We start from the raw sequence: 56401 nt of genomic DNA, 5'->3' as shown, positions 1-56401 counted from the left end.
GCCGACATTTAAATACCCTGAGATTTTATAAATAAGATTACTCGATTTTTGAATAAAAAGGATAGTTACACAAGAAATACGAATAATAAAATTGTAGGCACAAGAATTCTAGAATAATCTTAAGACATGACATTTTGGACAATAATATATTTGTTCAGAATAATACTAAGAGTAAAATAATTTTTTTTATTCAATTAAAATCAGTAGAATGTCACTCCACTAAGTATTCTCATTTCATCGGAGCCAACATTCGTTTCTTCTTTGTTTTTAGCTGCCCCACATTTATTGTTTTACATCATAGCCAGTCTTACATCAGTTTTATAGAAATTCTTTCCAATTTCAATGTAATCTCTGTTGCAAAACACAAAAAATCGACTTTTTATTAGACAAAAATAGAATAACTCATAAACTAATTTATATTTTTTCACCAAATTTTGTGGGTAACCTAAGAATATCAAAAGCCAACTTATGACATAAGTTTTAAAATTATTTATGTATTGTTTTAATTATTTAAACAAATTATACATATTTTATTTAGAAAGTCTAAAAGGAAGCACTTTTTAAAAACTGTTAAGAAAAATAAAAGTGAAAACTTTTATGGGTACGTTTTTTAGGTACTTTAGGTTAAAACTTTTATAGGTAAGTTTTTTAAATGATCTAAAAAACTCATTTTTTTTTTTAATTTTGACACTACTACCTTCACGGTAGGAGTGGCAAAACCCCCTTAAAAACTCCCTCGTAGTTGGGGAAAACAGAAAACATAAATTTACCAAGAATCTGTACGATATAGAAAAAAATTTTTAAACAAGAAATGTAGCTGATGAAATTTTGAAAAAAAAGTCTATTAACACTTTTTTGTAGAATAAACCATTCTCTCAGAAACAAAGCTTGAAGTGAAGGGCAATTTTAAATGTGTTAAGCGCGCGAAATCAATTTTTCAAATAAAATTTGTATGTGACAGAGTGTCCTATCGATAAAAATCAAAACGGGTTTTAAAAATGAAAATTGCAGCTTTCGTATGCAAAGTTTGCATTTTATCGCAAGTGAAGTCAGTTTCTATAAAGCTGTTAAAGATATAAACATAGTACAATGTTTTACATGTACGTTTCAGTTTATACTTAAATTATTTTTTCAATATTTTGTTATTTTTAGCTGCATTTGGAGTGCCTTTTGATGAGATTGTAGTTGATACGCAACTTATTGTCAAAAGAAAGAGTTCTGATAGACAGTCAAGGAATCAAAATGGTGCTAGATCTTCTGCAAGACCCATAGAAGCAGCATTGGTCCGAGTAAAGCCTGAGTAAAAAACACGTAGAATAGGAAAATTAATCTTAATATAATTGTGATGTTTTATTTTTATACTTTTTAACTTTGTGTTCTTTGTGTTTGTTATTTGTTTTAGTAATAACAGCAAAATGTGTTAAATAAATAACATAAATAAAAAAACAATCCAAAACTTACTGTTTTCTTTCAATTTAATGATTCTTAGTCAGTTGTTATTTCTTTGGTATGTGGAAGTGACAAAAGTAGCTCCATCACTATTTTTTAAAGACTTTCCTTAATATTTCATTTCATATTTAACATCTACAACATGACTGGTCTTTCTTAGAATTCTCAATTTTATTACTGTTTTCTGTACTACTGCCTTTTATTGATATATCCATTTGTTTTCACTACTAACAGTACAAACACTTGTAAACACAGCCGAATTCATTTTCATTGTACTTTTCTTACTTATTTCGCTTTAACTTCAAATATTTACATTGTTCCAACAAATATCCTTGATGGCGTATTCATCCTTTTATTTAGTTATCTCAACATTTTCAGCAGCAACAACATAGGTACTGAAATTAGGCTTAAAATAAATAATATAGAAAAGACTAAAAAGTCAGAAATACATCAGCAGAGTATAAACAGAAAGGTTTTGTTACTGCACATGGAAAATAACGAAAAACCACCATGTATTTTTTTTTCTAGTATAATTTAATATGATTGAATCCCCGGATCAAAAATTAGTATATGCATAATGTAGGTGGAATATTAAAACTACACACACTTAAAAATATTTTGCATATTATCTGTAACGCCACTGAACGTTTCTAATTTGAAATTTTTTGCACTGATTTTTTTTGTCTACTAAAATAATGTATTTTACTGCTTGTTTTTGTTTCTTAATCGTCGCAAAGATTCTCAGAATTCATATTGCGTTCATCAGTTTTCGAAAACCGATATTTGTAAAAATTTGTTTGCGTTTTATTCACTTTGTAGTGAACAATATGAATAGACACACAAGTCGACGTTGCGACGTTGTGTCTCGGATTGTGAAAAAATATCGAGAGACGAATTCTGTTAGCGATCGTCCAAAAAGCGGAAGACCCAGAATTACTACCAATGTCCAAGAACGCTTTTTAACGTTAACTGCCCGGAGAAACCCCTCTATGACTGCCCCAGATATTAGAAGAGAGCTTCAGCAAGCTCATAATATTGTAATTTACGATCAGACTATTCTTCTTCTTGAGGTACTTCTCGCTACGGAGGTTGGCGATCATCATAGCTATTTAAATTTTTGAGGCAGTAGCTCTAAAAAGTTGTTTGGAGCTGCATCCAAACCATTATCTCAGGTTCTTGAACCATGAAATTCGTCTTCTTCCGATGCTTCTTTTGCCATCTATCTTTCCTTGCATTATGAGTCGCAGGATGCCATACTTCTCGCCCCGCATCACATGTCATAGATACTGTAGCTTTCTTCCTTTAATTGTAAGTTCAACTTCCTTCTCTTTACCTATTCTTCTCAGTACTTCATTGTTCGTAACTCTATCTACCCAGGAAACCCTCATAATTCTTCTATAGGTCCACATTTCAAAGGCGTTAAGTCGTCTCATTGTGTCTAGATTTAACGTCCATGATTCCACTCCATAGTATAGTACACTGTATACGTAAGATTTTGTTAGGCGTACTTTAAGAGCTAATGTTAAATCTTTGCCACATAGGAAGACTATTAGAAACAGGTTGTTACATTCGGCGAATTTATTTACAAAAAAACCATTGTTTGTACCAAAGCTTACATTAGAGCACAAATGACTCGACTGGAATGGGCCAATGAACATTTACAATGGCATGACAACGGATGGGGAAACGTGTTATTTTCTGATGAAACCAAAATTAGCCTTTTGTCGGATAATCGCCGAATTAGGATTTGGAGGAACCCAAGTCGACAGGATAGACTTATCCAAGCTGTCCAAAGAGTCCCATATAAAGGTGGCTCCATAATGTTTTGGGGCGGCATCATGCTAAATAATAAAACCTCTTTAATTCCTATTGATGGTAACATGAATTTACAAATTTATATTGATACCATTCTTAGGCCTGTTGTACGCTTGTGGCGAGGAGCTGTTGGTCCAGAATTTATTTGTATGGACGACAATGCGCCTCTCCATCGTACGAGACATGTGACAGATTTTTTAGAGACAGAAGATATCGTCAGATTACAATGGCCACCTTGCTCACCTGACCTCAATCCCATTGAGCACGGATGGGATATGTTCAAAAGAAAAATTCAGTCCCGGCAGCTACCCCCAAGGACACTACAAGACCTTAGAAGAGCAACGATTGAAGAATGGGGCACCATGGACCAGAACTACATTAATACACTTATAAGAAGCATAGGACATCGCATTCAGTCTTGCATTGATGCAAGAGGTGGAAATAGGGCCTATTAAGTATTAGTTCCTATATCTGTACAAATTAAAAAAAATATATTTATAATATATATTATAAGTAATAATAATAAATTGTTAATCCTTTAAATTTTGTTAATTGTTTTTTTTTTCTTCAAAACATATAATTTTATATATTTAATAAAGTATTGTGTTTAAAAAATAGATTTCACCAGATTTGGAGGATAATTTTGAAAATATTACATTATGCAAAACATTTTTGAGTGTGTATATTTACGAAGCGGAAAAATATAAAAATGTCATCAAAGAAATAAAGCGAATAAATATACCTACTGATTGTATGTATTTTATTGATCTCTGATCTTGTTACCTTTGAGGATCCATTTATTAGTGCAGGGAACCCTAAACATGCAGCGATTGCACCAGATTTCGAAGACAGAAAAACCGTAAAATCGAAAGGGTTCTCATTCACAATTGCACGTTGAATCTCATGTTGAAAACTACCTGTCTCATGTGATTAAATACTTTTATGATTAAAATTTGACGCTCCTAATTTTCGTTGATACAAATCTCCATTTTTGGTCATACTCAAAGTATTTCTCCTCTTGCCATTAATTACTTTCCATTCTATGTACCTTGTATATATTTCACAATAATGTCTTCATCTATATGATAATCTCCTTACCTTCTTCGTAAGCTCCAAAATATTGAAGTATACAATAAGAATAAAATATATAAGTTCTGTTAAAAAAAATACGCCTATAGAAGAACAAATTAAGAGAAATAGAGGGAAGAGAAATACCACAAGTGTAACGAAAAGTATGCAACCAACTAATGCCTTTATAGTTGATTGAAAAAGTTGGAAACATATCTCTTGAAAGAAATACATCACCTACTGACATGTGAGAGCTTCAAGCACTATTTGGATTGTGGTACTTAGCCGGTGTCTTAAAATCAAGTCATATAAATTTACGAGACTTAGACAATACTCAAGGAACAGGTGTGGAGTTATTTCGACTTATAATGTCTCTAAATAGCTTTTAATTTCTTTTAGGCACTTAAGATTCGACAATTTGCGAAGAACGCAAGAAGCTGGACAAGTTAGCACCCATTAGGAAAATATTTAATGCTTTCGTTACCAACTGCAAAACTGCTTATAATCCTTTTCATTTGGTAACAGTGGATGAGACTCTGGAAGCGTTTCGAGGGAGCGTTGCTCATTTAGGCAATATATTCCAAATAAACCCAATAAATATGGGATTAAACTTACTTAAAATATCTTCAAATCTTGAAGTCTATGTCTGGCAGCAACCTGATAGTCCTTACGCTGGTTCACAAGTTGGATCTGTTAGAGTCGTTGTACGCGAAAAAGCTAACGTTAGTTGGTAGAATTCATAAAAACAAAACAGAATTAATACCTGAGTTTGTCAACCCCCATCCCCTCCCACCCCAAGTCACGGTTAGTCAACAGTAGTTTATTTGGTTTTTGACAAAATGCCACTTGTGTGTGTCCTAAAAACCCAAGCAAAATAAAAACCTCATACTCTTATCCAGTCTTCATTATGATAATAAAATAGATGAATTAACCAGTATACCCGAAATCATAATGGATGATAACAATACTAAAGGGGGTGTTGATACTGTTAAGCTGTGTGCTGCCTATGACACTGCAAGAAATACCAGGAGGTGGCTAATGGTAGTTTTATATTCGATTCTAAATATTGCAGGTATTAACTCAAATGTCATTTTTCATTGCAACAACACCGATAATGTAACCAGCAGAAGAATTTTTTACAACATTTAGCTAGACAATTAGTTAATATAATCACCGCCGTGCTCGTGCTACTCTTTCTTTCTCCATCTGGGAATATTGGCCAACAAAGGGACGCTGCAGTTACTGCGACAGAAAAAAGAACCATTCGACCAAGTATTGATGTTTTAAATGTGGAAAATATACTATTGCCCAAAATAAACAGTACTGAAACTGAAACATAGATGTCTCTTTGTGCGCGCTGTCATATTCAAATTAACTAGTATAGACCTGTCAAGTAATCCTTAACCAATTAATTATTAATGCCTAATTGTTAAAAATGGTGTTAAGTACAGAGGAGAAAGTGTTTCTTGTGGAGCGTTATTTTCGCTCATATGGAATCGGCCGACGTAATAGTGCAAGTCTGCAATACGTGTGCGATCAATTCACACAACGGTTTAATAAACGTTCTCCAAGCTGTAATTTTGAAGGTTGTTGAAAAGTTTATAAATACGGGTAATGTATTGTGCCATCGAAAAGAAAACTCAGGGCGTCCCAGGACAGTTAACAACAACGATAACTCCAGGCGCATACATTTGGGGCATGGCTAAAACTACTGTTTTTAAACGAGCACCACAAACCATCAATGAGTTAAAGGATGCCGTCAGAGCCTTCTTCGCAGACTTGAAAGAACCTTTATTCCATAACATTACGAGAAATTTGGAATATCGGTATGAAGTCTGTCTTGAGAGAGGAGGAGCTCATTTAGAACATGTTAAAAAGTGTCAATAACATGTATTTTTTAAAACAATAAAATAATTACAAGTTCAGTACTGTTTATTTTGGGCTATACTGTATATATGTTTACAACATTGCACAAATATATGTAATGAATGTGTGTAACATGCAAAATAATTAATAAATAAGTGTTTGTAATAACAATTAATTTTGTTTTATCAGAAAAAATTTTTTAATCCGTCTCATACTTGCTATTTCAATATGCGGACTCACAGTCCGCGTGTACTGATGCAACTTTTTAAGGCGCGTTTACTAAAAGGTTAATAGCTGCAAAACAACTGGAGAAAACCAATAATATGATTGTAACCGTTTTATTCAGCAAATAGTCAGTGTTTTCTTTTTGAAAAAAGAAATACAAAAAAGTGAAAATGTTTTGTTGCCGTTGTATCAGATGCCGCTCAGTATATGGTAAAGATATCTACGACAAAATTTAAAAATATTTTATCCGAATATGATACATGCCACTTGTCTTCTACATGGCATAAACATAGTAGCGGAAGTTCTTAGCTGTGAATTTGCTTTAACTTTGAACTGTAAAAAAGTATTTTTAAAAGCACCTTTATGTGTGCAAATCTATAAAGAAAAATTACCAGGTGTAAGCTTGCCTCCAGAGCCCGTAATTACAAGATGGGAAACATGAATTAAAGCAGCAATTTTCTACGCAAATTAATTTGATGTCATAAAACACCTTGTATTAGATATTCAAAATGACTCACATTTTGTAACTGAAAGTCAAGTACTTTTAAGTAACATGCACATTGCTAAACAACGCATTGCAGAACAAAGGTACTGATAATTATTAAGTGATTCGGTTAATCTTGTTTCAAAAAATTCAAAAAGCACAGAGATTAAAATTAGAAATCAATTAGAAAATGTATTGGCAAACAATTAGGACTTCGATTGTTTAAGTTGTACGTATTTTTGAAGGCAACTTTTCTGAAGATCTTACGACTTGTCAAATTAGTTTACTACCTAAATTAAAATATTGCCCTACACGTAAGTATATCCAACACACTGCAACATGTTTGAAACAGAGGTGTTATTGTGCCTATCTATCGGTGATCGGTGAAAGGTGATTGATGTCGTATATTTTCCGTCTCTGTTTCTGGTCATTTATTTTAACTCATGCATAGGTCTTTTGCATATGCCTGTAATTTGATCGATTCATCTTATGGGAGATATTCCTCGTGATCTTCGGCCTTCTATCTTTTCTTGGATAAGTCTTTCCACGTTTTCTGTCTCTACTCTAATAACATGTCCAAAGTATTTTAATTGTTAGAGATGAGCTTTGCTGGATAGCCGTTTGCTGACTTTTAGCTCATTTAAAATTAAAATATTTATCCTGTGGTTGGTCTACAGAATTCGTAACATTCTTCTATAACAGAACATTTCAGTGGCGTCTATCTTTCAGCTTGTTGTAGGGTTCAAGATTCACATCTGTATGACAGTATTGGGAATAATAACTATATTAACCCTATTAAATTCCACATATAAAATTCTAGCAAACTAAGTCATAAGCTGAACGAATATTAGGAGAATATCATCTGGGGGAGATCGACAATTAATTCCATACATACAGTGGAGCAAATAATTCAAAAATCAAGAGAATACAACAGAGTAGTGTACGTTATATTTATATATTTCAAAAGCGCTTTTGATACAATGAATCGGACGAAAATAATGGAAGAGCTAGAGCATCTTGGAATCCCAGAAAAAATATGCTAACAGTGAGTCTAAAAAACACCACAGTAAAGATAAGTTTCAACGGAATTTCTAAGGAGATCAAAGTAAACAAAGGCGTGAAACAAGGTGAGCCTAACTCCCCAACACTGTTTAATATACGAGTAATATTAGAAGCAATAATAAGAAGAACAAACTTCATAAACAAAAACATTATTACAGATCAACTTCAAGTAATAGCATAGGCAGATGATCTAGTTATAGAAAAGACGAAGATGACACTTAGATAATAAAGCGAAAAGAATAGGGCTAGAGATAAACCAGCACAAAACAAAATACATGACGATAGGGAAGGACGACACAACAACTTAGAAATATGTAATAACACACCACCACAAATTTGAAACCGTATCCACCTTTGGCTACTTAAAAGTAACACTACGGAAAACCGGAAAAGAGAGAACAGAGGAAAGAATTCTGACAGGCAAAAAGCATATGGAATGAATAGAAACCTGTTGATAAGCAAGACTCTAAGTAAGAGAACAAAGATGAACCTATATAAGACTTTAATAAGATCTGTTGTTACATATGGGATAGAAACAATGACGATTAACAAGAGGAAGGAAGCCTACTGAAATTTGAAAGAAAAATAATGAGACGATAGTGGGTCCCAATGTAACAAGAGAAGGAGAAGAAATAATACAAACAAATGCCGAAATGCATAAAATCTCTTCGCTTAGATTGGATAGGACATATACAGAGACTCCCAAACTCAGATATGAAAACGATAACTAACTGAAAACCACTAACTAACTATTGCCCAGGAGAAGAGGAAGGCCTAAAAGAAGATGGCTGGATGATATAGATGATAGATAAGAACAATGACTGTTAAAAACTAGAAAGTTCAGTGCAAGGACAGGAATAAACGGAAAAAAGTCACGACAACAGCAAGGGCACACGGCAAACTATAAATGACTTAGATGAACTTCAACGCTGAATTTATTACCTCAAATAAACAAAGATTTCTTAATTCTATAAATAAAAGTTCTCATCTTTTTTTAAACGTCTGTTTTATATGATACTATTAATATTCCTCTGTTCAATGAAACTAATTAATTTTACAGTTTTAGAGACGTCTGTTTACATATGAGTAGAACCATATAAATCATATGTACCGTACCTTTACAATTATTTTTATTTTATGCTTGCAATAAAAGTGACATCACTAATTGAAAACATTTAGAATAACCTTATAAATCCTTAATAAAATTAACATGGAAGGTAATAGCTACTATGAATAATATAATTAGTCAGTAATATTTATTTTAATAGTTACAGTGTGAATTTGTGGAAGTTTTAGATAATTTATCTAAAAACCTCCAGATACTTTGTTTAATTCAAAAATTTAATTTGGAATTCGAAGCATCAAATATAGTATTGATGTTATAATTTATGGTTTATACAGTACACAGAAACATTATAAAAACATAACACCATGCGTCTCAATGGATGATAGGGAACGTTCCTAAAATGCAGATGCAGAACAGGTGTAATATAAATAAGGCCCATCCAAAAAGGTATCCGTGGATTAACTGAAGATATGGTGGCGGCTGTACCTCAGTGGCTAGTAGGCCCTAGGCCAGGGAAATAAGCAAAAAAGTACTCTGTAACACTGAACCGGCCAGTCAAACAACAGTTGTTTTGAAGAGTATGGACCTCTGTAAAGACGCGTCCACACTGGAGCAACATTTTCCAACATAATACAACAAAAACTTGTTACAACATAATATGTTTATATTTGTTGGACATCAATTGAACTATTCAGAGCAGCAGCATCTAAGATCAGAATAGCCATGATGATTGCCAACCTCCGTCGCGGAGATGGCACGTGAAGAAGAAGATTTGTTGGAATATGTTGTGTTGCGTTGCATAAAGTTGGTGTTGCGATTCAACACAAGTTGTAGTATGTTGTATAAATCCGTTTCTAGCGGTAAAGATCAAAGGATAATATGAAACAAAGTGAAACATTTGTCAACATTGCTTCGATGTGGACGGATTGTTGCGAGTTGAGACCTGTTGCAAATTGAGTGACTAGACAGTAGACAGACCGCCGCGTCTATATTTAGTGATGGCGTTTAAGTGGACTTCGGAGAATTGTTTAAATTTAATTGACAATTATAGACAATATCCATGTATTTGGAATCCTAAAAATGTTAAATATAAATGCAGAGAATCAAAAAATGATGCATGGAATGCAGTTTGTTCAGCTGTAGGGTGCTCATCTCAGGAAGAGGCAAAAAGAAAAATCCGTAATTTGGTGGCTCAGTTTTATAGAGAGCAAAAAAAATATCGCAGCATGAAAAAATCTGGAGCAGGCGCTCAGTTTTATTCCAAGTGGTTTGCCTACAATGCATTAGTATTTCTTCGAGACAAAAAAAAGTCCGCCCATGCAAGGAAAGTGAAGCTGAGAACGTGGTAAGTAAACACACAATGTTTTTAGATATTAACTTTTCTGTTATTAATTATTCAAACAAATAAATAGGCAATTTCAATTTATACATGAATTATAATTCAATAATTATTCTGCCACGGCACCATCCCCAAAGGTGTAATGAAAAAATCTGCAAACTCTTGCCTAATATCTTTTGCTTCAATTGATGCATTTCGTGCAACTTTCTTGTATGAAGTAAATGTATTACTCTGAGTTTCTCTTCTCCACGATCCTTCTAAAACACGTCCTGTATCTTTATCTTCACCGTCATATGTACCTGGGGGATTGTAGGAATTTTTAGATCTTGAACTATTCCTTAAAAAATTATGCAAGTAAATGCAAGCCATAACAACAACTTCTGCAGTTTCTGGTTCTAAAAGTAAGGGTTTTCTAAATATTCTAAAAATCGAAGATAACATTCCAAAAACATTTTCTGATATTCTTCTCGCTCTACTGAGATGGTAATTAAATATCCTTTTGGGAGACCCTTTGTCCTGCGCCCCAGGGTAGGGTTTCATTTAATTTGGTGATAATGGGAAGGTATCATCCCCTAAAAATACGTGAGGGACTAATTTCTCACGTCCTGGTAAAGAGCTATATTCTGGAAGGTTGAATTTGCAGCGAGTTAATAGTTTTTTGAATAATGTATTTTCGAAAACTCCTCCATCAGATATTCTCCCTTGGGAGCCTACATGAAAATACAAAAATCGGTAATTAGCATACATTACGCCGAACAGAACAATGCTAAAAAACGTTTTGTAATTGAAGAAATCACTTCCACTGTTTTTTGGTGCTTGTATTGCAATGTGCTTGCCATCCATGACGCCTACACATTTTGGAAAATTCCAAAGAACACTGAAACCATTAGTAATTGTTTCCCATTCTTGAGCAGTTTTAGGCATCTGAAATACAAAGATATCATTACTTATACTAAAAATGTAGATCACTGTAATATTAGGCGTTTTCCTACTTTGTAGTGTTTACATTTTATACAATGTATTTTTCTTTTCAGGATGACCTTAATGACTCTTCCTCCGAAACGGATTTAGATGATTCACAAGTAACAGATTATGATGAAGGTGGAAATGAGACCCAACAATTTCAAGATGCAGAAAATGGCAACGAAGGCATGAAAGACTTGTATAACGATGGTTCTCAAAACCCATCAACATCTAACGCTGCTTGTGAGAAGCCTTCGGCATCTAACAAATCCTCTCAAGAGCCTCGTAAAAAAACCGTGGAAAATCCAAACAGCACAAATCTTGATGAATTTAAACACCCTAATAAAACTAGACGTGTCACACAAACACTTACAAGAAAAATCGATGATAACGCTCGAAAAGAAGAGGCATATAAAATAATTCAAGACATACAAAATAAACGACAGCGAGACAAATTCGATGTATTTGGAGAACATATGGCGTGTAAAATTAGGGATTTGAATACCACCTGCGCACAAAATATTGTAGAACATCTTATAGGTATCTGCTATCTGCTTTTGGTTCCTCAAACATTCTAGCAGAGGCATTTCAATTAAGTAACATGTAAAACTTCTAAAGTTATCAATAAAAAAGTACAATAAAGTTTACTTACCTTAACTTGGTCTTTAATTGCATTTACTAGCGCAGCACATACTTCTGGTACTATCTTTGAGATAGCTTGTTTCGAAATCTTAAATAAATACATCAAGCTGCTGTAGGAATCTCCAGTTGCCAGAAAGCGCAATGTTACAGTTAATCGTTCTTGTGGAGGTATAGCCTTTCTACAGTTAGTATCTGCTTTTCTTATCACTGGTGCAATTTTTTGCAGCAAAAATTCCATATCTGAACTACTCATGCGCAAAAAATTTTTGAAGCACCCATCGGTTCGAAGTTCTAATAAAACGTCATCTTTCTTTAAATCCGATAATATTTCCTTTCCACCATATTTTTCCCTTTTTTGCCGTTTTGGATCGAGTAGCTCGACAGAACTGTTGCCGGTCCCAAGCCCGAATAAAGGAGGAGGGGGTATACAGCCAGGTTAGCACCCTACTGACAGACTTTAAAACCATACAGCTCATAGAAACAGGATTATGCCTCGGAACAGGAATGATTTTACTACAGCGACTAACGCGAGAAAGAGGACAACGAATTTATGGAAAACGAGAAATATACCTCGCATCGGTACTTGAACCGTAAAGTCTCTAAACACAAGAGAGCAGGAAATTACAAAAGGGCTTGTAGAAAAAAATACAGATATATGTGCACTACAAGACACAAAGAAAAAAGAAAAGGTCAAATTATGCTAGATAACTATCTGATGATTTACAGTGGTGTTGCGAAAGAAACCAGAGCCAAAGAAGGAGTCGCCCTCTTAGTACACAAAAAATTTTTACACCGAGTACAAGAATGTAAATACCTCTGAAAGAATAGTACGTGTAAAAATTAAACTGGATGTCAAATTTCTGAATGTGATAGCAATCTTCAGACTGTAGTAAACGAGACCCAAATGATGAATATATATAATCATTATGGGTGAGTTTAACGCCCGTGTTGGCAATGATATAGTTCCAGGAATAAAACAGCTATATAACGAAAATATCAGAAATAAAAACGGAGACCTTCCGATGGACCTTTGCAACATAAACGAGATACGTATTAACAATACCTTTTTCCCTTAGAAAGAACAATACAAATACACTTTTGAAAACACTAGAGGACAAAGATCTATGATAGACTATATTCTGTCGAATAGAGAGTTACAGCCCTCTCAAATCTTGGATGTAAGAGCACTAACATCAGCAGAAATATAAAGCGATCATAAATTGATATTGTGCAAAATCCGAATGAAAACACATATATGTGATAACAAAACACCAGAATACACCATAAAGATAAAAGTCGAAAGCTTACAGGATGACTCCACAAGATACCTATTCCAAAAATGAATAACAGAAAAAAGCAGAAATACATATATCACAGAAAGCGATGGAGTTGAAGAAAGCTGGGCAAAAATGAAGTCTAATACCTTAACCTCGGCCAAGGAAGTTCTTTGTGAAAGAAATATACATAAAAATAAATCATTCTCAAGGCAAAGAACTCCATGTTTTGTACAGAAGTGAAGGAAAAATTTAAAGAAAAGAAAAAAGCTTATCTGAAATACATGTCAACCAAAACCCAAGATGCATACTATAATTACAAGACAATTAGAAATGAAACACATTCACTTGTAAGAAAAATAAAAAATGATCACTGGGAACGCATTTCCAAAAAAATGGAACATGATTTTTACGGTCTGCAAAAGGAAATATGGCCCTTCATAAGAGGTCAAAGAATGGAGTTAAAGGAACTAAAAGCACCAAAACACGTACAAAATAATACGTGGATTGACTACCTAAAAAAGCTATATGCAGAGGAAGAACAAACGAGGCTAGAACCGGAAACACCAGAAATTACCACAAATGAAGAACTTAATATAAATGTACAGAAAGTTCAGAAAATACTTGAAAACCTGAAGAACGGGATACCAAATTATTTACTGAAATATTGTGAAGCTGCAATGACAGAACAATTAACAACATTAATCATTAAAATTATAAAACACAATAAAATACCGGATGAATGAAAACAGCGATCTAATTCTACTATTCAAAAAAGGAGATAAAAAACAGCAAGAAAACTACAGAGGTATAAACTTGTTAAATACTACGCTAAAACTTACAACTAAAATTTTACAAATACTAATAAATCAGAGGATAAGTTTAGCAGATGAACAACAGTGTTTTCGTGGTGGAAAATCGTGTACAGATGCAATATTCGTTATAAAGCAAATTACTGAGAAATCACTAGAGTATAATAGACCAGCATTTCTGTGTCTGATTGACCTAAAGAAAGCGTTTGACAGAGTAAGACTCAAAGATGTAATCCATCCTTTGTATAATAGAGAAGTTCCCCTAAATATTATAAAAGCTATCAATAACTTCTACCAAAACAACAAAATGGAAGTCAGAATAGATGGACAACTTACAGAACCTATAGGAATAGGCAACGGAATAAGACAAGGGGATTCATTGAGCCCAATGCTCTTTAATTTGATTATGGATGAAATCATTAAAACCGTTAACAAAGGAAAAGGATACAGAATGGGAAACAAAGAAATCAAAATACTCTGTTACACAGACGACGCAATATTGATAGCCCAAGACGAAGATAGTCTGCAAAGACTGGTCCACAGATTTAACATAAGAGCAAAAGAATTTCATAGGACAATCTCATCTCAAAAAACTAAAACAATAATAATCAGCAAAGAACCAACCAGATGTAAAATAGAAATTTATGGCATTAGTATTGAACAAGTAATGGAAATAAAATACCTGGCAATTACACTGTCTAGCTATGTAGATCTGGACAAAGAAGTGAGAGATCAAGTACAAAAAGCAAATATACTAGCAGGATGCCTTAATAACACTATATGGCGAAAGAGACACATTGACACTGAGATGAAGTCAAGAATTTATAAGGCCACTGTAAGACCAATAATGTCATATGCCTCAGAAACAAGACCCGACACAGCCACAACGAAAAGGCTACTGGAAACTGCAGAGATGAGAGTACTGAGAAGAATTACTGGAAATACGCTGAGAGATCGAAAGAGAAGTGAAGACATTAGAAGAAAATGTAACGTACAGTGTAATGGACACAAAATAGAAAAAAAGAATGGAATAACCATATAAGCAGAATGGGGGAGACCCGTGTCGTCGAAATAGCAAGAGACAAGCGCATAATCGGCAGAAGAAATATCGGACGACCGCGCAAAAGATGGAGTGGCAACCTTCCATAGAGGTATTAATCCGCCAATGAACAAGCAGAGTTGCTTATAAAGAGGAAGAAGAAGAAGAAAAAGAAACAATTACAACAACTTTTCAACTATTGCCCGCAGGAAAATTATTTTTTCGTATTTGGAAAGCATGCATTTTTCTACAAATTTGAAAAAAGAAAAATTTTTTTCTTTTTTCAAATTTGTAGAAAAATGCATGCTTTCCAAATACGAAAAAATAATTTTCCTGCGGGCAATAGTTGAAAAGTTGTTGTAATTGTTTCTTTTTCTTCTTCTTCTTCCTCTTTATAAGCAACTCTGCTTGTTCATTGGCGGATTAATACCTCTATGGAAGGTTGCCACTCCATCTTTTGCGCGGTCGTCCGATATTTCTTCTGCCGATTATGCGCTTGTCTCTTGCTATTTCGACGACACGGGTCTCCCCCATTCTGCTTATATGGTTATTCCATTCTTTTTTTCTATTTTGTGTCCATTACACTGTACGTTACATTTTCTTCTAATGTCTTCACTTCTCTTTCGATCTCTCAGCGTATTTCCAGTAATTCTTCTCAGTACTCTCATCTCTGCAGTTTCCAGTAGCCTTTTCGTTGTGGCTGTGTCGGGTCTTGTTTCTGAGGCATATGACATTATTGGTCTTACAGTGGCCTTATAAATTCTTGACTTCATCTCAGTGTCAATGTGTCTCTTTCGCCATATAGTGTTATTAAGGCATCCTGCTAGTATATTTGCTTTTTGTACTTGATCTCTCACTTCTTTGTCCAGATCTACATAGCTAGACAGTGTAATTGCCAGGTATTTTATTTCCATTACTTGTTCAATACTAATGCCATAAATTTCTATTTTACATCTGGTTGGTTCTTTGCTGATTATTATTGTTTTAGTTTTTTGAGATGAGATTGTCCTATGAAATTCTTTTGCTCTTATGTTAAATCTGTGGACCAGTCTTTGCAGACTATCTTCGTCTTGGGCTATCAATATTGCGTCGTCTGTGTAACAGAGTATTTTGATTTCTTTGTTTCCCATTCTGTATCCTTTTCCTTTGTTAACGGTTTTAATGATTTCATCCATAATCAAATTAAAGAGCATTGGGCTCAATGAATCCCCTTGTCTTATTCCGTTGCCTATTCCTATAGGTTCTGTAAGTTGTCCATCTATTCTGACTTCCATTTTGTTGTTTTGGTAGAAGTTATTGATAGCTTTTATAATATTTAGGGGAACTTCTCTATTATACAAAGGATGGATTACATCTTTGAGTCTTACTCTGTCAAACGCTTTCTTTAGGTCAATCAGACACAGAAATGCTGGTCTATTATACTCTAGTGATTTCTCAGTAATTTGCTTTATAACGAATATTGCATCTGTACACGATTTTCCACCACGAAAACACTGTTGTTCATCTGCTAAACTTATCCTCTGATTTATTAGTATTTGTAAAATTTTAGTTGTAAGTTTTAGCGTAGTATTTAACAAGTTTATACCTCTGTAGTTTTCTTGCTGTTTTTTATCTCCTTTTTTGAATAGTAGAATTAGATCGCTGTTTTCATTCATCCGGTATTTTATTGTGTTTTATAATTTTAATGATTAATGTTGTTAATTGTTCTGTCATTGCAGCTTCACAATATTTCAGTAAATAATTTGGTATCCCGTTCTTCAGGTTTTCAAGTATTTTCTGAACTTTCTGTACATTTATATTAAGTTCTTCATTTGTGGTAATTTCTGGTGTTTCCGGTTCTAGCCTCGTTTGTTCTTCCTCTGCATATAGCTTTTTTAGGTAGTCAATCCACGTATTATTTTGTACGTGTTTTGGTGCTTTTAGTTCCTTTAACTCCATTCTTTGACCTCTTATGAAGGGCCATATTTCCTTTTGCAGACCGTAAAAATCATGTTCCATTTTTTTGGAAATGCGTTCCCAGTGATCATTTTTTATTTTTCTTACAAGTGAATGTGTTTCATTTCTAATTGTCTTGTAATTATAGTATGCATCTTGGGTTTTGGTTGACATGTATTTCAGATAAGCTTTTTTCTTTTCTTTAAATTTTTCCTTCACTTCTGTACAAAACATGGAGTTCTTTGCCTTGAGAATGATTTATTTTTATGTATATTTCTTTCACAAAGAACTTCCTTGGCCGAGGTTAAGGTATTAGACTTCATTTTTGCCCAGCTTTCTTCAACTCCATCGCTTTCTGTGATATATGTATTTCTGCTTTTTTCTGTTATTCATTTTTGGAATAGGTATCTTGTGGAGTCATCCTGTAAGCTTTCGACTTTTATCTTTATGGTGTATTCTGGTGTTTTGTTATCACATATATGTGTTTTCATTCGGATTTTGCACAATATCAATTTATGATCGCTTTATATTTCTGCTGATGTTAGTGCTCTTACATCCAAGATTTGAGAGGGCTGTAACTCTCTATTCGACAGAATATAGTCTATCATAGATCTTTGTCCTCTAGTGTTTTCAAAAGTGTATTTGTATTGTTCTTTCTAAGGGAAAAAGGTATTGTTAATACGTATCTCGTTTATGTTGCAAAGGTCCATCGGAAGGTCTCCGTTTTTATTTCTGATATTTTCGTTATATAGCTGTTTTATTCCTGGAACTATATCATTGCCAACACGGGCGTTAAACTCACCCATAATGATTATATATATTCATCATTTGGGTCTCGTTTACTACAGTCTGAAGATTGCTATCACATTCAGAAATTTGACATCCAGTTTAATTTTTACACGTACTATTCTTTCAGAGGTATTTACATTCTTGTACTCGGTGTAAAAATTTTTTGTGTACTAAGAGGGCGACTCCTTCTTTGGCTCTGGTTTCTTTCGCAACACCACTGTAAATCATCAGATAGTTATCTAGCATAATTTGACCTTTTCTTTTTTCTTTGTGTCTTGTAGTGCACATATATCTGTATTTTTTTCTACAAGCCCTTTTGTAATTTCCTGCTCTCTTGTGTTTAGAGACTTTACGGTTCAAGTACCGTATTTTGGTAATTTTGCAAAAGATCGAGAAAATTTTAGAATTGACGCCATGTTGACTGTCTAAATGTGAACAGGTCCACCACTACAAATAACACGCAAAATAAAATTTTGAGCTAGGCATATCATAACGAATATGTTGTAACGAATATGTCATACAAAAATTTTTCGTGTATTCTAATAAATGTATATTCCTATATTTTTGATTAGTTGACCTACATTTTCCGGTTTATAATTAATTATATAACACAAACAAAAAATATACAAATAAGATTAATTTTATTTATAAGCACTTTTTGTGGTACTTGTATTGGGTCATTTAAGATCTATCCAATATCAAATGGAAAAAGCAGTAGGTACATTTTAAACTTTAATTTAAATAGCACTACCTACGTTTAAATTGTATTTTCTATCTTTTCTTTATTAATAATCTACTACAGCTTTATTGTACAAAAGATATAACTAGGCATTGAGAACTTGATATAACCAACAGCGATAAAAATCATATTCATTTTTTCTGCAAATTAGAAACAGATATTTAGTTGAACAGTATAATATAGTATTAACCGAATAAATCCAGAATACAACGAAATATTCATAAATATGTAGAAGAATGGTAGAAGCTATCTATATTATAATGTAAGGTTCCTAAATAAATATTATTATTATAATATGAAAATGTGGGGAAGAGTAATTAATAGACAGATACGTGGATAAAAAAATACAGAAATAAGGAAAAAACGCTGAAATGATATTCATTGATTTTAAGAAAGCATATGATATAGTTACTCGAGGGGTTCTGTGGTGAGCACCCAATAAAAAAGGAGTTCGAGGTGAAAATATCAAAAGTTGTGATAGACGTGTATGAGGGAGTAACAACTAGCGTTACGACATGTCTGGCAGAAACTGATAAATTTCATATGAAAGTAGGATTACATCAGAGCGCAGTGCTTACTCCTTATTTATTCCTATTAGTGTTGGATCAGATAACAGGGAAACTACACGGTAACATTCCCTGATGCTTAATGTATGCTGATGATGATATATCTGTTAGTAGGAAATACTGAACGGGACTAAAAAAAAATGGAACAGTGTAGTCAAGCTCTTGAGGAAGAAGGTTTAAAACATAGTAGAATAAAAACAGAGTATTTAGAATGCTCTTTTGAAGATGCAGTTACCACTAGGACTGCCACGGACTAGGGTTCATGTTTTTGATTTTCTCCATTTTTTTGTCTTGAGAAAAATTATAGCGGTATTTTCTCCTTGCCTCTCGCATCGTAGTGGCTAAATGAATTAAAATGTGATTGGAGCCCGTGAGTATCTGATTTCAAATCTTATAGAGATCGTTCCAACAGCCTTGACTCAGTAATGTCTTTACTGCTGCCCAATGTTATATATTCATTTGTTTTTTTCGGAAGCCGTTTGTTATATAACCGGTAGTACTGCTGCCAATTGTCTATCTTCTGATCGTGTAACCTTCTGGCTTACATTTTTAATGTTACTGACTACTTACGTAGTCGGGACCGACGACTTTACGTGCTCTCCAAAGCAAAGTGGCCGCTTATTTAAATTAGAAATTGAAAAATTTGTGGTGCCTGTGTCAGTATCAAACCCTGGACGTCTGGCTTAGTAAGTCAGTACCTAGAGGCCAGGGAAATAAGCTTTTTTTCGTAACATTGATCCGGCCAGACAAACTACAGTTTTTTTGAGTAGTTTGGACCTCTATAACAAGAACCTATATATTTCCTGCAGTCTATTTTTTTAGACGTAATTAGTTATTAAAAAATTAGGGTCAACATTTTTTTTTTAAATTTCCGCTTATTTCGTCTATCAGAAAAAAGTGAAGCATTTGAAACAAATTTAAGAATAAGAAACTTATGTCATATAAAAGCCTTCAAAATGGCGTTTAAATGCTTTTTAAATTATTCTATTCTTATTTGTTGCTTAGGAAGTTTTTTTATAAATGTTAATAGGTTTTAAAAAAATGAATTTAGAGCTTTCATATTACACGGAATGTTGTCTCCTGTGGTGCTTAAACTCTAATCAAAATTTCAAAGCGATTGGTCAAATATTTTAAAAGTTATTTAATTTGTTTAGTCCAAATTAATTTTTTTTTTGCAAAAATATAAGTCAGAAAATTATGTAATTATATTAATTATACGGTTAACTTCTGAAAGAAGGAGATTTATTCCATTTGATTGAGGACCACATTTTAAAGCGTTGTAAACGATTCCATTAAAAAGCAATATTTTTCAAATTTTGCACATTAAAACTTTAAAGTATGTTCTTTGAAATGACGTCTTCGTCCCAAATTGTCCTAGGACAATTTGGGACGAAGACGTCATTTCAAAGAACATACTTTAAAGTTTTAATGTGCAAAATTTGAAAAATATTGCTTTTTAATGGAATCGTTTACAACGCTTTAAAATGTGGTCCTCAATCAAATGGAATAAATCTCCTTCTTTCAGAAGTTAACCGTATAATTAATATAATTACATAATTTTCTGACTTATATTTTTGCAAAAAAAAAATTAATTTGGACTAAACAAATTAAATAACTTTTAAAATATTTGACCAATCGCTTTGAAATTTTGATTAGAGTTTAAGCACCACAGGAGACAACATTCCGTGTAATATGAAAGCTCTAAATTCATTTTTTTAAAACCTATTAACATTTATAAAAAAACTTCCTAAGCAACAAATAAGAATAGAATAATTTAAAAAGCATTTAAACGCCATTTTGAAGGCTTTTATATGACATAAGTTTCTTATTCTTAAATTTGTTTCAAATGCTTCACTTTTTTCTGATAGACGAAATAAGCGGAAATTTAAAAAAAAAATGTTGACCCTAATTTTTTAATAACTAATTACGTCTAAAAAAATAGACTGCAGGAAATATATAGGTTCTTGTTATAGAGGTCCAAACTACTCAAAAAAACTGTAGTTTGTCTGGCCGGATCAATGTTACGAAAAAAAGCTTATTTCCCTGGCCTCTAGGTACTGACTTACTAAGCCAGACGTCCAGGGTTTGATACTGACACAGGCACCACAAATTTTTCAATTTCTAATTTAAATAAGCGGCCACTTTGCTTTGGAGAGCACGTAAAGTCGTCGGTCCCGACTACGTAAGTAGTCAGTAACATTAAAAATGTAAGCCAGAAGGTTACACGATCAGAAGATAGACAATTGGCAGCAGTACTACCGGTTATATAACAAACGGCTTCCGAAAAAAACAAATGAATATATAACATTGGGCAGCAGTAAAGACATTACTGAGTCAAGGCTGTTGGAACGATCTCTATAAGATTTGAAATCAGATACTCACGGGCTCCAATCACATTTTAATTCATTTAGCCACTACGATGCGAGAGGCAAGGAGAAAATACCGCTATAATTTTTCTCAAGACAAAAAAATGGAGAAAATCAAAAACATGAACCCTAGTCCGTGGCAGTCCTAGTGGTAACTGCATCTTCAAAAGAGCATTCTAAATACTCTGTTTTTATTCTACTATGTTTTAAACCTTCTTCCTCAAGAGCTTGACTACACTGTTCCATTTTTTTTTAGTCCCGTTCAGTATTTCCTACTAACAGATATATCATCATCAGCATACATTAAGCATCAGGGAATGTTACCGTGTAGTTTCCCTGTTATCTGATCCAACACTAATAGGAATAAATAAGGAGTAAGCACTGCGCTCTGATGTAATCCTACTTTCATATGAAATTTATCAGTTTCTGCCAGACATGTCGTAACGCTAGTTGTTACTCCCTCATACACGTCTATCACAACTTTTGATATTTTCACCTCGAACTCCTTTTTTATTGGGTGCTCACCACAGAACCCCTCGAGTAACTATATCATATGCTTTCTTAAAATCAATGAATATCATTTCAGCGTTTTTTCCTTATTTCTGTATTTTTTTATCCACGTATCTGTCTATTAATTACTCTTCCCCACATTTTCATATTATAATAATAATATTTATTTAGGAACCTTACATTATAATATAGATAGCTTCTACCATTCTTCTACATATTTATGAATATTTCGTTGTATTCTGGATTTATTCGGTTAATACTATATTATACTGTTCAACTAAATATCTGTTTCTAATTTGCAGAAAAAATGAATATGATTTTTATCGCTGTTGGTTATATCAAGTTCTCAATGCCTAGTTATATCTTTTGTACAATAAAGCTGTAGTAGATTATTAATAAAGAAAAGATAGAAAATACAATTTAAACGTAGGTAGTGCTATTTAAATTAAAGTTTAAAATGTACCTACTGCTTTTTCCATTTGATATTGGATAGATCTTAAATGACCCAATACAAGTACCACAAAAAGTGCTTATAAATAAAATTAATCTTATTTGTATATTTTTTGTTTGTGTTATATAATTAATTATAAACCGGAAAATGTAGGTCAACTAATCAAAAATATAGGAATATACATTTATTAGAATACACGAAAAATTTTTGTATGACATATTCGTTACAACATATTCGTTATGATATGCCTAGCTCAAAATTTTATTTTGCGTGTTATTTGTAGTGGTGGACCTGTTCACATTTAGACAGTCAACATGGCGTCAATTCTAAAATTTTCTCGATCTTTTGCAAAATTACCAAAATACGAAACTGCATTAAAAGTAAGTATCAGTATATGTTTAAAATTAAACTCAGCATTATTATTGCCTACAATAAAGGTATTACACATAATGCAAATGACTATTTTATTACGTAATCACATTTGACAAGTAAAGTATATTTGGATTGTCTTTTTAGGCCTGTAGACAAAATATTATTAGAGGAGCAGCCACCCAGCCAGATTCACAAACTGTTGTTCTAAATGTACCACCAACAAAAGTTAGCACTTTGAAAAATGGTATGTAGATTGTAATAAATTACAAAGTTGAGGTTATGTGTTATGTCACAAAGGTCTAGTGGTAATATTTTTAACAAATTTTTATTTGAGGTCTCGCTGACTGTAGAACTTTCATATTATGAAATAATGTTATTGTTAATAGTTTTCTTGTTTAAGTATAATCACCAATAGAAATAAGCCAGTTCTACTTGGTGCAAACTTTTGAGTTTCAATGAATACTCTTGCTACCAATACATGTTTGCTTCTCTCTTTAAATTTATTTTTTCGGGTGCTTCTTTTCTACTTTTATTAAAATGTACTTCAAGTTTACCTTAATATAATCTAATCTACCACTGTTATATGTTCTCGTGGGTCCTATGGTGATATTTGAGTTTGCCATTACCGAATAAGACACATTTGTTGTTTTCAAATGACCTATATTTAATTTGTTTTGGCATGTAGGCCATTTGCTTATTATCCTCTTTAGTTGCTGGATATATTTTCCCACAATATCCTTGTGAAAATATGTTTTATAGCACTCGAAAAAACATATGATTGATAAAAGTAGGTAGAAGTAATGCTTAATTTTTTTTTTAGTCAAAAGTTTATGTTCAAGACAATGCAATGTCTTAACAGAAATTGTTAAGAATCTGAACCATTATATCAGATCTTCATTTTCTGCAAGTTCATCTAATTACTACAACATACAGCTTCACCTCATTCAATTGACCAACTAGTTGGATGAGTATAGAATTTGTTTAACTCTGGAAAATCGCATTTCTAAGATTACAATCTTGTCCAGTCCAGAAGCAGTGTTTTTAGCAAATAGATAAATCCATATACAATATTTCTCATATTTAACAGTACAAATTTTCTAGTAGGTAATGATTACCATCAAAATTCATCATATTCCTAAGGCCTTGCTATATTCTTGGACAATTTGTAAATAAAATTGTTGAAATTTATAAATATGTCATATTTTCAGACATATAACAATTCCAAGTGTTATTTTTATACAAAAAATTCTTCCTATTTAGTGACAAACACTGTTGACCCCTAAACCCTGAATATAATTACCACATTGTAGATCAAGATATTAAATATGAAATCCCTTTTTAGGTATCAGAGTAGCTACTGAAGATTGGGGTTCCCAGACTGCCACAGTAGGTATTTGGATTGATGCTGGCAGTAGGTATGAGGATGATAAAAATAATGGAGTTGCCCATTTCATGGAACACATGGCATTTAAGGTTAGATATTATGTACTAATCCATGTATATATAATCATTCAATTTCAAGACAAGTTTATTTAAAAAACATACAATAACATAATTAGCAAAATCAGCACAATTAAGATTGTTAGGACATTTAAAAAGGAAAGAGTAGGTCAACCAAAATGGGAATAATTGGATAAAATGGAAACAAATATTAAAGAAAGAGGGCTTTAAAATTAGAGAATTAAAACTAACAACTAAAAAATAGAAAGAAATTATTTAATATCTTAATTGTGAATTTAACTCCGTTTTGAATTCAAGTATGTTTATTTGGACATTTTGATTTCCACTTTAGAAACTGTTCTCAAAATACAAATTAAACATGGTTGAGACATTCTGTTTACTCGCCCATTTATTTTGCTCCAAAAACACACTGGTGATCGAAAATCAGGATCTACAAAACCATTATTAGATCAATAGTATGTTACAGATGCAAGACATAGGTGATGACAGAAGACATAAAACGAAAGCTGGAAGCCTTTGAAAAAAAGGCCTAAGAAAAATATTTGGACCTATTAACTAAAACTGAGTATTGATATCCAGGTACAACCATGAACTCTACAAACTGTTCAAAGATTCAAAGAGGCACCAATCTCAGAATTCATTAAACTTTAGAGACTTCAATGGGCAGGTCATGTAGTGAGAATGGAAGCCGAAAGATTGCAGAAAAGAGCCCTATATAGTAAAATGCAGGGCACAAGACCAAAAGGAAAGCCACAGAATAGGTGGGAGGATGAAGTTGCAAAGGATGCGCAAAATTTGCTACATGTGAGAACCTGGAGAAGATGACATGGGACCAGCAAAGTTGGAGGCATCATTTGTAGGAGGCCAAGGCCTGATTTGAGCTGTAGCACCATTGGAGAGAGGGAGACATTTAAAAAGGATGAAAGAAGAAGAGTAGGCTTTCATTTGCATTTTGAGAATAATTTTTGAAGTGGAAACTGAAGGGTCAAAATATATTTTCAACTCAAATTGTAGTAAATTCCAATTAAAGATAGTAAATAACATAAAATTGCCACAAGAACATAGCTTCAGGACAATAGAACCATATAGAGATAAATTGTCCAGCTCACAGTATGAAGTGTCTGTTTTACCTTTTTATATAATATATTTGTACATAAGCCTTACATGTTTTTCTTTACATAAATTCATCTCATGCATTTTAACTAGTAGAAGGTATTAGTAATTTTCTTAAATTAGTTTGCACCTTTTAATCCTTGATATTGATGGGATGTCATTATTGCATTACATCACGGATAAGAGCTTTTCGTATCCATACTATCTTCTACTTATAAATCACTGTTCCTTATGTCTGTGTTAAAGGAATAATTTTACTAAGATTATTCATAATTTAAATATTGCATCTATACTAATTTCCTTTTTTTGCATGAAATAAAGTTACATTACTCTTTTTTCAAATTATAATTTCTCTTTTGGTGTAATTCTTAGGAGTGTAAGGGATCCAATATTTAAAGCATATTTTGGATCTGTTTCCTTCTTTGTCATATTCATAAGAAAAAATTTTTTCTATATGTTAATTGTGTGGTCCAAAGACAGAAGCAGGCAAGTCAATTTTTGAGAATTTTTTTTATTATAAACACCTACAAATAATTATCTACTGCTGAAATAAAACAGGCACATCAAATATTGTGATCAACTAGTGATCTTTTTCATACTCACAATTTTAACTTTTGATTCATTAATTTTAACTTTAAAACCCAAATTCTGAAATCTATCTGAAATAATTTCATTATGCATTTTTTATACATATTCTTAATGGTCTTTATTCTAATGTATCAATTAATGAAGTGAATTAATTTATATTATTTAATATTCATAAATAGAGCTCAAATATCCACCATTCTCAAAACCTGTTACTTGGATTACTTTGAGGAAAATTTCAAACATCTACATTTCACAATACAGTTCCAGATTTGAAATAATAGAATAATAAGGTTGACGACACAGGTCTCCTCCATTCAGGTTATGTGGTTATTCCATTCTTTTTTATGTCCATTCATTTATACACTGTACGTTACATTTTCTTCTAATGTCTTCACTTCTCTTTCAATCTCTCAGCGTATTTCCTGTTATTCTTCTCAGTAATCTCATCTCTGCAGTTTCCAGTAGCCTTTGCGTTGTGGCTGTGTCAGGTCTTATTTCTGAGGCATATGTCATTATTGGTCTTACAGTGGCTTTATAAGCTCTTGACTTCATCAGTGTCAATGTGTCTGTTTCGCCATATAGTGTTATTAAGGCATCCTGCCAGTCTATTTGCTTTTTGTACTTGATCTCTCACTTCTTTGTTCAGGTCTCTAGCTAGACAGTTTAATTCCCAGGTATTTTATTTCCATTACTTGTTCAATACTGATGCCATCAATTTCTATTTTACATCTGGTTGGTTCTTTGCTGACTACTATTGTTTTAGTTTTCTGAGATGAGATTGTCATATTAAATTCTTTTGCTCTTATGTTAAATCTGTGGACCAGTCTTTGCAGACTATCTTCGTCTTGGGCTATCAATATTGTGTCGTCTGCCTAACAGAGTATTTTGATTTCTTTGTTTCCCATTCTGTATCCTCTTCCTTTGTTAACGATATTCCAGGGTGAGCCTTCGCCACATTCACTATAGCCCTCTATCTTCTATGATCTTGCGCTTCCATTTCCCATTGTTGTAGCCTACTGATCTTCTACCATCTGTTCTCTTAAAAAACACTATCTATAGCACTCTGTCTTCCTCGGATCATACCACATGACCTGCCATTTTATCTGGTTAGCTTTTATATGTCTGAGATGATGTTCTCAGTATCATAGAGAGTCACCAATTCAGTATTGTGGCCCCTTCTCCTCTCTCCTGTCAATTCATCTCTTTGGGTTCAAATATCATTCTAAGAACCTTCCTTTTAAATACTAGCAGCTAATTTATTTCCCGCTGATGTAGAGTCCATGTTTTACTTTCATGTGTAACAATGGGGCGAATAGTTGACTTATACAGTCTTAATTTAGATTTAATAATTTAAATTAGAATAAATTTAATTTTTAATTTAATTTAATTTACCAGTTAAGTATGTTGTAACTTTGAATTGTTATTAATGTCTAAAGTGCCATTTCACCACACTAATTATGGTATCCATGGACCAACTACACGATTGGTCCGGAGTGCTAATAGCCTACCAAGACAAATGGATATTTTTGACAAAATTAGTTTGTTGTACATCTGTATTATTCTTATATGTTTGTATTATTCTGAGGTGTTTGTTATTTTAATAATTTATTGTTGTTAAGGTGTAACTTTGTAAAACTTGTGATTGTTATTTTAATAATTTATTATTTTTTTAAGATGTAACTTTGTAAAAATTGTAAGTAAATGGATGCCATTTCGAAATAAATAAAAAATTTCATTTTGCATTTGTAGGGTCTATTTCTGCTCTAGTTGTGATTTTCAAGCTTTGATTTAAAATATTACAATTTTATCTATCAAAGGTGTAACTGATGTAGTTTTTAACTGTATTTATGAAAATGAAAGAAAATATTTCCAGATATTTGATTTTGGTTAAATGTTTTTTTTGTCTTAGTGAAATAAAATGAGATGCAGCACTCCGGCAATGGCTTAGGAGGGGAAGCATAGCTTTCTTATCATCTGCGCATGGAGCCATGGTTTTTAATTTAATTCGATTTAATCCAATTCAATTTATTTTATTTTATTAAGAAACAGTTCTATGGTGGCACAATCATTAAATTTTATCTTTTCAGTCGATTTTATTTTTTTATATATACCTGTGCATGACTCACTGTTCCATCCATATCCTGCAATAAGAAAGCTATGCTTTCAAAATGTATTCTTCTACAAAATTCAAAATTTAATGTTAATCTTAATTAACCTTTAAATAATCATCTACCTTTTCAAGTCATATAAAAAATAAATTTTATTATTGTACTTCCCCACTTATTGCAGAACATAGACAATGAATATAGATGCTTATTTTAAATGGTAGAAATGGTCAGTTAGTATACTTCAAAATACTGCTGTAGGTAGTGACTGCATAAACTTTATTATATTATTTGTAGATATCTGCACATTTAAATTAAAAATTTGAATCACAATATTGTTTATAGGTTTAAAAAGATTCAATTTTTAAAAAGTGTTAAAGTTAAAAAAATATTTTATTTTCTACAAAAAAAAATATGGTGCATGAGTAGGATTTGATCTCTAAATTTATAAAATATAAAAATTTAAGGCAAGCATTCCCCGCCCCACTCTTTTATATTTCGTAAGCAGTAGTAGTTTGTGGTGAAGGGGATCACATGAGAGCTCCCTGGTGTAGAGGGAACCAGAGAAAAAAAAATAAAATATTCTATAACAGCATATACCAAAAAATTACGTTGAACTATCATCATTCAATCTTTACTTGTCCACTGCTGGACATAGATCTTCATAATTTTCCATCTGTTTCGATCTTGCATCCAATTTCTATGGGAATGTGAACTTCTATAATATGCATATATATGTGTTGATATAGAGATTCCAGTCAATGTCCATGTTCTGGTTAATTTATTTAACCAAAATATTTTCATTATTTTACTTAGTTGTCTCACAAAATATCTTAAATTAATTTGTTAGTTGGTTAATAGATAAATATTTTGATAGAATTTTTTTAATAAAATTGTATATTATTAATGTTTTAGTTTATGTAATAAAAATAGTTATAATGAAATTTAACTATACTTTTGCAAAAAAAATTAATCCATTTATTGTATTTTTATATTTTAGGGTACCAGTAAAAGAACTCAAAGTCAGTTAGAAATTGAAATTGAAGACTTAGGTGCCCAATTGAATGCTTACACAAGCAGAGAACAGACAGTATATTATTCCAAATGTTTAGCCAAAGATGTACCAAAAGCCATTGAAATCTTGGCTGATATCATCCAGAATGCCAAATTGGGAGAGGCTGAAATCGAACGAGAAAGAGGTGTAATCCTTAGGGAAATGCAAGAAGTCGAATCTAATTTACAAGAAGTTGTGTTTGATCATTTACATGCTATTGCTTACCAAGGAACACCTTTAGCTAATACTATCTTAGGTAATTGTTTTGTATCAATAATCTTTTTTTGCGTTAAAATTAATTATGCCAAGTATTTTTGTCTCTGGTGCTGTCTTTAGTATCAAATGTGTTTACAGGCTCATGCCAAGCGTCATCATAAAAAGAAGGAAATCCCCCTCCATTTAACATTTAGCATTTTTGTCATACGCACATTTCAAAGTTTGTTATTTAAAATGGTTCATTATTAAAGTATTTTTTTAATATAATTTATAACATATTCTCCATTTTATTCAGTAACTATTCATTTTTTGATATGCTAGTCTAGCATTTTTTATTGTGCTCATATCTTAAAACAATGATGAAAATCTTTTGGCAGCAATCAATATATTAAAGCTTTTACATAAATGTTGACATGATGATTAGGAGGACATGACTTATCATAAGCTTATAGTATTTTCTTTGTTTTTAATAAGTCAACACAAAGCTAAATAAAGTGTAATAATATTTAAAAATTAATAGAATATTTTAATGAAAAACCTCTATATCTATCTATATTTTCGTTTTCTTAAGTGTAGTCACTTTTACTGTAGGGATCTATGGAATGAAGGAGTAATATGGGGCCAAGAACGTTCATCTCATGCTATACTACCCATTCCTCTGTCGATCTTATACACCAGTGTATTACAATCAAAGCAACAGATTCATTTAGAATTTTAAACTACTATGTTAGCATTTTTGTTTTCTGACCAGGGCATGAAGATTCGTCCACTAGATCATTAGCACTGAAGTGAATGCAAGTCAGTTATGCCGTGCGCTTGGCTATCTGATCTAACCAAAAATCTATTTAGCAAAAATTGTTTTATGTATAGAATAAAAACAAAAACTTGAAAAATATAATTAAATAAGACTGTAAACATTTGCTTTTAGGTCCCACTGCCAACATTAGGACAATCAACTCCAGAGATCTTAGAAATTACCTTGACAACCACTACAAAGCTAGCAGAATTGTTGTTGCTGGAGCAGGTGGAATTGAACACCAAGATTTGGTGAAACTCGCTGAGAGCCATCTGGGTTCCTTAAGTAAGTATAGTATAATGTAATACACAGCAAGGGAATAATGTAAATAAAACTAGTAAAAACTGTTAAAATGTCTAATAGTCACATACATTCCACTCTTGTGTTGTTTCCAAATACTCATTCAGGTGTTAAAACTGAGAAATGTCTAAATGTGTCAGTTACACATGTAGATTTCTTAAAAAATAAAAAACTTGCTTGAGAAGAATTTTTACCTTGGGTTAAAGATCATTGTCACTATCCACTCTTGAAGAATTTTGTCACCATTATGAAATATTGTTGAACCAAAATATCAGTGTTTCAATACTTCACATACAAATAACATACTTTTGAAAATTATTAATAATCCAAGTATTTTCCAGTAACTTCTAAACAAAACTTAAATTTAAGCAAGTTAAAAGTCTACTTAAAAAATATTTATAATTCTAGAATTTGTTTTAAAACTGGTAGAATTAAATTCACATTCAATAGTCCAATTGTAGAATCGCCCTTAGCTTTTGACATTCTTACAGTCACTCCAGTTACTTACAAAACCCTAAAAATATTCGTATTGTGTATGACTGTTTAGTTTGGATTACTGAGCGTTTTTTACTAAATACTACACTTTTGTATGGAACATACAGTTTTTATTATTAATTTTCTAAGTTTACCAATGCAGTTATGAATTGTGTTATTTTCATTATCTTCACTTCCCTTATTTATCTCAGGTTCAAAATTCTCACAATTAACTATTGTAGTTTTTATTTAAAAAACATTATATAATTATAAAAATACAAGGGATATAAATATAAAAATCATGGATTAAATGAGAAAATGTGCAGACTAGATGTGACAACAGTATTTAGCTAATTCCTGAATAGTAAAAACATATAGTATGTCAAATCTAACGTATCTAGTATGTGCAAATTTCAATAGCTACCAATATCCACAATCAAAGCTATAGTTAATAATTGTTATTCACTATTGATCGCATTATTGCCACTATTACTTATACATTTGTTTACTTTAAATATATTTTTAACAAATTTTATATAGACAGTTAAAACCTCATCATCATCAGTTGGCACTATAGCCGTTCGTGAGCTCTGACCTCCCTCAGAACATTCTTCCATCCTTCCCCGTCTGTCTTCATTTAGCATGGTTATTTTAGAAGGATCACTTTCATAAATAAAAATGACGTGGCCCACTCATCTTAGGCAGTTTATTTTGATAATTTTCACGATATCTACATCACCCAAAAGTCTATAGAGTCCGAAATTATATCGCCTTCTCCACAGACTCTGTTAGTCTAATCCGCCATATATGATCAATACTTTTCTTTCAGAGATTCTTAGTAACTCTTCATCTCGGGTCGCCATTGCCCATGTTTCCAATCGGTAATGAGCACTATTGTATGAGTATTATTGTTTTATAAAGTTTACACTTTGTTGCTTTTGGCATATTTCTCGCTCTTAGTTGAAGGCCTAGGCTTCTAAGTAACAAAATTCTTCCACTGTTTCTATAGTTTTGCGTTGCACCTCTTAAGTTATTTTGTTGCATGCTTGATACAGCCGGCGTATATTCAGTTTTCTGGGAGTTAATCAGAAGTCCGATGTTTTCTGTGGCGTTTTTAATGCGTGTGAAAGCTTCAGCTGCTTCATTTCTGGTTCTTTCAATGATCACGATAATAATAATAATAAATAATAAAACTTTATTCATCCTTGCAGATTATTTACATAATATAGGACATGTCAAAGTAAAAGGAAACGTTAAAGACTACCTATACAATATAAACATACACATAAATATAGAAACAACATACAACATATCTAAGACATAAATTCCGAGACACTATAAAAACATGACTCGATGAGACAAGTCTTCAATTTATTCTTAAATGCCCTATCATCATCTGCTTTACTTTTTAATTTGGATGGGAGCTGATTAAAAAACCTTACGCCGCTATAATCAGGGTTTTTTTCAAACATAGAAGTGTAATGTTTAGGAGTCCTAAAGAAATCTTTTTTTCTGGTGCGATAATTGTGTACATCTGAATTTGATTTCAATCTATTGATATTAGCTTTTGTATACAGAATACTTCTGTATATAAAAATTGTGGGAACAGTGAGTATTTGATATTTTATAAAATGCTCTCTACACGTATGTCTATATGGTAAATTAAAAATCGAGCGAATTATGCGCTTTTGGACTATAAAAACTTTCGAGACATTTGTTGCACTGCCCCATAGAACAATATTGTATGACAAATGTGAATAGATGATAGCGTAATAAACATTAAGTATCTGTTCTGTTATAAATAAGTATTTGAGTTTCAAAAGAGCATAGTATCCAGAATCATCGTATTGTATACTACAAGTATATATCGTACCCATTAAGTTTATTCCGGAATCTCTCATAACTTTCTGACTTTTTCTGAAAGTTTCAACTGCTTCATTTCCGGTTCTTTCAGTGATCACACACACAGCGATCAAATTCCTAATTCTAAAACGAACATGGAAAGAACCTTTATGGTTATTGGAGAAAATAACATTTCTTTATACAGAAATATTTGTCATTACGTCAAGCAAACACACCGCATCATAGATTATTTGTATATTACAAAAATGGAAGGTATACTATACAACCTATTGGTATTCACACTTTTGGAAAAATCACCTGCACTATTGCTGAATTTCTTAAATTACCGCATCTCAAAGAATACACCAGGCACTGTCTACGAAGGAGCTCAGCCACTTCACTGGCTGATAGTGGTGGTACTATAATCAACTTGAAAATGCACGGAGGATGGAAAACAACTAATGTAGTAGAGGGATACTTATAAAATTCTTTAAAAAATAAAATTCACATAGCTTCACAGATTGAAAATGACCGCAATCAAGTTAATATCTTAAAAAATAGTAAAAGTACTGACACGTCTAACACTAATTTCAATAGTTTCACTTCTGTTAATATTCCTAACAGTATCAATGTAAATAATTCTTATAATAAATTGTGTTATTAATATTCATAAGTAGATTTTTCTAATGTTGAATTCACGAGAGTAACTTTAAAGTGTTTAATAAAAGTTCATAAGTAAAGTTTATCCATATATTCTTTTTAACATACTGTATAACTCGCAGGATTCCTGGAAACTTTCTACTCGTCTCGTAAAATATCACTTTCGCAAATATTTTTAAAGAACCTTAAAGGTTCTTTTAAAATTAACGCAGTATCTTTTATTCCAAACTTCCTTTATTTTAAAATAAAGAGTTATTTCCGTTATTTTAAAATATTGTTTATACATATGTTCATATAATATACATCATACTTATACACATTTTTCATATTCTAGACAATACTTATCCAGGAAAAGTTCCAGTAATTGCTCCATGTCGTTTCACTGGATCAGAAATCAGAGTCAGAGATGATTCCCTACCTTTGGCCCACATTGCAATTGCTGTTGAAGGCGCTGGTTGGTCTGACCCTGATACCCTCACATTGATGGTTGCTTCTACATTATTAGGTGCTTGGGACAGGTCCCAAGCCTCCGCCAAACAGAATGCTACCAACTTGGCTAGAGCTAGTGGTGAAGGTGACTTGTGTCATTCCTACCAAAGCTTCAACACCTGCTATAAGGTAAATTGTATTTCCAAAATTCATTTTTTATTCCATTTACCGCGGGTGTAATATATAGGATAACATTTTTTTTAGGATACTGGTTTGTGGGGAGTGTATTTCGTCTCAGATCCTCTTAAGATTGATGACATGGTCTTTAACATTCAACAAGAATTCATGAGACTCTGCACTTCCGTAACTGAAGCTGAGGTTGAGCGTGCTAAAGCTCTTCTTACTGCCAACACTCTTCTCCAACTTGACACTACCAGTGCAGTATGTGAGGATATTGGTAAGACAAAACATTATATAAACCTCTGTTTTGGCCTTAGGTCTATATTTTATATTGCATTTAACACATTTTATATTGATTCGTAAATGATATCCAAAACTGGAAATAACCAAAAGGAACGTAAATACCTACGTAAATAAATATCATTATATTTCATTATTGCATGATGATTTGTTATTATAGATTTGTTATTTATCAAAAATATCTTTTGTCATTTTTAATTCATACACAGCAGATTTCTTTAATGTTTTTTTTTAATTTCATCTACATTATATTTATTATGCTTTACAATTTCGCAGGTCGTCAATTACTCTGCTATGGAAGAAGACTCCCACCCCACGAATTGGCTCACCGAATCAACAGCATCACCGCCAAAAACGTTAAAGATGTATGCTACAAGTATTTATACGACAGATGTCCAGCTGTTGCAGGTGTAGGACCAGTAGAACAGTTGCCCGACTACAACATCGTCAGGTCACAAATGTACTGGCTTAGAGTTTAAGAAGGTTCAACCTTAATAACAGGAATGATGGATGACTGTAAAGAATTGATTTTATTAATTTCTCCTGCTTATCTACGCTTTTAGCATTGTCTATGATTACTATGAAAACATTTCTGTAAATATTGTGTTTTATGGCATAAAAGAGAAGGGAAAAGTTTGATAGACTGTAAATTCTTAACCAAAAAAACAGAAAATGAAGTTGTTTGATACTCTAGTGACAAAAAAATTGATACTTGTATATTTTAATTGAGAAATTAACAATTCCTTTTGTATACTGGTATTCATCGTTTTTGTTAATAAACTCTTAGCGAAATTTTTTCCCAGATATTTTTTAATTCCTGTACGATCCACACCTTGTAATATATTAATTTAATTTATAAAATATGTTGTCTAAATGTAAGGTACTTTACGTCGTTTTTATTAAAATAAAGAATTAAAAAGATGCAGTGGTATTTTTGTTTCATAATTTTTTTATTTATTTCATATAAAACGAAGACTATTAGAATATACAAATTTTACATTCCGAAACATTTCAAATTCATACTCCGCTATACCAGTTAAAATCCTGAGGCCTCATCAGACATGAGATGGTAAGGAAAAGGAAATGGGAGTAAAAGATCATTAACAAACGAAAATTCAGTTGGCCCGGCTGATAACATCCTGTAAGGGCCCCTTATCCAGTGTTGCGCCTGAAAAACACAACGGAAGGGGAAGGCTGAGATGAAACTTCAGAACGGCATACATACCCTGCGGAAGTGGCAACCCGGCCCATAACACTAGGGCACTCATTTGTCCCTGAAATTGATGCACAAAGCAAGAGGAAACCACTAAATTAAAACAATTTACTATTTTTGTAGGGAATAAGCCAACATTTTACTTTAAAATTCAGTTTATTTGACGTTTCGATTCCCACTTCAAAAATCGTTCACAAAAGACAAAACAATAAATGAAACAAATTTTGTTTTTGTTGTTTGGTAAAAAATTCTTCTAATAATTTAATTTTATCTTGCTCATTTATATTGAGAATTTAGACATACATTTTAAAGTAGATGATATTGCCAACGTTTCTGGGACGACTTTATTGAAAGATAGTTCATTCGCTTACATGGAATTAAGTTCAACTTAATATCCCTCAGAAAAATCATAGCATGTGATTTGCCTTTAAAAAGACAACCACATGCAATGATGACAGTAAATTTTCTACTGTTAGTGATCCCATATTAAATCATACTGAAAAAAACTTCATGGTACTATCCTGACATGGTAAGTATTTGATCTTACATTTCTTATACTCTAAATATTAACACCAAACTCTGATTTTATATGTAATTTTAAAATATAAATGATGTATCATCGATATTGACTTACTAATAGTGGTATTTTCTTTTTATCAATTTCCTCTTTTAATATGGGTAATCAGATCCTACTGCATTCTGTCGAGAAATTTGCGATGCAATTGGATTCATTTCACATAATTAGAGCCGCTTCTTTGATTTTGCTCTTTTCACCATCTGTTTCTTTTAGGACTAGACTTGAATCTTTCCACTGAACTCTACGTTCATTTTACATATGTGAGATCTATCAAATTCTCTATTTTTAATATAAGATTGATGTTCACTTATTCTAACTTTTAATGGTCTTGATGTTTCACTTAAATAAAAAATAACATTCACAAGGTATTTTATAAATACAAGTCTTTGTTCGGCTTAGTTTTAGATAAAATAGATCTCAATTTGTTTTGAATGTTAAATTTATTTCCTATTCTTTTAAGTTTTTTCGATAACCCGTTTAAGTCTGGTATTGTTATTTTTCTTTTATTATTTCTTGTGAATGTTATAGGACCCCTTTAAGTTGTTCTGTTCCATTCGGTCTATTCTTGAAAATTCCTTATTTATAAACAACAAAGAATAATTTTCTAATAAAACAAACTTTAACAAATAAAGGGTCACGGGGAAGAACGATGAATATCCAGAAGTATTTTCTGTAAAATGTAACCAAGTTACATATTCAATAACTACTTAACTATAGTTCAAAAACTAATTGTTTGGTAATATCTCTAGAAGGTGTTCACATGTGTTTCAATATAGTTTGTAGAGTTTATGGTAAGTAAGGGTATTCAAAATGAGCAATTTTGGGTAAAAAACAGGTTTATTTGACTGTCAAATGATGTTTATGAAATTTTACAAACAAAAAATATCCGTTCAATCTTCCTCATCTAGAAGGTAACCAGGTAGACGTCTTCCCTGTTTTTATCAGTGGATTGAGATGTAGGTAATTTAGCATAAAAAGTCCTGGCATCTGGGTTGATCAAAAATCGTTTAATATGTTGCAGGTCGGGGTTCTAATGGGGTAGTGATGCGTCTCAAATAGCCTCTCCTACTCAACAGTCAACCTCACCTTCCCGTTGGTGAACCCTGTTATCACAAACGAGGCTCTGCCGACCGAGTATAGGCGGTATAACCTTATCATCCTGCACGGAGGAAATGTCGTTGCCATCTCCAGGTCCACTACCCCCTGAGGCTTGTCTGGAAGCTACAGTCGGCAGCCCCGGCATCAGACTCGGATGCGGAAGGCCAATAACCTACCCATCCTAAATTTGACCTTATTACTGAAACTTTGGTAGAAACAAACCGGACGGAACACATGTTGACGACCTTGGCATCACCGAAAACACGGACACGATTTGGTTGCTGGAATGTTAAAACTCTGTATGAGATTTCTAAACTAGCTCAAGCAGTAAAAGAGTTAAATAGGTACAAATTAAGCTTTGTCGGTCTATCGGAAGTAAGATGGTTGGGTAATGGTGAACACCATACCCAAACAGGAGAACTCCTATTATACAGTGGTAAAGAAAATGGGAGCCACGAGAGCGGAGTGGGTCTTTTACTCAGCAAACAAGCCAAAAAAAGCCTTATTTCATGGAAACCCATTAATGATAGAATTATGACTGCCAGATTTTATACCAGATACCGTAAGATAACAGTGATTCAATGCTATGCTCCCACAAACACATCTCTCCACGAAGAAAAAGACATTTTCTACGAACAACTAGAACAAACGACCCAACAAGTAAACCAAGGTGACATACTAATAGTGATGGGCGATATGAACGCTAAAGTTGGAGAAGACAATATTAACTTAGAAACCGTAATGGGCAAACATGGCCTAGGAATGATGAATGAAAACGGAGAGCGCTTTACAAATTTTTGTTCCAGTCATAGTTTAGTTATTGGTGGAACGATCTTTCCACATAAAAATATTCACAAGGTAACATGGACTGCACCTGGCCATATAAGAGAAAATCAAATAGACCACATCGCTATATCAAAAAGATGGAGATCATCTCTTCTTGATGTACGTAATAAAAGAGAAGCAGACATCGCAAGTGACCATCATCTCGTAATTGGTACCATTAAAATCAAGATGGCAAAAAACAAAACTACGCGAAACACCAAGAGACCAACATACAATCTAGATAAACTAAAAACGGTCCCAGGAAGACATATGTTTAGAGAGGAACTTCAACTAAAAACAAGAGAACGTGAAATAAACAGCTGGGAAGATTTCGCAGATGTTTTGACAGAAATAGCTGAAGACAAACTGGGTAAAAAAGAGAAAGATAGAAAGGAATGGATATCAGATGAAACATGGAATCTTATCGAGGAAAGAAAACAACGAGAAAAAGATATCCTGCAAGCAAGAACTGTAGAAAGAAGAGCACACCGACAACAGGAATATCAAACAATAAATAAATCAGTTAAAAGAAAAGCAAGAAGAGACAAAAGAAGGTGGGCTGAAGAACTTGCAAAACAAGCAGAAACAGCTGCACAACACAACAGAACTAGGGAGCTTTACCAAATTACTAGACGACTAACACAAAAAGGGTCCAACTGTTCGAACATTGTAAGATCCAAAACAGGCGAATTGCTTACTACAACAGATGGCCAAGTAGAGAGATGGAAAGAGCATTTTCAGGAGATGCTAGGTATTCCCAGAGATAACGCAGACGAAATAGTCGAAAACCCGCAGAATATAGACTTGCATATTTCTTGCGAGGCCCCTTCCAAAACGGAGATAATAGCAGCTATCAAATCTCTGAGAAACAACAAGTCACCGGGAATCGATAACATTGCTGCTGAAATGCTTAAAGCTGATCCGCATCTAACTGCCGAACTTTTGCTCCCCATAATCCGAGAGGTGTGGGAAACAAACCACATTCCAGCGGGCTGGAAAAAAGGTAACATTATCAAGCTTCCAAAAAAAGGCAACCTCACACTGTGCAAAAATTGGAGAGGAATAACCTTGCTTACTGTCATAAATAAAATTTTTGCGACCATCATACTGAAAAGAATAACAAACAAGGTTGAGTTTCGAGCTAATCAAGCAGGCTTTAGGCCAGAATCCTCCTGCATAGACCACATTAATACTGTGAGGGTAATAATGGAACAATCGGTTGAATGGAACACACCCCTATACATGGTTTTTGTTGATTTTGAACGTGCCTTTGATAGCTTGTCTCACGCTGCTCTATGGAAAATTTTAGAGCTAAGAAACATCCCGCAAAAAATAATTTCTATTATAAAGTCACTATATACTGATGCGAAATGCAGCGTGACACACAATGGGATCAACAGTGACGAATTTAACGTACTTACTGGAGTTAGACAGGGATGCGTGCTTTCTCCGTTTCTTTTTAACATAGCTATAGACTATGTTCTCTCCAAACTAGACTCCGACACAAGAGGGATACAATGGACGTTAACCACACGCCTAAGCGATCTAGAATACGCGGACGATATCTGTCTATTAGGTCAAAGGTTCCAAGATCTGGCTTACCAATTGGAAACACTTTCCACTGAAGCCAATAAAATAGGTTTGAAAATCAATATTAGTAAAACCAAGTCCATGAGAATAAATGCAAGGAACAACACGCTATTTACTATCGACAATATGCAGATTGAAAATGTGGAAAACTTTACGTATCTTGGAAGTGTCATAACAGAAAACGGAGGTACAGAAGACGATATTCGTATGAGGATACGAAAAGCTCAACAAGCTTTCAGCACGCTCAACCCTGTTTGGAGATCTGGCGAGTATACTACAAGGACAAAGATCCGAATATTCCGATCAAATGTCATGTCTGTTCTACTCTACGGATGTGAAACCTGGAAAGTGACAAACACCCTCACAGACAAACTGCAGGTCTTTGTTAACAAATGTCTACGAAGAATTGTTCGTATATTCTGGCCTAACACCATCAGAAACGACGATCTGCTACACCTGACCGAACAAAAGAGGGTACAAAATGAAATTAAGTCCAGAAAGTGGGGTTGGATCGGTCACACACTCCGAAAAAATAGTTGCAGTATCGCAAAGACTGCCCTAGAGTGGAATCCCCAAGGGAAAAGAAAAAGAGGTCGCCCAGTACAAACTTGGAGAAGATCCATCATGGACGAGATAAGAGGCCAAGGAAAGTCTTGGAATGAGGTGAAGGCCTTAGCGCAAAATAGAACCCGATGGCGCGTTTTCACTGAAGCTCTATGCTCCACTTAGGAGTTCAAAAACCTTTATATATGTTGCAGGTCACTGAACGTGCACTTAGTACATACCGCAGAGTGTTTCGATAAAAAACTTTTGTGGCATTTCTGTTGTGCGTTGGTGCCAGGTACTTAGTCCAGGCACTGAGTTTTTTTTACAGACATTTCATTTTTTTTACATAAATTTCCAACGCCCTGTACATCGATTTGTAAATATTTCTTATAAGTAGTTTTAAGCAGTGGGTTTATCCATAATGAGTTTTACCCTGAAGGACTGAAAACATTAATAAATACTTTTAAGTGGATAGACAATTGTTTCCTGATATTTGTAGATATATTTTAAAAGCCTTTGTTTTTTGTTTCGCTGGAAAGGCCAAAAGCCGCCAGGTACCTAGTTATTTATATTTAGAAAGTAAGTCACAAAAAACCGTTATCATTTTTAAAGAAATTTGTTTACAAGCGATACTTGGGTTTTTCTGATATCAATTAAGAGGCGCAATATAGAAATTTTCTGATTGGTTATCGAGTTTGGAATGGGAAAAGAGAGTGAATGTTTTGAAAGTTTGGAGTAAAAAAGATTATTATGTGATGGTCATCGGAGAGAAGCAGTTGAAGTTTTGTGTAGTCAATTTAGAAGCAAGTGCCAGTAGTTTAATAATTAGAAGTGATTGGCTGAAAGGTGGAACGAGAGATAGATCCAAGCTGAGAAGTCGAATACCTCCTGGACTCTATAAAGTCCAAGTGAAAGATTGTTAGTATATGAAAGAGAGGAGAGAATTTTGGAGTTTGTTGAACGAGTACTGGTAAAAGAGGCCTGCTCGTGTTTTTGGAGAAAGAGTTTGCTGGTATGCTGAAAGGTGGACATTTAGAACGGAGAAGGCTTTGATTGGTAGCCTAACATAATCAACAAGGGGGAGCTGTTCTGGTCGAAACAAGACATCGTCGTGTGTGAGTTAAAAGGTCAGACAATAATTTTTATGACATAATTTTTTTTGTATGTTTCAAATAAAAGACTCTATACTATCAGAAGAACTTATTTTATCCCGAGAAGGAACAATTAAGAGATACTTGAAGCCACGAGAAAATATAAGTATAACCTAAGCTGATTTAATATTTTTATAAAATGGCACCCTGAGATTGTTTTTTTTTATATGATTTGCGACACTTAGATAATTAATTAAAGTAATTAAATAAATAAAGACTTAAATAAAAAGTAAGAAAAGGCAGATCATAATATATATATATATATATATATATATATATATATATATATATATATATATATATATATATATATATATTATATAATCCCTACAAAATACATTATTGTCAATAAAACTAGTTTTTAGTTTATGAATTTATGACTTTATTTGAATGAATACAATTTTTTGTTCCAAATATGAAGTTTCTTTGTGAGGTTTAACATCTTGTAATTTATCAATCACTTTTTCCCACCTAAAATAATTTTTTTTAAATAAAAATATCAGTATCAAAATTAAAAATACAAAGTTTTTAACCTTTTTTTCCGCCACCTTTTTGAGTGTTGCTGCTGTCTTTTGGAGCTGTTTTGTCATCTTTTGTTCCTGAAACTACTTTTTTCTGAAAAAAAAGGAATTGTACTTTAGTATAAAACAGACCTTAAATATAAAGTGGCAGAAAAATTACGGTCGAAAAGTATAAAAGAACAATTTAAAATCTACTCAATAAAAAAACCCACACAATTAACATTCTTCATTGATTTTATAAAATTACAAAAAGAAGAAAAATATTTTGATAATTAAAAAAAAATTGGACGGGTTAAAGGCAAACACGTAAAATTATTAAAAATCCATTAGAAATTCACAAAAATAATTAGAAATTATACAACGGTAAAACCATATATCAGATTATCTATCAGTGGAAAAGTAAAAGTAAATTAGTACTACAATAAGAACATAGTACTAAGGTTCAATGGTTATAAATGGTGATTTTAACAGGGATACATAGTGTAACATTTTTTTAATTTTAATTCTTTTTTTTTTATTATTTTTATATAAATATACAACTAACTCCATACTTAGAACAAATATAGAAAATGATATAACAATCTTAAAAATAAAAAACTGTAGAAAAAAAGCACGAAACAGATCAGAATGGAGAATAATCCTGGAACAGGCCAAGACCCAAAAAGGGTTGTCGAGCCAGTGATGATGATGATGAAATCCATTCGTTTTCAATTTTTAAACTAAGTCGAGAGGGTGTGACGCAGTTGCATCTTGAGGAATTGAAATTCTATAGAACCTTTTAGACACATTACATTTTCTAACTTACTGACCCTAAATTAGTCACACTATACGTTCTTTTCAAAAACCCTTTCGCTAAATACGAGATCTTAATGAGAAGAAAGTTGCTTAATCGGTAGCTACTAATTTTAGGAATTAGACAGTTTGGCATATGTCACTGGTATTTCTTAGGAGAGCTATGAACACAGCACACTCCCACAAGTGTAATTTATCTGTGAGCTATGAATCTCCTGAAGGAAGGGAAAGCACTTTCGGCGTGGTTCTCTGGGTGAGAACAGCTCTTCTCGAGGTGTTGTGCAATCCTTTTAGTGTATTTATATTTAGAAATATTTGATCGTCGTATAATATCATATATTTCTTCAAGCTAAATACAGATTTATTCTTAAATCATACAATAAATCTCCCGAAATTTGTTATAAAAGTGTAGAGTTAGTAAGTTTTTAAGATGCAAACTACCAACAACTGTAAAGTCGACTTTACACTACATGATTTATCATATGATATCATATGAGATTGGTTATGATTCCTAGTTTCTATGATGTTTTAAAAAATCATGTTTACAGTGAATGATAAGCTGTGACTTATTATTGAAAATCATAAGATTTTATCATGCGGAATAGGTAGCGTCCTATCCTCCTATGACGAGCTATGACAAGCCGCATGACAATGCTTATGACAAAATCATATGACAAATGACACAGTGTAAACATGTAAATTTCACTCTATGACCAAATCATATGACAAACCACATGATAAATCATGTAGTGTAAAGTCGACTTAGTTATATAATTGTGAATGTTACCTGAAAAAACTTTAAGAGTTGCTGCGATCTTTCACAAATTTAAGATCATATCTTTTACCATATGTTGAATTAATATTAAGAACCAGAGTAATCAAAGAAGATTACACGGACTCTATTGTACTCTACTATTTATAGTCATTGTATTTTGATAACCACAGTGTCGAAATTTAATTTATTACACACAGTACCAGTTTTATTTCATCAGTTAAAGCACAAAGAGCGATGGAAAGATCAATGCTCGGGGTGAGACTTATAGACAAAAAAACAAACAAATGGATTAGAAGCAAAACGAAAGTAAAAGACGCAGGAGAACATGCTGCCAAATTAAAATGGAGCTTCACAGGACACAATGCCCGACTGAAGGATAAGAGATGGAACCACGAAATACAACAGTGGAAGCCATGGTTAGGAAAGAGAAGCAGAGGAAGACCACAAATGAGATGGACTGATGATATCAAGAAGATCGGAGGACACAACTGGAAGCAAGTGGGGCAAAATAGAAGACACTGGATTGATTTGGGGGAGGCCTATGTCCAAAGTTGGATTACTTAAGGCTCAAGAAGAAGAAGACCAGTTTTATTCGATAAATAAACTACAGTACCGGTTTGTTTTCTGGTTTTGCTACAAACAGCTTCTTACTTTTGTAGTTATTGAAAATTGTCAGAGTTAAATTAAATTGTTTTAAAATGAAAAAGACAGAAAAGATTTGATTTCACGTTCAAAGCGTCTATGTATCTATTGATACGTATTTCGACTTAATAAGTCTCATCAGAATAGTTATTCATAGCCGTTCTTAACGTGAAAAATAATCTTCTCTGTCTTATAAGGAAGCAACAATAACATGGCTTCGTTATGGACGCAATAGCGACATCTGATAGAAAAAAAAACTATCGTTTTTTGTTTATAACTATAACTATAAAAAACTATTGTTTCGAAACTATCTTACCGATTTTTAAATTGTTTTGTTTAAAGTTTCCCTTAACTAGAGTTACGTCCCGATCCAGTAAAGATTAGATTTTTTTATTTTTTATTTCACTGAATTTTTAGTTAACAGCATATCTCTCTTTACAGATCATCTATTTTGCTTTGCAAATTGTATGTTGAAGGATTATTTATCCGTTTATTGTTTATTTTTATGTATTCAACCAGTTGTTGAACTACAGTGTTTATTGGTTTTTATGTAGGTACCTATATATATTTCAACTGCCTGTTGGAATAAAATGGTTTTGTTTTTAATAACGTATTTTCTTTATTCTACTACCAACAAGTTCCCTAAATAAATATTAAATTAGAACCATTTGATATCTATAGTCTGGCCAAAAAGAAAGATCAGGTAAGTGTGACAACATTTAATCAATAATAGTAACTTTCATATCTTTAATATTTTGGTTTTCAGAACATAGGTTATTTTTTCTTAACTTTCTTCAAGATTTTACCGTATTTATCTTACCTATCTATTTCTCTACCTATCTTATCTTATCTTATCTCTGGTAATTTGTTCTATTGAACCAATTACCAATTCCAAAAAGCTAGTTTCCAACCCACGACTCTAACCATCTAGCTGCCGTCCGTAGTATATCTATTGGTGACCTTTCTAGAAACATCAAAAGAAGGTTACACCATTACACATTGGTATAATAGATATATCAATATCTGACATAAAAATAACATTGATATCTCCTTCTTATGGTGCCCATTCATTACGGATTTTGGAGACTAACATAGCTATTTTGACTTAGTTGACTGCTGCCCTAAAAAGTTCGGTAGTGGTCAAGTGAGGGTTATGAAGCTATGATTTTTTTCTTGCTGGACCTCTTCTTCCATGCACCTTACCTTGAAGTATGGTTCGAACTGGGTCGTATCGTTGTTCATTGCGCATTATATGAACCAAATATTCCAATTTGCGACGTTTTATGGTTGCGAATAGTTCGCGCTCTTTACCAGTTATGTGTAGAACTTCGTCGTTGGTAACTTTGTCTGTCAAGAAAATCTTCAACATGTGTTTATAACACGACATTTCAAACGCTTCGAATCTTTTAAGTGATGCTTCAATCAATGTCCAAGACTACACTCAAAATAGAACAACGAGAAAACTTAGCATTTTAGTAAACGAACTTTATTTCCAATTTTAAACCCAGAGTGTTACAATTATTTTCTTTAATTTGATGAAAGATAATCTTGGCTTCTCGATCCTTATCTTAATTTTTATTCGTGATGCTTCATTTAATGTCCAAGACTACACTCCAAATAGAAAAACGAGAAAACTTAGCATTTCAGTAAACCAACTTTTATTTCCAATTTTAAACCCAGAGTTTGATAATTTTTTTCTTTAATTTGATGAAAGGTAATCTTGCCTTCTCGATCCTTATCTTAATTTTCATCGAATGTGCCCACTATTTATTGAAATTTGAAAACAAATAGCAAAAGTTGGTGATTGAGATATAGGTTGTTGGTTAACTAATAATTGTCCCGATGTTCTCCTATATTTGCTTATACCATGTATTTTATTTTTTGATGTTAAAATCAAACCCAAATCTGCTATTTACTTCTGCTACTCTGGAGACAAGCGTCTGTAGACCTTCTCTGTCTGTCTACAAAAATGACAGTGTCATCAGCGTATCTTATGCTGTTCAATCGTTCTCCATTTATAAGTATTCCCTCGTCTATATTAGTTAGCGGTAGGTTCATAATGTGTTCTGAATATATTGTAACGTAAAAGCACGTAAAAATTTTGACGTACCCCATATAACGGTTGCATCTCTTAGAACGGTGTCCTTTAAGACATATCGACCGGCTTACCGTCTACAGAGCGAGGCTTTTATACAAGCAAGAATAGAGGTGGAATACTGTAGATTATTCTAGAATAATGTATTCGTTATGTAATTGCTTCGCTCTTATGAGTGAGTTAGTTGATAAGAGAATATCGTATTGTTAACTTTAAATAAAGAAAACAATTAATCTGGTTCGGACATGTTAAAAGAATGCCAGAGTACAGATGGCCTAGGAGAGTACTGGAATGGATCCCTCCTGAAAGAAGAAAGAGAGGACGACCACGGAGAAGTTGGCGCAACGATATTGATGAAGCAATGGCGGCAAGAGACTTAGAAGAGGCAACTGCATATGACAGAAAAAGATGGAAATTGGGGGCGGAGAAGCGGCGACAGCCGTAATAAATCCGTTATTATATATAGCTTTAAATAAATAGTTTATATAACTTAGAACCGCTCATTTTATTGTTAACCACGTTACAGTGGTGTTACGGTGTGAGATAATTTATTTTTAATTTAATCGAAATAAAAAGCCTTTATTACTTCGCCTGATTTGTCTGCTATGGGTGCGTATATTTGTATTATGTTGGTTTTGCTGGAATTAAATTCAATTGGATGATAATGATTCTCTTGGATATTGGAACAAAATTCGTAACGTGCTATTTTATTTGTTTATTTAAAGTTATCCGTTTACAATTATCACAAGTATTGATCAAATTTTTTCTTTTTTACATTTAATTTAGCAAGAAAAAGAAAAGCAAATAAGATACGGGTATCAAAAAGATAAATAAAAGACATATAAAAAGTCTAAACGTTCATAAACATAATTCTCTAGAAATGTGTCAACAGTGTATCCGCACAGTAGTTGTTAAAAATTGCTTCCACCGGAGGAACAAATAGCAACATGTAGCAACATTTTTGTTGCCTGTGTTTCTTCTTGTTTGTAAATTTAGGAACTTATTAGCAACAAATGTAAACTTTTTATTTCCACTGACAGAACTTTTTGTTTCCGGTCGTTTCTGATAACTGAGAGAGAGCAACTTAGTGTTTCCACCGCGGTTGGTAAACATGGATCGATGATGAAATAGCTGCAGCAGCGGCGGCCTATATAGTGTTGTCGGTAAAAAAGAAAAAAAGAAAGCACAAATGTTGGGTGAAACCAAGTCTCTGTGATAGAAGTGAATATGGTGGCATGCATCTACTCAATGTATTAAAAAAAGACGATCTATACATAGGAAATAATAAAAATAATGGTAGTGTCAAAAATTTTTTACGAATGTCCAGCACCGATTTTGAATGGTTATTATGTCAAATTGCCCCCAAAATACAGAAAGAAGATACAAATTATAGACAAGCCATTTCACCAATGGAACGACTACTGCTCACACTGCGATTCCTTGCAACAGGCGATTCTTACCATTCCTTGATGTACTTGTTCAAAATTTCGGTATCAGATATTCTTAAGAGATATTCTTTTTAACAAATAATATTTTATCAGTAATTTACATCAAGTCCTGCATCTGACATGGCCAGACGTATCGCATCAGATATAGATGATTCTTGAAGATTTCTACAAGGCTGCTTTTTTTTTGAGAGTGTCGAATTGTTTGTCTCTGTTTGGGGAAGATAGTTAGTTTCATAACAAGAGCTATTTGGGGATGGCATAGGTGTGTGTGTTGTTGAGGCTGGTGATGTTACAGAATCATTGGTACTGGATGAGTAATAGTTCTGGTTATCTGAATAATATCTTGCTGTGTTGTTATTGGCCGAAGGTGTATGCCAACTTTGATAACATGGAAATGGCTGATCGTATTTACCCATAGATGCGTCATACAAAATATTAGAGATCAAATGCTCTACCGTGTTTTTAGCGTTTTCATTTTGAAGATTTTCGATTTTACAAGCAACTAGTTCGCCGAAAATTTGGAACCGATTACGTGGCTTTTTATTTTGTAGCTGCTTCAGCAATACATATGCCTCTTCCTGTCGTTCGTCAGTTTTCACATCAGCTTGTCTTTTCTTCATTGTTTTTGGACTTTTAAAGAGCCTAGGTCCCTGTTTACTTTTTGTAGTGCTGCTTGTGGAAGGCGTTGGAGATCTGGTTCTGTTTTCATTAGGCTTTGTAGGTGTTTCAGTAATAGCAGCAACAGTTTTGTTCAGAGTGTCGACGTCATTGTTCGCCTCTCCAACAATAAAAGAAGAATCAGTTACTGCATCTGCCTCGTCTGCTATATTGGAATCTTGCGATTCAACTTCCCCGCTGTCCGTTGCACTGCTGTCTGACCCATCATCTTCACCCTGAAAATTAAAAATATATTTTTACTTCTTACTCTTTTAATATGAAATACAAATTATATTTAAAGCGAGAGAAGTTTTGATTAAACAAATTTACCGGTTTTTAATTTTTCAGATGCCTCAGAGTAGAGAGGAGTGGCTTATTACGGGACATCAATTCGCTAATCTTTGGAATTTTCCTAAATGTGCCGGGGTTATGGATGGCAAACACATTATGATACAAGCACCAAAACATAGTGGCAGTGAATTTTATAATTATAAGTCCTTCTTCAGTGTGGTGTTATTTATTGTGGCCAACGCAAATTATGAGGTGATGTATCTTAATGTGGGCAGCCAAGGTCGTATATCCGACGGTGGAGTGTTTGACAGTACTCATTTCAAAAAAATGTTATATCAAAACACGCTCAATTTGCCTGAATTAGAACCATTGCCAGGAAGAACAAAAGCTGTTCCGTTTGTTTTTCTAGGAGATGACGCTTTTCCCCTATCACCAAACTTATTGAAACCTTACCCTGGCACTCAAGAGAAAGGTTCCTCAAAACGAATTTTTAATTACCGCTTGTCACGCGCTAGGCGTATTTCTGAGAACGTTTTTGGAATCATGTCTGCTAGGTTCAGGGTATTAAGAAAACCCATGCTACTTGAACCCGACAGAGTGGAATTAGTTGTTGCTGCATGTGTATAACTCCATAATTTTCTGAGAAGCAGTTTACATTCCCGAAAGTCATACTCACCTCCTGGTACCTTTGATTCAGAAGACAAAGATACGGGCGAAAGGATCCCAGGTTCTTGGAGAAACGAAATAAAGAACAATATGTTTGCATCACTGCAAAAACAAGCACGTAATTCAACGTTGGAAGCTAAACAAGCCGAGATGAATTTGCTCAATATTTTATGTCACCCGAAGGAATGGTTCCATGGCAAAATAATTTTTAACTTTGTATAAAAATTACAAATAAAACAAAAAAAATACGTACCTCACTTGTAGTTATTCCTTTTTCAGTACATTTTCTAACTTTGTTCCTGCCCGCAAGAAACAACAAGACTTCATAAGCAAACCATTTTGAAATAAATACGGCGCCGGCTCCCGACTTTTTTAACGTACGATATTTTTTTCTTTCTCTATAGAATTGTGCAATAACATTTTTCATTTTTCTTTTCACTTCTTCTATATTTGAGCCTGTTTTTTCTGCCAATGTTGTCCAAGCATCGTGTTTCGCATTTCTACATTTATACTGGGCGTGCTTTGTATTCCATAAACACTCACAAAGCTTATAGTTTTCGATTAATTCGAGTACTAACTCATTTGTCCACATGAACGGCATTTTTCTATTTTTTCACACGTCCGACCGACTATAAATTATTCCACGTTCGCCGTCGAGCTGCACTAGACAAAAACAAGTCACTACAAGTTGCTGTATCTGTTTCCACTCAGACAACAATATGTTTATGTTGCCTGTTGTTGCCGTATTTCTTTTGAAGTTTACCGCTAAAACTGGAAACCACCAACAATCGCAAACATGCAACATTTGTTGTCGAAACAAGAAGAAACACTTAGGAACTTTGAGGAACTTTGCGAAACATTTTTAAGCAACAAGCAACAGAAACACAAAAGTTCCTTCATGTTCCTCTGGTGGAAACTATACTTTAGTTTTGCTGGAGTAAACAGTGTCCATAAACTTGTTTTGATTTTTTGTATGTTTTTTCGAGCTAAAAGTAAGTTTAAAAAAAAAATGTTTTTTTGTACTGAAGTAGTTGGTGTCCGCATATTTTTGTAAAAATTTATACATATTAGGTTTAAAATCTCTAGTTTTAGAAAATGCAACCTCTTAGACGAGGAGCTTATAATAAATTTTTCATAATTGCAAGTCGGCCGTCTGTATGGGGTATATTCGGCATTCGGCGGATTGTGCCTCGCAGTATAATGAAGTAATATTTTTAGTTATTGTCTTAATACTTTTTGTATTGCAGATATTTAGAACTTACAAAAATGGGACAAATCGAGCAAATATAAGTGAGCAGCTCATGAAAGATGCTCTACAAATATATTTCCGGTAATAGTATATTCAAAAGAGAAGCAGCCGGACCTTTCAATTTAAAAAAACAAAACTTTGCAATCGCGTATAAAAAAATATTAAGAACAATGACAGCTAAAGAGTTTTTACAAAACTGTGATGATGACGAGAGCGAAAATATAGCAGATTAGTGTGTTCTTGTGTTTAATTTTTTTTAGGTAGGCTTGTTATAATAATTTTACTTTTTTATTAATATAAATAAATATATATTATTATTTTGGGAAAGTACGCCCCAAGAAGTGTATTTTCTTCCTTACAAGAAGACATGTTGGTGAGTTACATAAAGCAGTGTTCTAATATGAATTTTGGCTTAACCTACGAACAAATAAGATCAATGGTGTTTGCCTATGTGAAGGTTTTACCAAACTGCAAATATCCAGGGAGCTGGAATATAAACAAAAAGGCAGGAAGGGACTAGCTACTTGGCTTTATGAAAAGACACTCAGTGTTACAAAAATATAATTTTAGCCCTGATAGAATCTTTAACTTGAATAAAACAGGTGTAACAACAGTCCTCCCCCTCCAAAGATCATATCACCAAAGGGTGAGAAGCAAATAAGTCTAGTGTCGTCGGTCGAAACAGGCGAACTAGTAACAGTTGGCGGGATTCCAAGCGCCATTACATATTTCCTAGAGTAAGAAATATCAAAGATTATCTATCTGAGGCATCGTGTTTAAGTGCTGCATATGGGGAAATAAGACTGGGTGGATAAATAAAGATTAAAACCCTGGAGCATGTTGTCCAGCACACAAAATGCAGCACAGAAAATAAAATATTGTTGCTTCTGGACAACCACGAATCACACACTAGCCTGGATCCGATACTTTATGCACGAGATTATGGAATAGTTGTGCTTTCGTTTCCTCTGCATACATCTCATAAACTCCAATTACTTGATGTTGGAGTTTAAGGGACTTTTAAGAGTAAATGCTCAGTTGCCTTTGATGAGTGGATGATAAATAATCTAGGAAAAACTGCTTGTGTTAAAAATATCCCAAAAATTACAAAACAACCATTTTTAGATGCATTTTCGCTTAGAAATATTATCAGCTCATTTGAAAAACCCTAAACTTTCAGTGATGCAACTATGGTCTATAATGATGAACTAAAATGTCAACATAACTTAAATCAAGATGCAGAGTTTAACATAAATAATCAGCCATCTAGGTACTTCAAAAGGTGTCGACGCAGTTCTTGATTACTCTGTAGAGGATTAGAAAGAAAAGTTAAAGCAAATCAAGAAAAATCTAGAATTTACACAGAAACTCCCGAAAAACAGAGATTAGAAGAAATAGAAAATGAGAAAAAGTTAAAAGAAAAAGTTCAATCAGAAAAAGAAGGCAGTAAGAAGCCAAAAAAGTTTAACCAATATTGAACCATCAAGGTAAGCCGAAATTCAGAAAATTAAAAAAAGGTCTTTGATGATAGCTCCAGCAGTGAGTCGAAGGCTAGATTCGGATAACAATAAAAGTTTTGAGTCTTTTAAATCCGGCGAAGAATTTATACAAGACAGTTTCATATTAGCTAAATTTCCACTGAAAACAGCAGCGGTTTTTTATGTTGGAAATGTAGTGGAGAAAATAGTCGATTCTGAATATTATGTCACTTATTTGAGACTCAGGGGAAATTCTAATAAAAGTAATTACTGTTAAGTAAACATCTTTATTAGCTATTAATGTTTTTTAGTTATGGTATTCTTCTTATTTTTTTTTATATTTTGTCTGTTTAAAACCATGTTTTTTAATGTTTCCTAAAGGCGAGCCCTCCACTTTCGATTTGTAGTCGCTCAATTGTGTAGAGGCAAAGATGTGTTCATTGTTTCAAATTAAAGTCAATCCATTTGCGACTAAATAATCACAGCTATTAAGAAAACGCAACCTGTCTTATTTTTACCGCGGCGCGATAGTAGCCTACCACAATGAATAATATGATGGACAAGCATAGATATGCATCCACTTACGATTGTTTAGTCGCGATTTTGAAGACAGCTAAGCCTGGTGTGTCTTCAAGAATATTTAATTTTCATTTTTTTTTTTTAATATAAGACAACGAGGAATTAGCTGGAAATGTAGGGGGAATTTTGAGTACTATTGATTCTGATGTTAAGTACTATTGCTTTTGACAAAATAGCGATCACACAAGTAGTTTCGATGTCATCCATTGAAAACCTGATTTAAACTTAAGCAATTTATAAATGACAGACTCATATGCGCAAGTAAGGATAGGAAGCAGAACATCGATGTCATTTGGATAAATTCAGGACTTAGACAGGGGGACCCCTTGTCACCGTTGCTGTTGAATTTTGCTTTAGAATAAGCAAAAAGTAAAATATCATCTGAGCTGACAGGAGGATTTGCTGATCAAGGATCAAAACTGTTGCTGGCCTTTGTTGATGATATAGATGCAGTCACGCATTCTACAAGAGACGTGAGAGAGGTGTTTTCACAGCTCGACGAGGAAACAGGTAGTCTGGATCTCCGAGTAAATGAAGAAAAGACGAAATGCATGGTAGTAACCTAAAATCAAAGACCAAGAGTTAGGCAGAACATCAGTATTAATGATCACAACTTCGAAGTAATAAAGGAGTTTAAATACCTGGGGGCGATAATCACAGCGGACAACCACATAGAAAAAGAGGTCTCCTCAAGGATAGCTGCGGGAAATAGAGCATTATACTCCCTTTCAACATTATTAAGATCGAATCTGCTAAAGAAAAAATCTAAATCAACACTGTACAAGTCGATTATTTGCCCAATTATTACATATGACAGTGAAACATGGACTCTCAACCAGCGGGAAATCAATAAGCTTCTATTATTTGAAAGAAAGGTTCTCAGAATAATATTTGACCCTCAAAGAGATGAATTCACAGGGGATTGGAGAAGACGCCGCAATGCTGAATTGGTGGCTCTGTATGGAACTGAAAACATAGTTAGACATATCAAGGCAAACCGAATAAGATGGGCAGTTCACGTGGTACGATCAGAGGATGACAGAGTGTTAAAGACAGTGTTTTTTGAAGGACCAGATGGTAGAAGATCAGTAGGCCGACCGAGAAAAAGATGGAAGGATAATGTTAAAAGCCGATTTATCTAGAATTGGGGTACAACAATGGGAAATAGAAGCGCAAGATCGTAGAGGATGGAGGGCGATAGTGGATGCGGCGAACACTCACCATAAGTTGTAAAGCCAGTGAAGAAGATTTATAAATCGCAGTGGAGATACTCTCTAGATTTTCTACGACAGCGATTTTTTGTCGCCAAGACTAAAAATCGCAAGTGGATGACTAGTCTAAATAAACAGTTTACCTTGTATCATAGGCATTTGTACGTGCAATAAAACATTGCGGCCCAATATGCCTTGGTCTGGCTGATTGTATCCCCACTGGATGTAGAATGGGCCACAGTGTAATATATTTTTTGATTATTTATAAACAAAAAACTAAAAAACATTCAACAAAATTGTTTTACTGGTTAAATGGGCAAATAGTACAAATTTTACTTTTTGTTTTTAAGTCTGAGAAAATGTAACGTTTTGTAGATTTTTACCTAAAAACAATGTAGATCTTTGGGCTATAAAACAAAAACAAGTACAAAGAAGATATGTAATTCATCTGAATCATCCTAAACAAACCAAACAAAAATATAACGAGAAAACGTATAAATTTCAAAATGGCGGGACAACACAATGCATGAAAGGGTAAAAATAAATGGACGTTAAGAAATATGTAAGCAGGGTTTACCAAAAGAAGGAAAAAAATTAAGGGGATATTAAAAAGTCTAGCAAAATACCAATCATTATTGTACTGGAGTAGCAGATCTATTAGTAGGCATCGCTTGAATCGCGGTGAGAACGCTTCCTATGTTTCATGAATAACTACGTAGTAAAGAACAAAATAATACGAATGCTCATAAAAGATAATAAAAAAATAAAAAACTAACACTTAGAAAAAAAATGAAGATCGGGGAGAGCTCAAAGCAACGGCAATGTTTGAAATTAACGAAGGGGTTAAAAATGGAAATCCTTTAACATATTTGAAGGTTGGTAGAACTCATACTAGATACTTAATATTATAATAGATAAACAAAATGAAAATTAGTTTAGAAGAGGCTATTAAATGTTTGTCTATAGTAAAGAAGAAAAACACAAAAACGCATAAAATTGTTATTGGTAGATACCTATAGCCTGAAAATATTGGAGTAAACTAATGTTCGATGGGAAAGTAATAAACGTAGTGTGAGAAAGAATAAAAAATAAGAAATCTATAATTAAAATGAGATTAGATGTTAGAGATACCAATATTTAAGCAGTTATAATATATATCAGATTCTACTACCGTTAGGTAGCATACAAATAATGACAGATAAATAATCATGTGACAATACGAGTTTAAAAAAAATTGTAAGACCTAAAATTGTGTGTACGCCTAAAATCATCTAAATACATTAAGCACATGATGAATAAAAATATGACGATTAGTAGAGATAAATTGATGAAAATACTGTTATAATTAAACTATTTATTCTACATATGATCACCGATTATTACTATAAAAATTGGGTGAACGTATGGAATAATTATAAGCAAGTTTGCACCAGAATAAAAAAGAAAAAAAAAACGACGAGAAAAAGTTTCATAAACTGAAACGCAATATACAATGTAATGGATGATTGAAATTTTAGTAATGAGAATGGAATTCCCAAACTTTTGCATGAATATACCAAAGTAAATAATTACTCACATCAGTAGTTGTGGGTGCTGCAGAACCACCTTTACCACTTTTCCCTTCCTTCTTACCCTTGACCATTTTCGAAAATTTTAATTTGATTCAATGACAACTTTTTGATTTTTAAAATGACGTAATCTAAAACTAAATTTAAACAAATGCTCGCATGACATTTTCCTCTTAACGACCGTATCATTCGAAAATTTGTCGAGAGGGTCTCTGTCGAGTTTATATGGTGTGACAGCCAGTTCAGAGGTATTTTCATTTATACATACGTTATAAATATGATATACTCTGTTCACTGAACCCAGTTTCAACTGTGCAGTTAATTTAGCAATTAATTTCTTGCAACATTGATTAAATTTTTACTTCGAACCAAGCATACGTCTCGTAGTCAATATTACTTAAAAGTAAAAAATATTCACATACGGTTTATTAACAAAACAAAAATGCATCAATTAAAAAAAAGCGGTTATAGATTAGTTTTTATAAATAGAAAGTTTTTAATAAAGTTTTTTTTTTCAATTAGGGAAGTCTGCAGCTGTAAGTCTTTTCAGTTATTAATAAGGTGCATGATATAAGGTGTGGTAGGAATTTTTGTATTGTATGTTTCTGACAATGACTCTGACTGTCAAAATATTTCCAAGCTTAACGAACCGACTATAATATTATCACATTTATTTTTTGGGTACACAATTTGATTTTGTGAACTGTAATAGGGTCAGTCGGGGCAACTGGAAACGATTTTTGCAGACTTTGCTTTAAAATTATCTAGAAAAAGTGTAAATGAAAATTTTCAGTTCTCCTGTAAATGGCTGTTACTTCTGAGCTTGGTTTGTTAGAATATACACAAAAAGACACAAACATTTTTCTTAAAGTCAAACTAGGGATATTTTTTATAAGCTAACTCAGAGGTAACTGGAAACATTCGTAATATATTCTTGAGTAATGAATGAAAATTTCCAATAAGAACAATTTATTTATGGAAAGTACAAAAAATAACAGAAAAGCGAAAATTGTTAAATTTAAGGAATAAATGTGAATAAAACCTAAGTAATTAGTCAACTTTAGTACATTTTAAGACTT

General features: G+C 33.1%; 1 protein-coding gene and 2 long non-coding RNA genes across 3 annotated transcripts in view; 2 read left to right on the top strand and 1 right to left on the bottom strand.

Annotated features, from left to right (window-relative positions):
* Window positions 1-1460, top strand: part of LOC140435998 (uncharacterized) — a 7873-nt gene extending 6413 nt beyond the window's left edge. Inside the window, exon 3 of the long non-coding RNA XR_011950244.1 lies at window positions 1153-1460. This is a non-coding gene — a long non-coding RNA (uncharacterized lncRNA). The remainder of the gene's footprint in view (window positions 1-1152) is intronic.
* Window positions 1461-22689: 21229 nt separating this feature from the next.
* Window positions 22690-35271, top strand: UQCR-C1 (Ubiquinol-cytochrome c reductase core protein 1). The gene is made up of 8 exons (XM_072526509.1): window positions 22690-22840; window positions 22977-23076; window positions 24175-24305; window positions 29100-29409; window positions 30298-30450; window positions 33776-34059; window positions 34135-34327; window positions 34627-35271. The coding sequence occupies exons 1-8, from the start codon at window positions 22775-22777 to the stop codon at window positions 34827-34829; spliced, it is 1440 nt and encodes a 479-aa protein (XP_072382610.1). The 5' UTR covers window positions 22690-22774; the 3' UTR covers window positions 34830-35271.
* Window positions 35272-41708: 6437 nt separating this feature from the next.
* LOC140435997 (uncharacterized) lies at window positions 41709-55489 on the bottom strand. The gene is made up of 3 exons (XR_011950243.1): window positions 55331-55489; window positions 41884-41965; window positions 41709-41821 (listed from the first exon to the last, which is right to left on the bottom strand). It is a non-coding gene; the product is annotated as an uncharacterized lncRNA (long non-coding RNA).
* Between the last annotated feature and the right edge of the window lie 912 nt (window positions 55490-56401).

This window comes from Diabrotica undecimpunctata, chromosome 3, assembly GCF_040954645.1.
Source record: "Diabrotica undecimpunctata isolate CICGRU chromosome 3, icDiaUnde3, whole genome shotgun sequence".
NCBI lineage: Eukaryota > Metazoa > Arthropoda > Insecta > Coleoptera > Chrysomelidae > Diabrotica > Diabrotica undecimpunctata.
The sequence above is the reverse complement of the archived record's forward strand: the minus strand, read 5'-3'. Positions and strand labels throughout refer to the sequence as shown.

Coding starts and splice junctions, on each gene's coding strand:
- UQCR-C1 (XM_072526509.1), top strand. CDS start 22,775: ATGGCGTCAATTCTAAAATTTTCTCGATCTTTTGCAAAATTACCAAAA. Junction 24,306..29,099: donor TGGAACACATGGCATTTAAG/GTTAGATATTAT, acceptor TTTATATTTTAG/GGTACCAGTAAAAGAACTCA. Junction 30,451..33,775: donor GAGCCATCTGGGTTCCTTAA/GTAAGTATAGTA, acceptor TTCATATTCTAG/ACAATACTTATCCAGGAAAA.